Source organism: Nelumbo lutea, chromosome 4 (genome assembly GCF_056320005.1).
Source record: "Nelumbo lutea isolate HS-2025 chromosome 4, American lotus-T2T, whole genome shotgun sequence".
Lineage (NCBI taxonomy): Eukaryota > Viridiplantae > Streptophyta > Magnoliopsida > Proteales > Nelumbonaceae > Nelumbo > Nelumbo lutea.
In genome coordinates, this window is record NC_142687.1 from 22,315,207 (window position 1) to 22,387,295 (window position 72,089).

The window sequence follows — 72,089 nt, forward strand, 5'->3', positions numbered from 1 at the left end:
GGTGAGTTCAGGCCCCTAGTAGGGAGTTCGGTCCGCTGGTTTCTCCTCTTGGTGAAAACACCTTAGGCTTGCTTTTGTGCCGAGCTGTTGCTTTTGCCGCGTGTCGCATAACTATGAGGTCGGGCCAAATCATCCTTCATCAATTGCCCCCCACTCCTCGCGCCAAGGGTCTTGCCCTGGTGCGGGGAGTTTTGCAAGGTGGTAAGTGGATTTGTCCCGTCCTTCGAATCTTGACTGTGCGAGTTGCATTTGCCAGGGTTCTTCGGTTCCAAGAAGGCAGGAAACGTGCCTACTGCTCATGAATGTTGATGGTCGTGACAGCGTGCGTTTTAAATTTCAAAAATTCACGCCGCTGGGACGTGACAGTGGGTCATTTAAATTTGAAGAAAGCGCGCATCTGTCGTTTTGAAGGGACGTGCGCTGGCGGTTTTTGTCAGTTGGAGGGGGACGTGCGGCGTGGTTAGTTTCGGAAAGACGTGCGCTGGCGCGACGTCGGTTTCAAAAGACGTGCACTGACGTTTTGCTCTTTTCGGAAAGACGTGCGCCAATCACGTCTCGACCTCAGGGGACATGCTGTCAACGAGAATGTGGGCCACCGGATCGTCTTTGATCTGCACGGTTGGTTCTTGGTTACTGTAGCTATAAATAGTGGGGGACCCCAGTCGATTTGTCACTTCTGCGATTTGCCTATTGAGCTCGCGTCCAAGTTTTTCAGCTCGCGTCTAGGCTGGTTGCTTAGCCTCCAAGGTTTTTTTGGCTTGTTCCCGTCTCCGGAGCCTTCAAAACTTTCTTCCGGTGAGTACCTTCCTGAATCCACCCATTTTCCTCGATGTCTAGCTTTGATAACTTAGACGACTCTTCAAGTAGGACTGATGTAGGTTCTACAAACCGAGCCGTATCCCCCGACTGCCTTAGTGATCCCGAGGTGGAACTTGAGGATGACTATGAACCCGTAGGCCGAGCAGCTTCGGGCAGTTTGGCATCTACCTTTCGCCGAGGTCGGATGCTAGATAGGTTTGGTCCCTCAACCATGACGCCCGAGGGGCTCCAATCTATACTCGTGTCTTACAATATGCCTGGGGGGTATACATATTTCATTCCCTCGGGTAGTTTTCCTTGGGAACACGGTCCTGACGAGATCGTGATTTTTCGAGAGCAGCTTGCCGCGGGGATGCGACTGCCTTTCCACCCCCTTTTAGTCGAAGTCATAAACCACTTTGGCGTTACCATTGGCCAGCTTCACCCGAACTCTATTCGGAACCTAGTGGGGACAGTCTCCCTTTTCTGCGAGCAGAATTTCCCTTTAGACTTGGAGATATTCTCCTCCATCTTGATGCTTAAGAGACAAGCGGGTTCTCTTCTTGGGGGAAGACGGGCGTATTACCTTTCTCCTCGCCCGGGCTTTAAGCTTCTGCATGATCTTCCTAATAAGGTCCCAGCATGGAAGCGGGACTACTTCGGCGTGCGAAGTGCGCAAGGATGGCCCTTTCAGACCGGGTGGGGTGAGGCCGCTCCTGATTCTGGTGTCACTCTCCACAAAGAGACGGTGAAGGGCCTCCGGCAATGGGCACGACAAGGTTTAAAGTGTCATGAGTACTTGATGGAGGCCAAGCTTATTGCGGCCGGTTTGAGTTCGGGTAGGTTTCTAGTTCTGCGATTTCTTGCTTGCTTTTTTCCTTCATTTTTTCTGATGTCGAACTCGTTTCTACAGTTGTGATGGATGCAGAGAGAACTCGTGGGGGGTGCCTGTTCTAGGGCATGAAGAGGAGGAAGCGGGTCGCCAAGCGAACTCATACCGAGCTGCCCCCGGATGAGGAGCCTCAAGTTCTAGGCCACACGCCGGAGGATCTACCGAGGGAGCCCGAGGTGACTCCTCCGATGTATGAAACTACCGGGGGGGCTTACGCTGAGACTACTCATACGGGTGCTCCCGCATACTCCAGTGCTCCTGCTCACTCTGGGTCCGCTCATACGCGAGCTGGGCCCTCAGGCTCGGGAGCTCAAGGGGAGTTCAGGAGCGTGTTGATGCCGAACTATGCTCTTCAGAAGAGTAGGGAGGCTACTTTCCCTGAGGAGATCACGACGTGGACTGATCTTCCTTTGAACCAGGTCGCCTGCCGCGCCGTAACACACGCTATGGTGGTAAGTCAGATTTCGTTTGCCTTCACTTTCTATCGCTTTTGCTGCTGTTGCTCACTTGTTTCTTTTGGTAGGTGAATTCTTCAATTCACACCTTAGCGGCCCAAGTGGAGAGGAGCTCGCGACAGGCGCGAGCTGCTGAGGCTACCGCCCATGCTGCTGAAGAGGCTTTCCGTGCCGCCGAGGCAAATACCTGAGCTGCTGAGGTGGCCGCTTATGCTGCCGAAGAAGTTGCTCGCGTTGCCATGACCAGGCAGGCGATGTCTCAGCGTGATGCCGAGGCCATGGGGGTAGTCGTCAAACACATGGCGGATTTGAAGTTGGACTTGCAGCATCAAGTCGGATATCTTCAGGAGGATATCAGGGAGAAGACGCAGATTTTTTCTCAAGGTATTGAAGACGCCAAGAAGAAGGCTGTTGAAGACTATATTGCCTCTCCGCGTTTTGACGATCTGATGGTGGATTCTTACAGAAGGGGGTTCAAGCTGAGTCGGTGGATGATTCGGAACACGTACCCCGACCTCGATGTTAGTGCCATATCCACTTCGCGTATAACTCAGGAGATGGCCAATGCTGCCGATGGCGAGCCAGACTCTGAAGGAGAGGTAGGGCCTTCGGGTGTTGTTGAAGTGCCTTCTGATGGCGAAGAAGTAGCTCCGGGCATGTAAAGATAATCTTTTTTTTTTTTTTGAAGTGCCTTCTGATGGCCAATGTACTCCTGTTTCTTGCAACGGAATAGATAAATCCTTTTGCCTGTTCCTTTTTCCCGAACTGATTCTTTGTCGAACTAATAATATGTCATTTGTCCGGGTTATTGTACTTCTACGACCTGTTTTGCTGCGAAGGCTTTTGCAGCGAACTGGTTTTTTGCCGAGCTGATAATATGCCCGACTTTTCTTTGCTTGTTTACGCCGAGGTTCCTCTTGGCTCCGCATCGTGGTCCATAGGACCTTATAGCAATTTCGTCTACTTCGCTTGGCGGTTTATAGGTAGTATCGCTTTAAGTTCACGATGTTCCACGCTCGAGGTACTAGTTTGCCTTCCAAGGTTTCGAGCTCGATGCCCCCCCCGAGTGCTCTCTTTACTTTATAGGGCCCTTCCCAGTTTGGTCCAAGTTTGCCCACGCCGGGTTCGGGCACCATAATCTTACGAAGGACCAGGTCGTCGACTCGGAAGCTTCGTCGCTTTACTCTAGCATTGTAGTAGCGAGCTACCTGCTGCTGGTAGGCCGCTGTCCGGATGTGCGCGAGGTCCCTTACCTCGTCCAGTAGGTCAAGGATGGTATGTAACTCATCTCCATTTGTCCGATCGTCGTATGTTTCTAGTCGCAATGTTGGTACTTCGATTTCCGTTGAGATCATTGCTTCAGTGCCGTAGGTGAGGTTGAAGGGGGTTTTTCCCGTGGTGGTTTTTTTTGTAGTTCGGTGAGCCCACAAGACACTTGGTAGCTCTTTGGCCCACAGTCCCTTAGCACGATCCAGACGTGCCTTCAGTCCACACAGGATGGCTCTGTTCATTACTTCCGTCTGACCATTTGCCTGCGGGTGCGTGACTGATGTGAAGTTTTGCCAAATCCCCATGTTCTGGCACCACTCTTGGAACTTGATATCCTTGAACTCCTTGCCGTTGTCAGAAATTAGTATCCGAGGTAACCCGAAACGACATATTATGTTCTTCCAAAAGAAGTTCTATATGTTTCGGGTGTAATAGTTGCCAGAGGTTCGGCTTCTATTCACTTCGTGAAGTAATCTACTACAACAACTAAGAATTTTCTTCCACCTGTTGCTGGCGGGAATGGCCCCAGGAGGTCGATGCCCCATTGTGCAAAGGACCACGGGCTGGCGAGGTATTTGAGATCGGAAGCAGGCTGATGGTGGATATTGGCGTGTTTCTGACACTTGTCGCATTTTCTGACGAGCTCGACAGCTTCTGCCTTCATCGTTGGCCAGTAGTATCCTTGTCGAAGTGCTTTTTTGGCGAGTGTTCTCTGACCTCGGGATTTTCCTGATGAAGTGTGACTGGAAGTTGAGCAGGGCCTCTTTTACTTTCGCCAAATATGCGATCATGGAGAGCTCGTGTGCTTCATACTCGCCCGTAACTTGGTTGACCACGAGCAGGGAATCGCTGCAGATGACCAAGTGTTTTGCCTTTACCTTTCGTGCTAGGTTCAGCCCGGCTATCAGTGCTTCGTACTCTGCTTCGTTGTTGGATGCCGCGAACTCAAAGCGTAGTGCGTATTCTAATTTTGTGCCGCCCGGGCCGCATAAAACTATTCCAGCCCCGCTGCCTTGCTGGTTGAGGAACCATCCACGTGAAGGATCTAGGGCTCCTCATCCCAGTTCGCGTTTCTCCTAACTAGGAGAGATGCCACACTGGCTGCTACTTCACGGGGTTCAGACTTTATTGGCTCGGGAGCTCCGGGTTCGCCCGAACTGGGGACCTAAGGCTCGACCTGTAGGGCTTCGTGGCTGAAAGTGCACTCGGTGATAAAATCTGCCAAAGCTTGGGCCTTAATTGCGGTCCGAGGTTTGTATTGGAGATCGTACCCGCTGAGTTCGATAGCCCATTTCGTCAGCCTACCGAAGACCTTGGGCTTCAACAAAACTTGTCTTAGGGGTTTGTCGGTTAAGACAACGACGGTGTGAGCTTGGAAGTACGGGCGGAGTTTCTGAGCTTATATCACTAGTGCGAAGGCAATTTTTTCCATCTGCGGGTACCTTGTTTCTTCTCCCTGCAGAATTTTACTAACATAATAGACGGGCCGCTGGACCCAATCTACTTGTTTTACTAATACCGAACTGACCACTTCGTCACTCACCGAGAGGTACAGTTCTAAGACCTCGCCCTCCTTGGGTCTGGCTAAGGTTGGTATGGCGGTGAGGTAAGTCTTTAGCTCGTCGAACGCGAGCTGGCAATCTCGGGTCCATTCGAACCCTTTGCCTTTGATTGCCTTGAAGAAAGGCAGGCAGCGGTCTGCCGACTTGGACATGAAGCGGCTCAGAGCGGCTATGCGGCCGTTTAGCCTTTGAACTTCTTTTACTTTTCGAGGTGGTCTCATATCAAGGATGGCCTTTATTTTGTCCGAGTTGGCCTCAATGCCGCGCCGGTTGACAATGTACCCTAGGAACTTACCCGAGGTGACACCGAAGACACACTTGTTTGGGTTTAGTCTCATGTTATACTGACGCAGAATTTGGAAAACAGAATCCAAGTCTTTTATTAATTCTCGCGAAAACTGTGTTTTGACGACCATGTCGTCTACATAACATTCGATTTTCATGAAATTAAAGGCCGAAAAAGTTTATTTACAAGTCTTTGAAAGGTCGCACTAGCATTCTTTAGCCCGAAGGGCATGACCTTATAACAGTACAGGCCAAACTCGGTAATGAAGCTAGTTTTTTCTTGGTCGGACTGGTCCATCTTAATCTGGTTGTAGCCTGAGTAGGCGTCCAGGAAGCTTAGCAGCTCGTGTCCCGAGGTCGCGTCCACTAGGCGGTCAATTCGGGGCAGGGGGAAGCAGTCTTTTGGGCAAGCTCGGTTCAGGTCGGTGTAGTTGACGCACATGCGCCACTTGCTGTTGGCTTTTTTCACCAACACTGGGTTGGCTACCTAGCTTGGGTAATGAACTTCCCTTATGAAGTTCGTTGTGAGGAGCTTTTCGACTTCTTCGTCGACCGCCCTCCAACGCTCTGGGGCTAAGTTGCATTTCTTCTGTCTAATGGGTCTGACTACAGGGTCAGTGTTAAGCTTGTGAGTTATAAGGCCGGGGTCAATACCGGGCATATCTGTCGTGGACCATGCAAAAATGTCTAAATTTTGGAGTAAGAAACTCACCAGTTTAGTTCGCAAAGGCTCGTTGACGGAGGCACCGATCTGTAGTGTTCGCGCCGGATCTGTTGCCGAGGCCGGGACGACGACTGTTTCCTCAGTGGGCGAAGCTCGTTCCTCGCCCTGCTCCGTAGGTCGCTCTAGTTTGAGATCGTCGGCTGCCTTTGTTTTTCCCTTCAGGGCAGCAACATAGCATTTGCGGGACTCAAGTTGGTCGCCCCCCGCTACCCCCACACCGAAGTCCGTGGGGAACTTCATTGCCAGATAATAAGTGGAGACCACTGCACGCAGAATATGCGTAATTAGTCGCCCTATTATGGCGTTGTATGGGGAGGGGGTCGCGACCACCAGGAAATCATGGTTGAGTCTTACCGTGCACGGCCATGTGCCGACTTCCACAGGTACTGTTATTTTTTCCAAGGGCCTGATTTCCTCTCCGCTGAAGCCTACCAGAGGAGTGTGAGCGGGTTTCAAATCGCTTTTCTGCAACTGCAACTGGTCGAATGCCGATTTGAATAGTATGTCCGCCGAACTGCCTGAGTATACCAATACGCGCCGGACTTCGAAGTCGCTGATCCTTAGCTTTATGATGAGCGCGTCGTCGTGGGGGTAATGAACACCTCGCGCGTCGCCTTCTGTAAAAAAGATCGGTTCTTCCTTCTTCGGCCTCTTGGGAGGGTTCTGCTCCTCTCGGGCTGTTTCGCGAACAGACGTCCTTGCTGCCGCCGAAGTGCATCCTGCCACCACCGAACCGCCCACTATCATGTGGATGGTTCCCTAGACTGGCCTTTCTTTTGGGGGGGTCGCTGCAAGGTTTCGGCAGGTCTGTTGCTCGGCTCGGGGACATCCTTCCCGTGTTCCCCTTGCCGACCTGTTTTATTACTATTGTCATAATGTACAAAATTTCTTAAGTACCTGCGACGGATGAGTCCTTCTATCTCGTCGCGTAGATTATTACATTGCTCGGTGCTATGACCGTGATCTTTATGAAAACTACAATATAAATTTTTGTTCCTCTAGTTGGGGTTGCTTTTCAGGCGAGGTGGCCACTTTACATAAGGGGCGTCCTTGATCGTCATCAGGATCTCGGTCCCCCTTGTGTTCAATGGCATGTAATCCATCCGAACTGCTAAGGGAGCACGGGACGGCTGGCTTGGCTTCGCCTCTCGGTTGTGGCCTCTTTTGTCACCGGGGTTGGAGGGCTCGCCTTCTCTTTTTCTTTTTTCAACCCCACCTTCGTTTCTCTGGTTGATCTCTTCTTCTGTTCTCATAAACTTGTCCGCGAGTTTGAGGAAGTCGGCCATGGTTGCTAGCTGGCTGGCTACCATGTGCCATTTGAACTCTTTATGAGTCACTCCTCTTTTGGCCACGACGAGCTGTACCGCGGGGTCTAACAGAGGGATCTGCAAACATGTTTCATTGAACCGTTTGATGTAGCTCCGGATGGGTTCTCCCTCTCTCTGGATCACCCCGAAGATACTTTCCCCGGTTTTCAGACACCTTTTGCTGGTAACAAAGTGCGCAGTGAAGATCTGCACGAACTGGGGCCAGCTTTTTATTGACCCAGAAGCTATGTTCCGGTACCAGGTACAGACCACCCCTCTGAAGGTAGTGGTGAAGGCCACACACATGCACGACTCGCTTTCCCTAGCGATGTGCATTTGTGACTGAAACGCGTCAACGTGGTCGTTGGGGTCAAAGGACCCATCATACTTGTCCAGAGAAGGGAGTTTGAAATCTCTAGGGAAGGGGACTGCCAAAAGTTCTGCTGAAAGGGGAGAAGGAACTGAGAGAATGGGGACGGTTTTTACCTTGCCCGAGCTCGTTTCTTCCTTGCCTCTAAGCTCGGGTAGCACGCGGGTAGCAGTTCGGCGACTTCGTCGGCACCTTCTTTGATTGGGCCTGGTGTTGGCGCTGCTTGCCTCTGTGTTGCCGAGCTCAATGGGCCCGGATTGTTGGCCTACTGCTAAGGCACTGAAGCAGTTCTCCGTGAGTGGGAACTTGGGCTTGGAGCGCCGAGGTGACTTTGTTGGCGAGGTTCTTGACCCACCCGCGGGCTACGAGGCGAGGGTGATCTTTCTTTGCTTTCGGCTCGGGGATGAGGCCTGACTGTTAGGGGGGTTCTGCGGTCGGGAAGCCTCTCCTTGGTGAGGTCGTCCACCTTGGGGGAGGGATTGACCGGCTTTGAAACAGGGTGCCGGGGGGGAGCGGCTGGTTCAAGAGTAGTTGAGGGAATTGTTGTTGATAATGGTGTTGGGAAAGGTGGTGCAACACCTGGTGTTGCTGGAGTTGGTGCTGCTGGAATTGCTGCATTTGGGCCTGCATTGCCCGCATGCATTGCATCAGATCATCTATCTGGTTTTGGCGGGCTGCCATTGGGACAGCAGTTGGTTACGCGAAGTTCGTTTCGATGGGGAGTGGTCGAGGTGCCACCGCGTGTGGCACATTCAAATTTGGGATCCCATCCACTGAAAGGGGGATGGTGAACTGTCCAATGCACACCGCCGGAGCATGAAGTTGCTCTCTGGTAGTGGCTGTTTCGGTTCCACGTCCGGCACTGCTGGAGGAGGCCATTTCGGTGTTGGAGTGGGTGTTGGAGTTTTTGAAAGAAGGGTAGGTAGAAGAGATTTAGAGGGAGGCTTTTAGAAGCTTTCCCACAGACGACGCCAATTGATGGAGCGCAATCCGGTCGGTCTTAGCTGTCAACGAACTCGCCTTTGAGTTGGAGCGTCGGGGAGCCTGAAACGGGAAAAATGAGAGAACTCCGGGGGGAACCCGGTGTGATAACTCCGAAGCTCAAGTCAGTAATCTCTCAAAGGCAAAGTGTAGACCAGATGGCGCAAAGTTCACATACCTTGTTCGTTGGGGGCAAGGGACTATTATAATCACTTCGCGCACTCGCTCTGAGGCCCTTGTCAGGTCGGGTATGATTACCCTTACCTCTGTCAATTCGGCCGTCGTCCTTTTTGCTGGGACAGAACCGTCACTGCCTAACCGTCTCTCTAACTGGAGATGGCGGTGTCAGGTGGCGGTGGCAGTGGCCATTTAGAGTGCGGCCGTCAAGCGTCAGATCCCGAGCCAGCCAAGTGCGGCGCCCTTGGGAACGGACTTCCTCAGTGTCAGGCATAGTACGGTTTGTTTGGTTTTGGTGCCCTGAAGGTGTGGAGTGGTGAGCAAGGCGAAGTCTTGAGTTCGGAGGTATGTATAGGGCAGGTCAGTTCGGAGAGGTGTACCCCGAGCTGTTACCAAGTAGGTCAGTTCGACGAGGTATGTCCCAAACTGTTGCAAGGCAGGTCAATTCGGCGAGGTGTATCCCGAGCTGTTACCAGGTAGGTCAGTTCGGCGAGGTATGTCCCGAACTGTGGCAAGGCAGGTCAGTTTGGCGAGGTATGTCCCGAACTGTTGCAAGGCAGGCCAGTGGATTACTTTCCGGTTTGGGGCCAAGGGTGAGTTCGGGCCCCTAGTAGGGAGTTCGGTCCGCTAGTTTCTCCTCTTGGTGAAAACGCCTTAGGCTTGCTTTTGTGCCGAGCTGTTACTTTTGCCATGTGTCACATAACTATGAGATCGGGCCAAATCATCCTTCATCAAATATGATCCATCATTTCTTCGGACGCTGTGGCTCTGGTAGCTGGCATTGTCGCTAGGCTTTAATACCAGTTGATAGAACTGAAACGGAACAGAGAGAACTAGAGCTGTTTCGAGGGAGCTCACCCTCCTAAACTGAGAAGATAGGAGAAGAGAGGAGTAGAGGAGAGAGATTAAGAGAAGACGTTTATTCTATTATGTTCTGTTGCTCTCAAGAGCTCATAAAGACATTTATCATGCAGCATGTCCTCTGAATAACTAACAAGTAACAACCCACTCATTCCCCTTGACGTGGACGACGTGAATACACGAACCGCAGTGGAGGCGTGGTGCGCGTGAACTCTGGAGAGGCTGAGTTGGGCTTCGAGTGTAGTGGGCCTGGATCCTTCCTTCTGGGTCTGCTGCTACTCGGGTCTTAACATATGAGGTGCTCATCATGATGATGTGGCTGAATGAGATAATTATTAATTGTGTTAATAACCCATATAGGATAAGGTATTATCAAATATCTTCCTGCTCCTGACATTCCATACGAACCTAAAGGCTATTACTATCCTTTGTAGTAACTCTTCTTGCTCTCTTTAGAAGTACTTGGAGGCAAGGTCTCTTCCCATTTTTTAATATATGAAAGAATCAGATTGCACCTGTCATTAACCATGTTGAGATTCACATGTAAAGCTGTCCAAATAGATCTTGCAAATGGGCATGGTATGAAAAGATGTATTGATGTTTCAACATGTTAACAAATCATACAAATGGTATGTTGTAAGAACTTGAGTTAGTCCTTTGTAGGGACCCTGTCCCATTATAGTTTCCACAAAAAGAGTTAAAATCGTAAAGGAACCTTACCTTCCAAATACACTTCCGTGGTACTCTTTGTAATGAAGTGGAGGGAAACTCAATTGTAAAACATAGATAGGCAGACTTAATTGTATACTGTGATTATGAAAATGCTTCCACAGCAACAGATCTTCATGAATGTTTTTAAAAGAATGAACCTTCATTATCTCTTGTATTGTTTGTTGATCAAATAACCCATTGAGAATGTGCAAATTCTAGGTTCCATTAACGGAAAGAACATCCTTGACTTTGAGTGATTGAGCAATGTGCTGGAAACAGTTTATTGAAAGAATCTATGGATCATTTATAAGATAGACCTTTTAACAATTTTTTATGTTCCATATGAAGCCATATTTCAAATGATGAGCTACTTATAAATTGTTCCACAATTTGGAGTCTCTTAATTTTGGCTGTTAGTTAAAAATTGAATTGGAGCTCAAGTATTACCTATGCCCATAGGCAATTTGATTTCATTTATGAAATGCCAGACTTGTTTGCCCAACAAAGCCTTGTTCGTAGCAACCAAATTTCTGAATTTTGATCCCCCCTTCTTTCTTTGTTTTGCACATTTTGTCCTAATGTAAGTATGATAATTATGTTTGTCTGTCACCCTTCCACCAGAACTGCTTTTGCATCGGTTCTAATCTATGAAGAACTTTTTTAGGAATTAGAGTTGATGACATTGTATATACTAGTAGAGCTTGAGTTACTGCTTTTATCTTTGTGGTCCTACCAGCTTGGGATAGTTATGGTCAACTTTTGCTTCATTTTATCCACCAGGTCTTCAGGCTTCCCATTTCTTTTTTTCAATCCAAAATCTTGCACCCAAGTAACGATGATGGAAATCCGTCTTCATGCCTAGACATTGGATTATGAGCTTACTCTTCTATGTAAATACAGAGCTTTTTTATTTACTTATTTTTGCTCCCAATATGATTTCAAATTGTTGAATTAACTGATGCAACCCTGCATGTTTGTTTTGCAAAAAAAGCAATCACTCATCAGCGAATAATAAATGGGTTATTTTAGGAGAAATTCTGGCAAGCTTTAATTCCCTCAAGGACTCATCATTATGCAAGAGGCTTGAAAAAGCTTTCATTGCTAATTTAAATAAATAGACAATAGGTGGCCCCCCCTGCCTTATCAGACTTAAAATAGATTAGAGAAAACTCCATTCACCTTCACAGAGGATGTAGGAATGGATATGCATTCTGCTATGATGTTACAGAATGAGAAGTTCCTTTAAGGATATATCATAATCAATTAGACATTTCTAGCTTGACGGCAATCCAGCCTTCACCTTTCTTGCATCAAAGCATTACTAAAAATTTAGACGAATCAAAAGCACCACAATCCGTGGCCTTCCCAGAAAGGAATAAAAAAAAAAAAAAAAGAGCAGCTTGGGCCTGTCATTCCTCTTCAAGTTCCTGAAGCTCAAGTCCCAATAAATGATTTGGCCAGCAGAGTTGGCTTAAGGGGTTGCAAGTTTGACATCATCACCCCAAATAAAAGTAAAAGAAAAAAGGACGAGTACATCCGTCAAACAACCAACAATCTGACTACACGATTGATGCATATATCAAACTTTTGAGTCAATCTCATGGATTCATGGTATAATGGTTACATGCCTTTATGGAACAGTGACCAAACAAATGAAAATTTTAGACAATCCGGACACAAATTACAATCAGAAAACCACGGTACACCTCTCTTGATAAAGCACCAATGGACCATCCAATACTGCCTACCACCTAAGATACCGCATCTGCTTTGTCCTGAATGTTCGCTGCTTGAGGTACAGCGGTTCTACAATAATGTGTCCACAATGCTTGTACAAGTTAAACCTATTATTTGTCAACTTTTGTGCCCAAAACCCTCTCAAAAGCAGCATAGTTAACATCAATTTCTTTCGCCCATGATACATAAAAAATAACAAAAATACGCTCTTGCTATACAGAAATAGTTTCTCCCCTAGGGTTAGAAAATCTAGCTAAAAATAACACAATGACTTCCATATGAGAAATCATGAAGCCGGGAGTGACAGATGCTCCCAGAACATTCTTCAGGCTATCACTTTGACAGAGTGGACTCACTAAAATTTAATCCTGCAACTCATGCCTTACGCTGTCAGTAAAAGTTTCTCTTTCAAGCGAGAAATAAGCTTGAACTTCTCCTCTGCCTCAACCTGCTGGCGTATGTCAGTTCTTGATGCTCTATCCGGATGGAACCTTAGCAAGGCTTGCTTATAAGCCGCATGTACCTATTATGATGCTATAACTATTATCATTTTTTCAATAGATGCAATAATTACATGAATACAAAGATCTCAAGAGAAATTTCAGAAAGTAGCAGTAATTACATGAATACAAAGCAGACCAATTAGTTCATAAAGTGATGAATATCAGCAAGGTAATAGTGATAGTACTATGGGTTCATAAATTGATGAATATCATCTAAGGAGTAATTGATACCATAGCATTCATAACCATATTAACACTAAAGGTGCAAGTTGGTTACCCAATTTGAAGAATTTATATTGCATCAGGACTGGGTTTCCAGGCTGGGCCCATTCAAATTTTTGACAGGATCCCAACCCAAGCTCACCCAAGTTGCACCCTAATTAACACCAAAAGAAACAATGCTGACACTGGATATGTGCCTCTAAGCCACATATCCATGAAACATGTGCCTCTAAGCCACACTCCATGAAACATGATTAAAGAGAAGAACACTTTTATTTCAAGTATTTGATGAGGCAGATACTTATTTTTAAAAGCATACAGAGAATATGCCTCAGGAGGAAGGCACTTTATGGGGTCATCTTGCATATTCTGTTAAGGGATAATTACTTAAAGTTTTCCCTGTACTTTCTGAAATGAGTTGAAACCTCCCCATGCTTTTCAAAAATAAGCATAATCACCCTTATCTCATATTTTTGCTTTAGAATAAAGTTCCTTAGATATCCACCACATGAGTTAACTATAATGGCATGACATGGGATCTACAAATTTTCATGAATGCTTAAATACTCAGCCATGGAAAATTTAGATGTTAATAGTAATGGTTAGCCCTCCTCTTTCAGTTGTACAGATTCTACAGTTAGACCGTCCAGTGTAACCATATGACTATTTCAAATAAAAAAAAATATAGAAAGCAAAAAATTGAAAATCATTATAGATTATCTTTTAAAGCTATTTTACATCAAAATAAGTTTACAACAATAAATATTAGAGGGTATATAACATATTTAAACGTGTTAATGAGATAAGTTTCACCAAGTCAATATTTCTAAGAGCTGGACAAACCAAAAAATGACCATTTTGGTTGCTGGTTCCCATTTCTGGCAGTCCTACCATCCAGTCCTAGATTCAATGATAAGGATAGCCCTATTTCTAGAAAGAAGGGAAAGTTTCAATCTATTTCAAAAAGAAATAGAAATAGATAATATTAACAATAGGGAAAATGGGGAAAAAAAGATAAAGAAATTGAATAAGAAAATTCCTTCCTCAATCACTAAAACTGTAAAACAGTGGAAAATGGAGCATTTAGGGCTATGGATCAACCAAGACAGATTTTTCATAAGTCATGCAGTTGGAAGATGGCTGCCATTTTTTAATTTAGACAGATTCTCCTTACAAGAAGAATCAAGATGCACTCCAAAAATTACTGTTCAAAAAGTATGATTAGAACATAAATAATCTATGTCCCAGTTAACCACTTAACTTTCTAGAACGTAGATTAGCTGTTCAAAAAGTATGAATATTAGCCTACATTGGATGGGAAGGTCGGCAAATGCACTGGCTGATTGTCTTGCCAAACAAGGGGTCAATAGGGAAAGTTTGTACTGGGCTGTTTTGTAATCTTTTCACTACTGTTGTCTCTGTAATTTTCTTGTAAGGAGAGGTTGCACCTCATGACTCTCCTTGGGATGTCTGTACCATCTATCATTTGATTAATAAAATCACAATTCAATTATCAAAAAAGCATAAATAATATATGTTCCTAATTCCTTTCCTCACACCCCCTCCCCCACTTTTGCGCAAAAATCATTCCATAGAGCTCCACCTTTTCATTCAGGAAGGAAAAAAAAAAACTGTATTTATCCATATCCTATCCAACAAGGCATTAAAAAGCTTGTAGTTGGACGGGTTGGGCCGACTGATCCGCCTTGCGGTGTGCACCAGTTGTCTTGTCCCTTCTACCGGCGATTTGTTCCTGGCCTTAATTGGTCGGGTCATGCCTCCGGTGCTATTACTTTGAAGAAATTAGAGTGCTCAAAGCAAGCCTACACTCTGGATACATTAGCATGGGATAACATCATAGGATTTTGGTCCTATTACGTTGACCTTTGGGATCGGAGTAATGATCAACAGGGATAGTTGGGGGCATTCGTATTTCATAGTCAAAGGTGAAATTCTTGGATTTATGAAAGGAGTACTGCAAAAGCATTTGCCAAGGATGTTTTCATTAATCAAGAATGAAAATTGGGGGCTCGAAGACGATCAAATACCATCCTAGTCTCAACCATAAACGATGCCGACCAAGGATCGGCGGATGTTGCTTTTAGGACTCCACTAGCACCTTATGAGAAATCAAAGTCTTTGGGTTCCAGAAGGAGTATGGTCGCAAGGCTGAAACTTAAAGGAATCGACGGAAGGGCACCACCAGGAGTAGAGCCTACGGCTTAATTTGATTCAACACAAGGAAACTTACCAGGTCTAGACATAGTAAGGATTGAAAAACTGAGAGCTCTTTCTTGATTCTATGGGTGGTGGTGTATGGTTGTTCTTGGTGGAGCAATTTGTCTGGTTAATTCCGTTAACGAACAAGACCTCAACCTGCTAACTAGCTATGCGGAGGCACCCTCAATGACCAGCTTCTTAGAGGGACTATGGTCGTTTAGGCCACGGAAGTTTGATGCAATAACAAGTTTGTGATGCCCTTAGATGTTTTGGGCCGCACGCACGCTACACTGATGTATTCAACAAATCTATAGCCATGGCCGACAGGCTTGGGTAATATTTGAAAATTTCATCATGAGGGAATAAATCATTGCAATTGTTGGGTCATCAACTCGCATTGACTACATCCCTACCCTTTGTACACACTTCGCTCCTACCAATTGAATGGTCCAGTGAAGTGTTCGGATCGTGATGTGGGTGGTTCACCGCTCGCAACATCACGAAAAGTCCACTGAACCTTATCATTTAGAGGAAGGAGAAGTCGTAACAAGGTTTTCGTAGGTAAACCTGCAGAAGGATCATGTGATGCCCACGAGGGCCCTCGAGGGGTAATCTTGGGGTATGACCTCCATGCCCATCTCTCGCCTGCTAGGATTGCTCGACACCTTGTCTTGGGGCCTCCGAGCTAACAACCAAATCTAGGCGCACATGGCGCCAAAGATCCCAACATTGTTGGGTGTTTGCCTCTGTATCCAAAAATGACTCTCGGAAATGGATATCCCGGCTCTCGTATCGATGAAGAATGTAGCGAAATGTGATACTTAGTGTGAATTGCAGAATCCCGTGAACCATCAAGTCTTTGAACGTGGAATAGGGGGAGTCTTAAGGGACGAAAGAGGGATTGTGATGGCTATGTTTTCTAGCCCAATTGGAATAGGGGACTCATTGAAGGCTGAGATTTTACCAGCTCTATAAGGGACTCAAAGGGCTAAGGACTTGAACATAAAAAAGCTGATCTTAGGAGACACTAAAACTGTAGTGAATTGTTTAAAAGAAGAAAATTCAAGACTATGGAGCTATGACAATGAAAAGAGGAAATACAACTAGTTAACAAAAGATATGGAAGTTTGATGCACTTGGATAAAGAGAAGTGCAAACTCCTCTGCAGATGGGTTAGCTAGACAAGGGATGAATAGGAGCTCTGTTTTTTGGGCTCGACTGTAATTTTTTCTGTATTTTTAGCTTTAGTGGCATTTGTAAGAAGTTACTTTAACACCAATTGAATGTTTTTTATCACTTAATCAATTAATGAAATCTCTGCAATTGAATGCAAGTTGCGCTCGAGGCCCTCGGGCCAAAGGCACGCCTGCTTGGGCATCATGCACCTTTGCCCCTCCCTCCCTCGCCCCATCGAGTGTTGGAGAGTTGGTGCAGATGTTGGCCTCTCGTGTTGTTTTGGTGCGGCTGGCCCAAATGATGGTCTCCAACAACAAAGTGCCACTGTGGTTGGTGGTGGAACGTTGGATGTCGTGCACACTGTGTTGTCATTGGAGTGTCGAGTGTGTGACTCGATGAGGGATCCATTGTTGACGGAGCCTACCTTGCGACCCCAGGTCAGGCGGGGCCACCTGTTGAATTTAAGCATATTAATAAGCGAAGGAAAAGAAACTAACATGGATTCCCCTAGTAACAATGAGCAAATCAAAACCAGCCCAACTTGAGAATCGGGCGGCCTCCGTCGACCAAATTGTAGTCTATAGAAGAGTCCTCAACGATAGATTGGGCCCAAGTCCCCTGGAAGGGGGCGCCAGAGAGGGTGAGAGCCCGTCGTGCCCAGACCCTGTCGCACCATGAGGCGCTATCGATGAGTCTGGTTATTTGGGAATGCAAAACCAATTGGGTGGTAAACTCCGTCCAAGGCTAAATACTGGCGAGAGACTGATAGCGAACAAGTACTGCAAAGGAGGATGAAAAGGACTTTGAAAAGAGTCAAAGAGTGCTTGAAATTGTCGGGAGGGAAGTAGATGAGTACTAGTGATGCTTCCTGATCATATACGAAATGGCGAGAGCCAATTCGCCACTCAGCTCGAGGAGCGGACCGATGCAAATTGCGACGGCACCCTAAGCCCGGGCTGTTGCGTTATGATGTGGAGACGTTGCAATAATGGAAGGTAGCACGCGCCCTTGGGCGTGCTTTGGCACTTGCATGCTCAAGGCATTGGCCTATGGGTTCCCAATTCTGCCAATCTTGAAACACGGACCAAGGAGTCTAACATGCATGCAAGTCAACAGGTGATTAAACCCATAAGGCACAAGGAAGCTAACTGGCGAGACCCCCTTGTGGGTTGCACCACCGACCAACTTAGTTCTTCTGAGAAGGGTTCAAGTGAGAGCAAGCTTGTCAGGACCCGAAAGATGGTGAACTATGTCTAAGTGGGGTGAAGCTAGAGGAAACTCTAGTGGAGGCCCGCAGTGACACTGACGTGCAAATCGTTCGTCTGACTTGGGTTAGGGGTGAAAGACTAACCAAACCGTCTAGTAGTTGGTTCCCTCCAAAGTTTCCCTCAGGATAGCTGGAGCCCGGGTGCAAGTTCTATCAGGTAAACCCAATAGATAGGATGGGTGTGGCTGCTCTATTGAGTCGTGCCATAGAATCGAGAGCTCCAAGTGGGCCATTTTTGGTATGTAGAACTGACAATGTGAGATGAACCAAAAGTTGGGTTATGGTGCCCAACTGTGCGCTAACCTAGAACCCACAAAGGGTGTCCGGTGCGCCGTGTAAGGGGAACAAGTCATGCTCTAGCCAACCCCAATTGCCATTTTCCACCCATAAATATATTACATTGTGTAAGGGGAACAAGTCTGAAACCCTCTTAATTAAACTTCAAAGTCATGTTAAGCTATTATAACCTACATGTATCTAATAAAATTGGTAAATGAAATTCAACAACCATTGCAGTAGTGAGAAGAACTTGGGTCTTTTATAAGTTCTTGGAATTTGGTGCATTTTTGAAGGTACCAATCAAGGACATGGAGGAAGAAAATTTAGCTTTCCTAATGGAGGTGGAGAGAAGAACTCTGGAAGGTAAGAAGGGCAGGAAAACGCAAAGGGCAGGAAAACTATTCAGGCTTGCATGGGGGATAAATGATAATACAGGAGCAGCAGTAAAAGATGGTAAGGGGAACAGGAGGAGGACTGCCCCTTGAAGAAGTCGTTTTCTCTTATCTTAAGACAAAAGCTGGGAGTCAGCCATGAGGATAGTCTCCTGGAATATATGGGGCCTGAATTCAGGTCGCAAAAGAATGGTAACAAGCTCCTTTGTAAAAAACTGGAAAGGCAGCTTTTCTTTGTTTGCAAGAAACTAAAATGGAACTTATGGAAGGTCACCTTATCAGAGGTATTTGGGGCGATATTAGTTGTAACTGTGTTTCTCTACCAACTGTAGGCACTCCAGGGGGTTTGGTAGTCATCCGGGATACAGATCTGATTGAAGTGAAAGACACAGAAGTGGGGCAGTTCCCCATCTCTCTATGGTGTTACTTATTAGAGGATGGCTGGGAATTCACTCTCCCCTCTGTTTATGGCCCTGATAATGGTTTGAAGGAAAGCTTCTGGACAGAGCTTGATGAAATTAGAGAAAGATGGGAACATTCCTGGATTATAGGAGGTAATTTTAACACTATGTTTTGCCCATGAGAAGAAAGGGGGTCCAGATTAAAAAGGGGGATGAGAGATTTTGCTGACTTCATGAGTAGATGGAAAAGAGGGTGTGGTGACTTATGGAAGTGTGCGTCACCACACCCAGACACCCTCTTTCTCACTTCTGATAAATGGAACTTCTTGTGGGAAAGTTTTGAAGTGGGGAATGAGAGGGTGGAAGTAGCTCTCCTACAGTATGCTAATGATACACTCCTATTTTGTGAACAAAAGTGAGCTGGTACCTATGGGGGAGGTGCAGGAACTCTCCCAATGGGCTGAGGAGTGGAGATGTAAGGTGGGAAAGATACCTCAAAAATACCTAGGAATGCCTTTGGGTGCAAGGTGCAACTCCAAATCTATTTGGGAGCCAATTGTTGAAAGAGTTGAGAAAAAACTTGCCTCTTGGACATTTATCAAGAAACAAAAAAAAAACTTGCCTCTTGGAAATCAAAATACCCATCCTATGGAGGCAAAATTACTTTGGTGAAAAGTGTGCTCTCCTCCCTTCCTCTGTATTTACTCTCAATGTACTCAATACCAACAGGAATGGCCAACATCCTAGAAAAGAAGATGAGAGATTTCCTTTGGAGACGTTGGAAAGAAGAGAAGAAGTTTCATCCAGTCAACTGGAACTAAGTCTGTAAACCAAAAACCCAGGGTGGTTTAGGAGTGAGAAGAGTAAAGGATTTCAATACTGCCCTCATGGGAAAATGGTTTTGGTGTTTTGGAGAAAATCAAGGAGGTCATTGGAGAGTGATCCTTTCCAGGTATGGTGACAGAAATCTAGGGTGGGACCAGGAACTGCTAAACAGTCCTCTGGATGCTCAGTCTGGAAAGGAATTGAAACGGCTTATGGTGCTTTTGCAAAAGGGGTGAAGTTCAAGATTGGAGATGGGCTGAGGCCTGAGGGTGGAGTTCTGGAATGATGTATGGTGCAGTGAAAGACCACTGGCAGAAGCTTTTCCTAACCTCTTTGAAATGGCAGTGGACAAGGAATCCAAAGTAGCCGACCATATGCAGCTGAAAGATGGAAATGTGATGTAGCTTCCTCAGTTTAGAAAAAATTTTAATGATTGGGAGGCGGATGCAATGATGGAAATGATGAACTTTCTTTATAACACAGAAGTAGAAATTGGAAGGGCCAACTATAGTGTTCGGCAATGGGATAAGACAGGAAAATTCACAGTCAAATCTTTTCACAATGCTTTAACCAGTAGAGAAGAACAGTTAGTTCCCGCCAACACCATTTGGTGCAAAAATGTTTCCTCAAAAATTGCTTTGTCTGGACTACTTAACCAAAATCCTAACCAGGGATAATCTCCTGTGGAAGGGCATGCTTTTGGACTTTTGTGTTCTCTGTGAAGATCACTCAGAATCTGTAGACCATCTGCTGTTACATTGTCATTACTCTTCTGAGATTTGGTCCAGAGTAACTCAACTTTTTGAGGTGCAAAACTGTAGTCGAGGATCAGTGGTGGAGTTCTTAAAAGGCTGGAGAGTGGAGGGTCTAAGCAAAGAAGAAAACTCATCTGAAACATAGTTCTAGTGGTGGTATTTTGGTGCTTATTGCAGGATAGAAATGCAAGAATCTTCAAAAATGAGAGTAGTTCTTCAGATTCTATTTTTCAGAAAATTCTGGGGAAAATGCATTCCTGGCTTATGGGCTATTTGTGCTTCAAGAATACAAGTCTCAGCTCCCTTTATATGAATCTTTTTGTAAAGCAAGGTGGGTGTATAGTGCTGCCAGGGCAGTTTTTTATCAGTCTCTGTGTACATCATCTTGTTGTACATGTTTTGTTCTGCTTAATATAATTCTTACTTTACCTTGTCTCAAAAACAAAAAAAAAAAGAAAAACATTGCAGTAGAAGATAGAACTTGTAGTGTAATCAGCCAAACAATTTTATTGCTCTAAAGTCCAAATAATTCCATTATCAACTTTGTTAATTCTATTTCCCCTTCCCCTTCAACTTTTGGTCAAGTAACATATGCCATATATAAATATGACCCGTCTCTTGCTACTCTGGTAAACTGAAAGAAATCAATAGGCTTTGTGAAACCCACTTACATCTTGCCTACATATTTATCCATGTATTAGGAAATGTGTACTCATGAGTCTTGCACACACTTTGAAGAGGTTACCTTAGGCAAATGAAGTGCCTTGAATTACTCCTTCATAGGAAATAAAATATTCCAATGCTTTAACATCTTAACAGAAACTAGTGAAGGGCATCCATGTCAGTAATGTTGCATTACAGTATTTAAATTGTCAAAATGCCCATAAAATGACATAGATAGGGCGAGATACCTCAAAGCATTACTGTATCAAAACATCAAATAGTGATTCACAAACAAAAAACTTCTTTGATGAATAATAGAATGCTCATTTTTCCTAATAAGTCTACATTTTGATTGAATTTTTGAGACATTATGACAGAGAACCTTGCTAACATACACTAGAACATTTTGGTCCATGAGACATTTGAGTGACCTAAGAAGGCATATCAGGTTATTTACTTATGTAGCAGTTTAGTACGGATAAAATTTCAAGTAATAATGTGAAGCACATGTAACTCACCTCGTGTGACAAGGGAAACAGACCACCTCCAACCTGGATGCCTAAGCCACGGAGCAGTGAAGCCATATCAGTATATCGCCCTTCCAATTTCTCAAGTTCCCTTCTTACTTCAACACGAAGTTGCTCTTTCAGATTTATAGTTTCCTCATCCTGAATTAGCATCATTGAACATACAAAGAAGGGAAGGCAATTAAAAAACAAACAAAATCTTGGAAACATGCAAGAACTACATCCTATAATCCTAATAAAAATTTGAAGAAATTTTGATAGCTTAAAATACAAGAAAAGAAGTACATAGGGTACACCACAGAGAAGGTAAAGAAAAGATGGTCTTAACCAAGGAAATTGAGGAAAAAGAACTGAAACCAACCTTCTTTTGTGTTTCTCGCATTTCTTCTACCCTTTGCTTTTGCCTTCTCTCCATGTCCAATAAGCGCATAGTTTCAGCCCTTTTTCTCTTTCGTAACCGCTGTGCTTCTTCTGCCTGCAGAAGAATAGTTTATATTTAAGATATCATTTTCTGCACCACTTACAGTTGATCTAAGATGCTGGAGAGCAAATAATCAAATAAAAGTCTGACAGATTGCAGTGGAACAACATGGATACTTACAATGATGCAGTTAAAAGTTAAACCACAAACTTTTTTCAATCAGTAAACACATCAATTGGTTTCAGTCAAAGCAAGAAAACAATTCCAAATCTTGATTGTATTACAAATGTTGAATGTCAAATCATCTCCAGCAACCTTGTATGGCATAGTTATATTTGAAGAAATCAAAACATCTACTCAAATGAAAGGTAAAAAAAGGATGAGAACTTGAGATGAATCTAAATTTTGAACTCTAATGACCTTTTTTTTACTTTGAACTTCCCTGCCTTGTTAAATATTTTTGGCATTTAACAATCAAAAAGAGCAACTTAAACCAACCCACCACATAACTATCTACAATGCAGCCTCACATATTATATTATTAGCATATATTTGTTTTTCAAAAAGGCCAACCAGACATAGTTGGGTTGAAGCTTATTAAGTTGTCTTTGTGTCTTCATGAAAGATAATATTTTCCACGAGTTATTAAAATAAGCAGTAATCACGACTGATAAAAAACTGAACAGTAATCATGTGGCAAAGCCCAGGCAATTTTTATTCCATATTCATTGGTGATCATGTTTATGTTCTCCTGGGTTTGAAGAGTTTGTACTGAGCAGCTTAACAGGACAGTGTCAGCATCTGATTGTACTCCAATTCTCAAATGCATAAAAATTGGATTCTGGACAATCACTGTAAGCTTATTTCCGATGCTCAAAGGTTAAACTTAAAATGCAATGGTAGAGTTGTACGTATTTGAATTGCACTTAACCCCATAACGAAATAACTTTAGCAAATTAGATGTACTTAGTGTCAGTATCACAATAATGGGATTAAAAGATGGATTCCCATCCTTAGGTTACAAGGGACATAGATACTAAGAGTGAGTTAGGCTACTGGATAAATCAAGTATGCTTCTAACATAGCATCTAAAGCCAGTATTAATGTAGAAAAAATATATTGAAATAGAAAAGTTGTACTGGTAGAAATGAATTGGTTTCTCCTATTACATAATGTACTTCTAGAAGTAGCAGAATTTTAATGATTCAATGTACACCACATTCAGCCTATCGGTCAATATTTTGGCCAACTTACCCTCAAGAGTGGTGGATGGAAATCATGTCAGCTGGGTGGAGTTGGTTGGAGGACAGAGGAACAGATGCAAGTCTTATCTTTGATTGTATGATGGGGTGGGGTGCTCTTGTCTTCTCTTTACTCATTGTATAGTTGTTGATCAAAAAGATTTTTTTAAAAAGGTCCATTTATCATTTTGTATGATCAATCCAAATATATGAACTAAAACATAAAATTCCATATAAAGTTTTAGCAACCATGGAATTTCACCACATCAAATATGAAAGTAGAATATGCCAAAATCTATAAATATTTCCATGAAACTAATGGTAAATCAGAAAAGTTTTAAGTATGCCAAACCTGAACTATTAGTTCCCGTTGTCTGGACGCCCATTCTTCTTCTGCAGCACGCTTGTACTCATCAGTTTCCTTTAACTTCTCTCTTTTACCAATTATATAATTCTGAATATCCAGTGTACCATCCCCATCCTGCATATGCAATGGAGGATTTCTCTCATCCTGTGGTTGATTCCCATCCATGTGATTATCCTGCTTTTCATTTTGTCGAGCTTTGCACATTGATGTTTCCTCAACAAAAGCTTTACCTTTGTCCTGACAATTAGCTTTGTCATGATTGACTTCTAACTCATCATTCATTTGAGAGTTACAGGAAAACATCCCAAAAGTTGGTCCACCATTATCCACAAAAAAAGCTAAATCATGATCAAGCCCTGCTCCACAACATGACTGTACTTTGCAGAAACATTGTTCTCCTGAAACTGGTTCCTCCTCAAAGCTAGCCCTTTGGTTTTTTGTATCATTTGATGACTGATTATACGAAGGAGATTGTTCATCAAACTTTTCATCTTTCTCCCAACAAACAACAGTTTCATTATCAACCTGTTCGAAATGCTGGATGTTCTGAAAATAAGCCCTTTTGTCCTGGACGCTAACATTCCTGTGGATAAAGCCTGCCTGATCCACTGGTTGGGTGTTGAACCAACAGGGTTCCTTGGCAATACTTGCTTCTCCATCCTGAGGACAAGCTCTTACATGACCAAATCTTCTGCCCTGAAAGCCATCCTCTCTCTGAGAAAATCGCTTTTCCTTATCTAGCATTCTATCCAGATCATCAACAAGCTTTTTCCCAGTGGGTTTGCAAGAAGTCCCTTCAGTAACACCATTAGTAACTGAGGTAGAAATTTTGACTCTTTCATCATAACCATTGCTTGAACTAGAATGAACTGGTGATTGTGCAGGATGGTTAGCCTTGTTTTCTACTCCAACATTCTTTTGACTGTCAGTATGAGATCCAGAAGAACTAGCCTGATCTTGTGTACCAAATTTTCCATGTTGAACACCCTTCATGCCCTTTTTCTTTAGAGAAGCTTTTTCCCACTGTTCACGTATATTTCCAAAAGAATCCTCCATAAGTTCACAGTCAGAATTGTCACTTTCAGAATAGCTCTCAGAAACAGAATTTTGAGTAAAGCAATTTCTGGGGACGGTTTTTCCAGAGTATGTCCTCTTGCATTTTGATAATTTCACAGGGAACTTTCTTTCCCAAATGAACTGACACTCATCACCATCCGATTCATCAGAATTATGCAACTGGTTAGAAGCATGACGAGACATCCTGCTTGAGGTGGCATCACTATCCCTATCACCACAACCTTCAACACCATTTCTAGGACTACCATCATTGCAGATTTCGTCATCATCAATGCTAATAACACTGCTAGATGGGATATTTTTGCCTTTCCCAGATATCAAGGTACCCCGGGGTGAAGGTTGAGAAGACTCTGGAACATCAAGGATAATAATATTAGCAGTATCGACATCAATGAAGACGACTGAATCACTTCTGTCTTTCTCTTTGCATCTTTCTAGGGTTCTCCTGCCAGGCTGAGTTCTTGGTTGAGATTGACCCCTAGACATTCTTCTTTCCTCTTGTTTACTTCTGGAGGCTAAGAAAATACATAAAAAATCGGAATTTTGCAGGCAAACATCAGTTGATAAATATTATTATTCACTGCTACTGCCATCTCTCAAGCAATTATAATCTGGAACATCTTGGGACTTGACATATTAAATCTTGCTACTCTGGTTCTTTCTTTTTCCTTTGCCCCACTTGTATCTAACTGCCATCAGTGTTTAGGCAAATCAAATGCAGTAAATAGTTAAGGATCCTGACACGGTATGAGAACAAAAATTGAAACAATAAAAGAATAGAACTGTATGTCAAATTAATGGGAAAAGGGAAAATACAAGTAGACACAATGAAAGCAGAAAACAAGAGCCTTTGGTAAAATAAATTTAGTGAAGATGAATACTTCCTCTCATTTTAGAGAAAAACTTGGATCAGAAATGATTAAGAAAGAGATTCTATCAGTGCTGAAAGTATGGCCTTGCTCCAGAATCTACCACTAATCTTTACTATGGACTATGATTAGACATGTGAAAGCCTGGCCTCCAAGTGAATACCTCGTTTAGAGGAATTTCGAAGGTCAACCAATTTCCTAGCAGAAAGTTTGGCCAGGTGAGGGATCTCTAGAAGGCATTAAATTAGGATTTGATACTCCAAGTTATTGGTTATATTGGGCTTTATGCATCAGTCTTGACACATGAGATATAGTGAGGGATTTATCCTTTATATTAATTATTTATCATGGTTCTGCCCTTTATCTTATGGTCAAGATTGTATAATTATGGTTATTATCTTCTCCGTTTTGATCCTTGATAAAAACCTATTTGTCAGCATAAAGATACAAAGCATTGGTCGCAAAGAGTATTAGAAAGGCAATTTTAAGAGATGTGTTGGGATACACTTTGGAAACACATGGATACATCAAAAAAGACTAAAGCTAAGGCTTAAATGAGTATAAATAGGTATAAACACATGAAAAAACATATTTTAATATTTTGTTGAAGTGTGTGCACTTAGGAAACATTGGAAAATGGTAAAAGAACTAAAACAAGAATATATACCTTAGGAAGCCAATATAAATAACATTAATACTTAAAAAATAATAATTTTCATAAAGGTGGCTTAAAAGTTAAAGCTTAAAACTCATGTTATGTTGACAAATTGCAATATAGAATAGCGGTTAGAATTCTTGCTTTTCACATGAACGAGCCAAGTTCAATCCTTCATAAACAGCACATAATAGCATACAATTTTATAAGGAGGTAAATAGGAGTTTATTTGAATTAAAAAAAAAATTATATATAGGAGTTAATTATGGGAATTGAGTGGAGTTAATATCTGGAGAGCTAATGTGAGTATTGGCCAGAGTATCAGCTAGTCTGTTAAGTATCAAGGTTTGTATTAGCTGATGCTCAGCAAACAAAGACTGATAAAGTGGGTATATTGGCTGATACAATAGATACAAGTTAAATGGCACCAAAATTGGGTCATTTCATCCATGCCACATGCCCATAACGCAAATATATTAAACAGGCTGATTGGATCAATGCTTTAGACCGTGGTCAGCAGTCAAAAGAAAAAAAAAAACACTCATCAAGGAATCCCACCTTTAATTCCAAATCAATGTTTTGAAAATCATAATCGTATTGTAAATCGTAGAGAAAATTGAATCTTCGTATCGTAAATCATAAGATTATTTCTATTTTATACAAACTTGTCAAAAAATTAAATATAGATATATTAAAAGGCTAAATATATAGGAAAGTGATTTAACCCTACTTTTCATCTATATCTACCATATATGTACTTAAAACAATAGAATTTACCAATTACACAATAGAAGTCTAAGATGATATAATCAAGTTTGACTTGAAATCAAACAAATCTATGTACAATGGCCCTTTAAGTTACATATGATAGAAAATAAACTCAACTTCTAATCTTGAAGAATGTAAATAAGTCATTATCTAGTAAGGTCTTTAAATTAAAAGTCTCCCATGGAAAAACTAAACATAAACAAAGTAGAGAACTAATTCTTAATTGAATTTATTTGAATCGCAGTGAATCGTAAAAACCGTAACATTTATGAACCAAATCGTAGGATTTAAACAAAAACCGTAAGAGTTCTGCAGAAAAGAATTCAGATATAAGATTCGAATCGAAGCCCTTGGCATTCATGATTCAAATCGTGAATCGTATCATAAATCGTAAGATTTTGACAACATTGTTTCAAATAACCACATTACTTTAGAATATTTGTGTTTAACAAAACTCACAAGAAATCAAACTTAGAAACATGAACCAAATCATATTTCCAAGAAATATCCTTGTTGTCATATATATTCATGTTGCTTTGCCTTCACATATGCATAAAAGCATGGACCATGGAGCAGGAAACTGTCGCTCAAAAAGGTTGTATACTTAATGTTTTCTGCTCATATAGCAGTTGTTTTTTGTTTTAAATAACAAAATCATACACATTGGCGAACATTCCCTTAAAAATTAGCTATAACCCCCTATCTGCATGAACCATTTCATGATGTTTTTTTGTCTTTAAGTGCTCAATTTCATATATTTTTATCTACTTATAATATTTTTACCCCAAACGAGTATGAAAAAAGGCATCATATGTGCTCCAAAAAAAAAACTTTATAAACCTTAAATAAAACCCAAAACATATAGCAGGTAACATCCCAGAACTTATTTAGTAGCGGGCAGGGGAAGAAGGGAAAAAAAAAAAACCATATTTCACAATTATAGACAAAACAACAGCATACAAGCAAGGAAAGACAAAATTGAATTGAAATTAAACGAAATTCGAGCACCACATAACATCATCAACAAATATACCCGGAGAAGCCGGGAAAAAGAACACCATTATGTCTGTTTCATGCTTATCTTAAAACCCCAAACATGACCAGGAAAAAAGAGATTCACTCCCCCAGAACGTAGCCCAGGTTTCAAAACCAAAGTCCCACAGCCGCCACCTCTCCAACAATCCAATTCAAGCTAAGGGCAAAAGTTATTCATACAACCACTTCTTTGAATAGAATAAACAAACCCTAAATAGAAGAAAAGTTTCCAAAGCAAAAAGAAATATAAACAACGAAACCGCATAAAATTTGGAGAATTTAGGTCTAATGGAATAAGATTAGAACAGTGCTTCCTATCGATCGAAAACGTCAGTGGGAAACATGAAACAAATCAATTCTACGAAAACGGATCGTAAGGACTTACTTCTTCAGAGAAACGTTCACCTTTCAAGCCTTTGTTCGTTGGTGCCTCTTCTTCTGCTTAACCAGAAGGTCCAGAAGACCCAAAATGGTAAGACACAGTAGCAGAGAAATTAAATGGAGTTGTCTAGCGAAAATGAAATTCCGAGTCTGCGAGAGGCGAGAGCCCAAAGGCCAAGTGCTGGGAAAACGCGTCTGTACGGAGAACTAACGAAAGGCGTACTGCGCACGGTAGTATAGACTACCGAACGGCCGAGGGCTCGTGTCAAGGTTCAGTTCCAATTTTATTTCTTTGTTTTAGGATCGAAAATTTTCCTTGTTTTATTTGTTTTTTATGATAAAAATTTACAAAAACCACCCGGGTTCGATCAGTGATAATTATCTCTCAACTTTTATCTTTGACAAAGACCCACCTCTACTATATGGGGTTAGTGGCAATTACCCTTATGAAATTTTTTAATATGTGAAAAGGCCCTTTAAACTTTTACTTTACAACAAGTACCTTTCATTAGAATTTCCCTAATTAAGTTTAAAAAAATCATTCAACTATTTAAAATTTTTTAAATCCCCAAATTATCTTTTTCTTATTTATTTGAATGATTTATGATTCGATTAATTTTTTAAATATAATATTGCAAATTTATGATTGGACTCAATATTCAAATGAAATGGTATAGGTTTCTGTCTTATTAATTTAAGGTTTGTTTGGTTTTCTTAATTATTAGAGAAATGAGTAGACAATTTTATATCTTAAGATAATGAGAGACATCCATATCAGTGAAATGAAACAATATTTTAAATAAGAAACTTGTCTTTCTATGTCAATGAAATTATTCTTATTATTTTAGTTGGTTTCAATTTGAGAAAATAAAAGCATTTTTGGATCAATTAGATTTAAGAGAAAAGGGCAAAGAAAAGAAAATAAAGAAAGCTCAGGTGGACAATTTATGTCTATGTGATATTTGTAACGAAGAGAAAGTTTAGATGGTTTTATTGCAAATGAAAATTCATGGGATAATTGTGACTTATCCTTGTCACATTAGTCTCCACTAGTTATTTATGTTTATGCACAAACAGTTATAACTGTATACAACTACTCAAAAACATGTAACTGTCTGATTGTTAGTTTAAAATACAATTCTCGGCAACCACCAGAGGATTGATGTCTGCTTAACAACAACTTCTGTTTCTTTCTATTTTGTTATTATGGTATCAGAGCATTCAATGGGCCAACGTCCAGGACTTCAGAAGGAAAATCTTCTTCAACTTCCTTTCTATTATCTCCAACTACGTTACTCTCTCTCTGTCTCTCTCTCTCTAATTTGGCAAGTCTGATAACAATAAAACTAAATGCTAAGAATTACCTTTTGTGGCATGCACAATTCATTCCACTTTTGCGTGGCCACAAACTCATGGGCTATGTTAATGGAAGATTCCCATGTCCATCTCCTTTTCTTTCTAATAAAGAAACAAGCGAATTCATCAATGAAGATTCCTAATCATGCTTTCAATGAATGGAAAACCCAAGATCGATCAGTTTTTACTCGGGTGGTTGCTTTCTTCTCTTACTGAAAGTGTGTTAGCCCAAGTGGTGGGGTACACAGCATCTGATCTCATGAAGTTTGGAGTTGCCTTGAGCGCCCATATGCATCACCATCTCGTGCTCGTGTTATGCAGATTAAATCCGATTTGATTCATCTTAAGAAAGGATCAGATACAATGACAGAATATATTTACGAAAAATCAAGAACAAATTGAGCTGATCTTCTTGCTATTGTTGGAAGTCCTCTATCCACCCAAGATCTCATATTATACACTTTTGGAGGTTTAGTCCCTGAATATGAAACTCTAGAGGTCTCTGTCACAATGAAAGAGCCGATGACCTCACCATTGAAGAACTTCATAGTTTAAACTACATCTTGAAATACCAGTCTCATGAAGTGCTTGACGAATGGTGATTTGGCCCGATCTAGTAAAAAGAGGACACGTGGACACGACCTGACCAAAAGATTACAGCTCAGCCTGACAAGTTTAGTTCGCGGCAGTTGAGCTCACGTGTTCAGTCACCTTGGCACAAAATCTGCCTCGGCTTAAGGCTCACCTCGGAACAAGGCCACCTCGGTGCAAGTCTCACTTCAACATCGAGGCACCTCGGTATTCAAGCCAGTTCGGAACTAAAAGATCGAAATACCAATTTGGAACCAGCAACCCGAATTGACACGTAACTAACTCCCGCGTAACCAACTCCAGAGGTTTCTCCAACGAATCCCGAATCCCCCGAGATCACGATGAGTTAACAGACCCTGACTTTTCCGGGATCACGATAAGCACTTATCCTCACTCCGCCAGAATCGAAGGTGGAATGAGATAAGCCTTACATGTATGTTGTTCCTTCGGAAGCGGAAAGAACTCCATCTCCACATCCTGAATACCCCAAAACTCTTTCATGTGCCCCACGAATACTCAACTATATAAAGGCTCCAACTCCAACGGCATAAGGTACGCGTGATTTTTCTACTCTCTAGCTCTCTACATTCTCAAAGCTATTCAGCTCGCATAGAGTACTAACTTAAGCATCGGAGCGACCTCGTCGGGCTAGCCACCCCGGGTTCTCTAATCTTGTTCTACAGATTTACCCAGCTCACCGTCCGACTAGAAGCCAGATCACCCTCCAGCAAGGAGTAGTTAGATTGCGTTACATCAATTGGCGACGTCTGTGGGAAGACAATCAAAAAGCCTTCTTCACAATCAACAGCTTTCATCTGAAATCAATGGCCTATTCTAGTCACGCCGAGCAGAGCAATGTGCATTGGTCAGCTCACCATGCTGCTTACTACGGCTGGGGTCCCAACATTGACCGCGCCACAAAACGCTACACAGGTGAACGCCCCGCTCCCTCCAGTGGTGGGCGCAACCTTCGTTGAACCGTCTGTGGTTCCCCCCAAAGTCGGGCAATCCCAGTTCGACGACCTAGTACACTGCGTGCGGGCCATTCAGGTCCAAATGCAGCAGGTCCAACAGTTCCAGTAATACCAGCAGCATGTGTTCTACCAGTACTACCAGCAGCAGTTCCCTCCACTGCCGCAAAGCCAACAACCGGTTCCTCCCTGGCACCTAGCAACTTAGCATAACCGTCCTCGTATGAAAAACATCACTCGATCTCCCCACCGATGCAAGGAGACTTCCCAGGTCCCGCTTACTCTTGGGAGCCAAGTCTCACCTTGTGGGAGGAGAGATGGACAAATCACCCTTCCTGCTTCACAAGGCAACATCGGAAACAGGTCTGGGGACACTCAGCTCAATATAGCTATTCTTCTTCGGCGTTCACATCAAGAAGGTGGATCACTCGCAGGTAACCGGTTCGGGGTTCTGGCCGCAAACTCAAGGCAAGGTCCTTCTATCCATGACAGTCAGCCTCAAAATCCAAGGAACCAAGAGCTACCACGCAACAGAGTAGTACTGGACCATACAGAGGTTAGCAGCACCAATGTAGAGCCGATGAAGAAGCAGCAACGAAGGCATCGCAAGACATGCCGAACTTCAGTTCAGAACAACCAGCTCGCGAGACCAAACCAACAAGAACTGGTTAAAGGAAAAGAAGAGGCGAGCTCAGTACCTACAAAGACCGCTCCTCTACTCTCCGGGTCGTCCCCTCTGTCTCCCGAGCTCTTGGCGACCCCGATGCCCAAGGACTTCAAGATGCCTCCCCTTGATAAGTATGATGGATCTTTTGATCCTAACGACCATGTGGACTCCTTTCAGTCCCAGATGCACTTAGCTGGGGCTGATGAATCCTGCATGTGCGTTGCCTTCTCGGACATTAGCAGCGTGATTAGCTTTTTTTTAGCCCGCACATCATTCTTCAGCTGACTAACTTCATTACGGACCAAGTTTAGCTCGGTGTGAGCCTCGCGGTAAGAAGACTCAGCTGCGAGAGCCTGCTTCAGATGCACCTCGGATAGGTAGGTCAGGGCGTGGATAGCAGAGTTCACCTGCCAAGAGAAGAGAACAAGAGTCAACACAAGAGAAGCTAAGTATAAAATCGAAGAAGTTGAGTTAGAAAACCTACCACTATGCAGTGGGTAGCCGCTCATGCTCCGAGCTGAGCGGTCGACAGTTCGGCCCAACCAGCAACCTCCTCGGCGTACACCGCGCTTTGGCTCTTGAAAAGGCTGTATTTCGGAGTCAAAATGCTCTGAGCTACTTCATCACTGCCTGAAGAAGTGGCAATTGCAGGGGCGGGCTCCGAAGACATCGCCTCCTCGGGCGCGCAGGGCGAGAGAGCTTCCCGCTTTTCTCCTTGACCAGGTTGCTCGGCGGATGAGGGCTGCTCGGGCTCTGGAATGGCAGCCTACGAAGACTCAATGCGAGGTCTTTTCAAAGCTCGCTTCTTCTTCCCCTTTTTCATACTTCCGAAAAGCTCGATCGCGGGGATGTCCATGATAACTGCAACCAAAGCACAGTTAGAAACAATACCAAGATAAATCAAAGGAAATAAAACAAATGACGACCTAACAAGACTCAGACTAGCCTGCACGAGCTTGTCCTTGGTCACGTAGTCCACGAACTTCAGACCAAGCTCCGCCCAAGATCGGAGCGCTTCCCTTGTCTTTAGGTCTAACCTGACACCGGGGTCTTGGATGGACGCCCTCCAGTGGGTCGGGAAAGGCCACCCCTCAGTGTTGCGGACCACAAAGTAATGCATTTTCCAGGTCGGGAACTTATTTGGGAGCTCGTGCAAGAGTTTGTAGCCCGAACGTGGGGACAGGTAGTAAGTTTGCCTGTGTTCGGGCAGAACACAGGACGAGTTCTTCTTTATAGAGAGAATGGAAGAGAAGATATCAAGATCGAGAGGAAGGTTGTAGTCGTGGAAAAGGGAGATTGCTCCTACTACGTTACGGATGGAGTTTGGGTGCAGCTGGTCTATGGTAATGTTGAAAATCTCTATGAGCTCGACTATTAAGGGCTGAAGTGGAAGACGAAGACCAGCTATGAGCTGCTCCTCGAAGATCACAATCTCGTCTTGACTGTGCTCCCAAGGAAAATTACCTAAGGGAATATTATAGATTAAGTTGTTCGGAAGCTTATACCGAGCTACTAGGGACAGGAGCCTATCCACCGTCATTGTCGACGGGCCAAAGTTATCTAGCTGCCGACCTCGAAGCGAGGTGGACGCCAGATCACCTGAGGCCTCTCACTCCCCCCGGGGTGATTCCACCTCAGGAGGATCGCAGACCGCATCTTGACCCAAAGTAACTTCTTCGATATGGTGATCTACGACCTAAGCCGAGGTACCTACCTCGACCCTAGCGGATCCACCGCTCCCATCTAAAAGACTATCGAAACTAAAGATAGACATGGAAAGACACAGAATCAGAAAAGAGAGCTACGGAAGACTCACCAAAGGAAAGACCGAGAGGAAGACGATTACGAAAGAACACCGAACTGAAGAAACATCGAGCTAGAGGATTTGAGCGCGACCTCTGACCGAAGGCTAGCGAATTTGTGGTGAAGCAAATGAGTCTCGACCCCCGAGGTTGAAATCGGTTTAGCGCGTATTTTAATGTCCATGGAGTTTATAGATCGTGTGACGTCTGCGCGTAGACTAGACGCGACCTGGGTTATTCCTTGTTGAGTCGGGCAGCCGAATAGGTCTGACCAACGATTCGCCCAACAAGCCACCTGGACCTCGTGCCAAATCCACCTGGACTCATCATGAACTCCCTGCACCGGGTCGGGACCCCTGGCTCAGGGATTGGGGGCAATTGATGAAGGGCGATTTGGCCCGACCTTGTAAAAAGGGGACACGTGGACACGACCTGACCAAAAGATGACAACTTAGCCTGACAAGTTCAATTCGCAGCAGTTGAGCTCGCGTATTCAGTCACCTCGGCACAAAAGCCGCCTTGGCTTAAGGCCCACCTTGGAGCAGGGCCACCTCGGCGCAAGTCTCACCTCGGCACCGAGGCACCTTGGTATTCAAGCCAGTTCGGAACTAAAAGACCGAAGTACCAGTTTGGAACCAGCAACCAGAATCGACACGTAACTGACTCCCACTTAACCAACTCCAGAGGTCTCTCCAACGAATCCCGAATACCCCGAGATCACGATGAGTTAACAAACCCCGACTTTTCCAGGATCACAATAAGCACTTATCCTCACTCCGTCGGAATCAGAGGTGGAATGAGATAAGCCTTACCTGTATGTTGTTCCTTCGGAAGCGGAGCGAACTCCATCTCCACATCCCGGATACCCCGGAACTCTTTCGTGTGCCCCACGAATACTCAACTATATAAAAGCTCCAACCCCAATGGCATAAGGTACACGTGATTTTTCTTCTCTCTAGTTCTCTAGCTCTCTATATTCTCAAACTATTCATGGGATATTTGTCACGAAGTTAAAGTTTAGATGGTTTTATTGCAAATGAAAATTCATGGGATAATTGTGACTTATCCTTGTTAGCACAACCTCCTTGTCACATTAGTCTCCATTAGTTATTTATGTTTATGCACAAACAGTTATAACTGTATACAACTACTCAAAAACATGTAACTGTCTGATTGTTAGTTTAAAATACAATTCTCGGCAACCACCAGAGGATTGATGTCTGCCTAACAACAACTTCTGTTTCTTTCTATTTTGTTATTATGGTATCAGAGCATTCAATGGGCCAACGTCCATGACTTCAGAAGGAAAATCTTCTTCAACTTCCTTTCTATTATCTCAAACTACGTTACTCTCTCTCTCTAATTTAGCAAGTCTGATAAGAATTACCTTTTGTGGCATGCACGCCACAAACTCATGGGCTATGTCAATGGAAGATTCTCATGTCCATCTCCTTTTCTTTCTAATAAAGAAACAAGCGAATTCATCAAAGAAGATTCCTAATCATGCTTTCAATGAATGGAAAACCCAAAATCGATCAGTTTTTACTCGGGTGGTTGCTTTTTCTCTTACTGAAAGTGTGTTAACCCAAGTGGTGGGGTACACTGCTTCTGATCTCATGAAGTTTGGAGTTTCCTTGAGCGCCCATATGCATCACCATGTCGTGCTCGTGTTATGCAGATTAAATCCGATTTGATTCATTTTAAGAAAGGATCAGATACAATGACAGAATATATTTACGAAAAATCAAGAACAAATTGAGCTGATCTTCTTGCTATTGTTGGAAGTCTTTTATCCACCCAAGATCTCATATTATACACTTTTGGAGGTTTAGTCCTTGAATATGAAACTCTAGAGGTCTCTGTCACAATGAAAGAGCCGATGACCACACCATTGAAGAATTTCATAGTTTAAACTACATCTTGAAATACCAGTCTCATAAAGTGCTTCATGAAGGGTGATTTGGCCCGATCTAGTAAAAAGGGGACACGTGGACACGACCTGATCAAAAGATGACAATTCAGCCTGACAAGTTTAGTTTGCAGCAGTTGAGCACGCATGTTCAATCACCTTGGCACAAAATCTGCCTCGGCTTAAGGCTCACCTCGGTGCTAGTCTCACCTCGGCATCGAAGCACCTCGGAATTCAAGCCAGTTCGAAACTAAAAGATCGAAGTACCAATTCGGAACCAGCAACCTGAATCGACACGTAACTGACTCCCGCGTAACCAACACCAGAGGTTTCTCCGACGAATCCCGAATCCCCTGAGATCACGATGAGTTAATAGACCCTGACTTTTCCGGGATCACAATAAGCACTTATCCTCACTCCGCCAGAATCGGAGGTGGAATGAGATAAGCCTTACATGTATGTTGTTCATTCGGAAGCGGAAAGAACTCCATCTCCACATCTTGGATACCCCGGAACTCTTTCATGTGCCCCATGAATACTCAACTATATAAAGGCTCTAACCCCGATGGCATAAGGTACGCATGATTTTTCTGCTCTCTAGCTCTCTACATTCTCAAAGCTATTCAGCTCGCATCAGAGTACTAACTTAAGCATCGGAGCGACCTCATCGGGCTAGCCACCCCGGGTTCTCTGATCTTGTTCTACAGATTTACCCAGCTCACAGTTCGACTGGAAGCTAGATCACCCTCCAACAAGGAGCAGTCAGATTGCGCTACATCAATTGGCGCCGTCTGTGGGAAGATAATAAAAAAGCCTTCTTCACAATCAACAGCTTTCATCTGAAATCAATGGCCTCTTCTAGTCACGCCGGGCAGAGCAATGTACATTGGTCAGTTCACCATACCACTTACTGCGGCTAGGGTCCCGACACTGACCGCACCACAAAACGCTACACAGGTGAATGCCCTGCTCCCTCCATGGTGGGTGCAACTTTCGCTGAACCGTCTGTGGTTCCCCCCAAAGTCGGGCAATCCTAGTTGGATGACCTGGTACACTGCGTACGGGCCATTCAGGTCCAAATGCAGCAGGTCCAACAGTTCCAGCAATACCAGCAGCATGTGTTCTATCAGTACTACTAGCAGCAGTTCCCTCCACTGCCGCAAAGCCAGCAACCGGTTCCTCCCCGACACCTAGCAACTTAGCAGAACCGTCCTCATGTGCAAAACATCACTCGATCTCCCCACCGATGCGAGGAGACTTCCCAGGTCCTACTTACTCTTGGGAGCCAAGTCTCACCTTGTGGGAGGAGAGACGGACTAATCACCCTGTCTGCTTCACAAGGCAACATCGGAAACAGGTCCGAGGACACTCAGCCCAATAGAGCTATTCTTCCTCGGCGTTCACATCAAGAAGGTGGATCATTCGCAAGTAATCGGTTCGGGGTTCTGGCCACGAACTCAGGGCAAGGTCCTTCTATCCACGACAGTCATCCTCAAAATCCAAGGAACCAAGAGCGACCTCGCAGCAAAGCAGTACCGGACCATACAGAGGTTAGCAGCACTAATGTAGAGCCAATGAAGAAGCAGCAACGAAGGCATCGCAAGGCACACCGAACTTCAGTTCAGAACAGCCAGCTCGCGAGACCAAACCAATAGGAACTGGTTAAAGGTAAAGAAGAGGCGAGCTCAGTAGCTACAAAGACCGCTCCTCTACTCTCCGAGTCGTCCCCTCTGTCTCCTGAGCTCTTGGCGACCCCGATGCCCAAGGACTTCAAGATGCCTCCCCTCGATAAGTACGATGGATCTTTTGATCCTAACGACCATGTGGACTCCTTCCAGTCCCAGATGCACTTAGCTGGGGCTGATGAATCCTGCATGTGCGTTGCCTTCTCGAACATTAGCAGCGTGATTAGCTTTTTTTTAGCCCGCACATCATTCTTCAACTGACTAACTTCATTACGGACCAAGTTTAGCTCGGTGTGAGCCTCGCGGGAAGAAGGCTCAACTGCGAGAGCCTGCTTCAGATGCACCTCGGACAGGTAGGTCAGGGCGTGGATAGCAGAGTTCACTTGCCAAGAGAAAAGAACAAGAGTCAACACAAGAGAAGCTAAGTATAAAATCGATGAAGTTGAGTTAGAAAACCTACCACCATGCAGTGGGTAGCCACTCGTGCTCCGAGCTGAGCGGCCGATAGTTTGGCCCATCTAGCAACCTCCTCGTTGTACACCGCGCTTTGGCTCTTGAGAATGCTGTATTTCAGAGTCAGAACGCTCCGAGCTGCTTCATCACTGCCTAAAGAAGTGGCAGTTGTAGGGGCAGGATCCGAATACATCGCCTCCTCGGACGTGCGGGGCGGGGAGAGCTTCCCGCTTTCCTCCTTGACCAGGTCGATCACGGGAGGTTACTCGGCGGATGAGGGCTGCTCGGGCTCTGGAACGATAGCCTGTGGAGACTCAACGCGAGGTCTTTTCAAAGCTCGCTTCTTCTTCCCCTTTTTCATACTTCTGGAAAGCTCGGTCGCGGGGATGTCCATGATAACTGCAACCAAAGCACAGTTAGAAACAATACCAAGATAAATCAAAGGAAATACAACAAATGACGACCTACCAAGACTCAGACTGGCATGCATTAGCTTGTCCTCGGTCACGTAGTCCACGAATTTCAGACCGAGCTCCGCCCAAGATCACCTGAGGCCTTTCACTCCCCCCGGGGTGATTCCACCTCAGGAGGATCGTAGACCGCATCTTGACCCAAAGTAACTTCTTCGGTATGGCGATCTACGACCTAAGCCGAGGTACCTACCTCGACCCCAGCGGATCCATCGATCCCATCTAAAAGACTATCGAAAGTAAAGATAGACATGGAAAGACACGGAATTAGAAAAGAGCTCTATGGAAGACTCACCAAAGGAAAGACCGAGTGCAAGACGATTGTGAAAGAACACCGAATTGTGGCGAAGCAAATGAGTCTCGACCCCCAAGGTTGAAATCAGTTTAGCGCATATTTTAACATCCGTGGAGTTTATAGATCGTGTGGCGTCCGCATGTAGACTAGACGCGACCTGGGTTATTCCTTGTTGAGTCGGGCAGCCGAATAGGTCCGACCAACGATTCGCCCAACAAGCCGCCTAGACCTCGTGCCAAATCCACCTGGACTCATCATGAACTCCCTGCACCGGGTCGGGACCCCTGGCTCGGGGATTGGGGGGCAATTGATGAAGGGTGATTTGGCCCGACCTTGTAAAAAGGGGACACGTGGACACAACCTGACCAAAAGATGACAACTCAGCCTGACAAGTTCAGTTCGCAGCAGTTGAGCTCGTGTATTTAGTCACCTTGGCACAAAAGCCGCCTTGGCTTAAGGCCCACCTCGGAGCAGGGCCACCTCGGTGCAAGTCTCACCTTGGCACCGAGGCACCTTGGTATTCAAGCCAGTTCGGAACTAAAAGACTGAAGTACCAGTTTGGAACCAACAACCCAAATCGACACGTAACTGACTCCCACTTAACCAACTCCAGAGGTCTCTCCAACGAATCCCGAATACCCGGAGATCACGATGAGTTAACAGACCCCGACTTTTCTGGGATCACAATAAGCACTTATCCTCACTCCGTCGGAATCAGAGGTGGAATGAGATAAGCCTTACCTATATGTTGTTCCTTCGGAAGCGGAGCGAACTCCATCTCCACATCCCGGATACCCTGGAACTCTTTTGTGTGCCCCACGAATACTCAACTATATAAAGGCTCCAACCCCAATGGCATAAAGTACGCGTGATTTTTCTTCTCTCTAGTTCTCTAGCTCTCTACATTTTCAAACTATTCAGTTTGTATCAGAGTATTAACTTAAGCATCGGAGCGACCTCATCGGGCTAGCCACCCCGGGTTCTCTGATCTTGTTCTATAGATTTACCTAGCTCGCCATCCCATTGGAAGCTATATCACCCTCCAGCAGGGAACAATAAGATCGCGCTACATGAATACTCATGTTTCTTGCTGCTAAGACCCCTATAATGTCGACACCCACCAAACTAACTAATTATAGTGGTAATGGTTATCATGGTTACAGCAATACTGGTCCATATAATCATCCTCTTGAATTAATATATTCAGACATATGGGGGCCGTCTCCTATTGCATCTACTACTGGACATCGTTATAATTACATTATATTTGTTGACAGTCACTTCACATGGCTCTATCCCCTCCATCGTAAATCTAATGCCTTGTAACAATTTCTTCTTTTTAAAACTGAAGTGGAAAATTTGTTTAATTGCACGATTAAGTATTTGCAAACTGATGAAGGGCGTGAATACAAGAGCTTTAAACCATATCTACAAGAAGCTGGAATTGTTCATCGGATATCTTGTCCCCATACTCATGCTCAAAATAGATCTGCAAAGAGAAAACACAAACATATAGTCGATACATGTCTCACTCTTCTATTTCATGCCCATATTTCACACCATTATTTGACTGATGCTTTCCTCATGGCTACTTTTATTATTAACAGGCTCTCCACGCCTGTTCTTGGACATTTCTCTCCATTTGAAAAGTTATTTGGTACTTCACCAGATTACAAGTTCATGGGTGTCTTTGGTTGTGATTGCTATCCTCTCTTGTGACCTTATAATCAGCACAAAATTGAGCCACTCTCTATCAAGTGTACATTCATTGGATATAGTCCATCTCATAAGGGGTATAAATGTTTACATGTCCCAATAGGAAGAATTTATATCTCAAGAGATGTACTATTTGATAATCCTCTTTCTACTTTTCCTTCCACACCACATCTATTGCATCTTCAGCATCTCAATCTTCTGTTCTTGGGCCACCACCTGTTGTCTTCCCTTGTCCTTCATCTAGTACTCCTACAATCCCTTCTTACCACAACCTACATTCCCACAATCTGAATCCCCCCTCCTAACCCCAATTAATGATAATACACTTCTTGTGGAACCTTATAGTCCTTCCTCATCTGTGGTACCTTTCAGCTCCTCTAAGCCCTTCCCACACAGCACTCTACCCATCCCATGACAACCCAATCTAAGTTTGGAGTTCACAAACCTAACCCCAAGTATGCTAACATTGCCTCTTCTTTCATCCCAACTAAAATGTCATGTTTTTTCACAAGCAGAGAAAGACCCTCATTGGCATGGTGCTATGCTTGATGAGTTTAATGCACTACTCAATAATCATACATGGTCTTTAGTACCCCCTCCCCAAAACAAGAATATTATAGGTTGCAAGTGGGTGTATAAGGTGAAGAGGAAAGTCGATGGTTCTATTGATCGTTGTAAGGCATGCTTAGTTACAAAAGGATTTCATCAAAGGGAAGGCCTTGACTTTGTTGAAACTTATAGCCCTGTCATTAAGCCAAGCACCATTTGGTTGGTTCTTACACTAGCCCTTGCTCATAACTGGCCTCTTCGACAACTGGATGTAAGTAACGCTTTTCTGCATGGTTTTCTTGCTGAAAAAGTTTATATGACTCAGCCTCAAGGATTTGTTCATCCTCACTTCCCTAATCATGTTTGCAAGTTTCATCATTCTTTATATGGTCTCAAACATGCCCTTGTGTCTGGTTTCACCGTCTTCGTGACCACCTTCTTTCTATTAGATTCATGGAATCACAGGCTGATATTTCTCTCTTTATTTACCGTTTAACTACCGATGTGGCCTTTATGTCGATGACATCATTCTCACCAGTCTAATTCTATGCTTCTTCAACACCTTATCAACTACATATGTTGTTCATAATCTTGGCCCCTTATCCTTCTTTCTTGGTTTGGAAGTCCGCAAGAGCAATTTTCAACTTCATTTATCTCAAAGCAAATACATCACAGAACTTCTTGCATGTTGCCACATGCTTGAAGCTAAATCTGTGAAGACTCCTATGGCTGTTTCTACTACACTCGCAAAGATATTGGCTCTCCACTTCCTGATCCAAGTATCTATCGAAGTGTTGTTGGTGCCTTACAATATGCTACCATTACCAGGCCTAACATTGCCTTTGTTGTGAACAAGGTATGTCAGTATCTGCAATCTCCTTCAGAAGCACATTAAGTGGCAATCAAACACATTTTGCATTATCTCAAAGCCACATACAACTATGATCTCTCTCTTCAAGCTTCCACCTCCTTAAAACTTCATGGATTTTCTGATGCTGATTGGGCATTTTGTCTTTATGATCGTAAATCTCAAGGAGCATTGTGTATTCTTCTTCGACCTAATCTAGCTAGTCCCATGGAGTTCTAAGAAGCAAACGACAGTATCCAAATCCAGTACTAAATCTGAATACCGAAGTATGGATTCTACTACTGTTGAATTGAGTTGGATTCATATGTTATTGCATGAATTTCGCTCTCAAGAATTGCCTACCTCTATTTTATGGTGTGATAATCTAGGAGCTACCTACTTGGCTTCAAATCCAATTCACCATGCTCGAGCAAAACATATCGAGCTCGACATTCATTTTGTTTGTGATTGTGTTCAATATAACGCTCTTAACATTCACTTCAAATCGTCTAAAGATCAACTTGTCGATGCTATGACTAAGCCATTGCATCATTCTCGGTTTGCTCTTCTTAGATACAAGCTCATCGTGCTCCCTATGCCTCGCTTGAGGGGGCATGTTAGTACAATCTCCTTGTCACATTAGTCCCCATTATGATGTTCTTTATGTTTATGCCCAAAGAGTTGTAACTTTCTGATTGTTGGTTTAAAATACAATTCTCGGCAACCACAAAGGGTTGATGACTGCCGAACAACAACTTCTGTTTTTTTCTATTTTGTTATTAATTCTATATATAGGTGGACTTGTTGCAAATAAAAATTAAAGAAGTAATTGTGTGTAATATACCATTTTTTATATGTGTTATTTTCTTTTTTTAAAGTAAACAAGGTGATGTATGGAAAAATTGGTTTCAACGTGGCACAAAATGTCAAAATGCCAAACAGAAAATTTGACATGTTGATGTAAAAAACCAGAAAATGTGTCTTTGTAAACACTAGTTGATCTAAGACCTGTATATGTTGAATTCATTTACAACATAAGTTTCTCATGCTTCTTGGGGCAAACCAATTTTCCCATCAGTCAAAATTAATTTTGATGGGGCATTGGATAATGCTTTTGGAGGAATTGGGCTTATTATCCGAGATTATAATGGTGAATTATGTTTTGGTAGATCTATAAAAATTTCTTTAGGCTGCGTTTGGAAACAATGCAAATATAGTGTAAAACCCGATTTAGGGTAAATTTGCACTATGGTTCAGTTTTGCCTGTATTTGGTGACATTACATTTATGCATTAACAAATGACAAACCAATGCATATGTACATTGATAATAAGATGAAAAAGTACAATAAAAATAAGTAAATTTGCATTAAGTGGGTTTTTGATAAAAAAAAAAACATATGTTTTATTAGAATTCATGTTTGCACTCATTGCAGCTAAATGTCTGTTTAGTAAAAAGGTAAATTTGTAAGTGCAAAACTAACCCAATTTTACAAATTATATGAGCCGTTTTTACCCTTTACATATTTACATTCACACTTATTTGCATTGTTTCCAAACACAACCTTAACATCTCCTGAGAAAGTGGAAGCAACTGCAGCTCTATCTAATCTGCAATTTGCATTGGAGATTGGGGTGTCTCCTCTTATTATAGAGGGAGACTCTCAGGTGGTAATCAAGAGTTTGTTGGAGGCTAATTTTGCATCTCCTCCATGGCGCATACTAACTACTATTGCTGATTGCAAGCTCTTAATGGCACGTTTCTCTCACTGCTCGTTCATTTGGATACCTAGAAAGTGCAACAAAGCTGCTTATGTTTTAGCCAAGAAAGCACTTCACACACCTATAATGTTCACATGGGGTGTGGCCCCTCATTTCTTGTCTGAAACTTTGCTACTTGATTGTACTGAGCAGTTTATGAATGAATGAAGCCTATGCATACAGCATAGTGAGCCTACTTTACCGTAAAATAAATAAATAAAGAAATCTATTCTTCTATTATATAAATTGGGCAAGGGGTCCCTCCTCAAAAGCTTCACACGCACCCTCATTTACAATGTTATTTATGAAAAAAATAAAAATCACGTATATTATTTGGTTTCCAAAAATCACATTTTAGCCGTTACACTTTTTTTACTTTCTTTTTAATTCTCTCCTCATTATTCTCTTTCTCTTAACGCTCTGTTCGATTGATTAGAAAGAGAAGGTAGGGAAAGGAAGGGGAACATGTACCAGACGGAAAAAATGGCACATACATAGGTTTCCTATCGTTCGATCCATATTTCAAACCAAACATAGCCCAAAAGTCTATTTCTTCCATACTCATAAATCTCTCTCCAGCACAGACACATTTGTTTCATCTCTCTTGCTCATCACAACTAAATTTTGGTCATTAGCCCACAACAACTTGCCTGTTAAGAATTGACATAACACGTTAATCCATTAAAGTCCCCTGCTTGTTTTTCTAATATAAAGAACGTTAAACCATTCAGTCCTCTGCTTATCTTTTATTCTTTTACGATAAGTTTTTTAACATCTTAGGTGGTGTTCAATAGTGTAGTGAATCCCATGAGATAGTAGGTTTTAAATCACATCACACTATTTTAATGCATTCGGTTATGGTGTGGTGCAGTTTAAAATCCACTATCTCATGGTGTGGACTACACCACACCCCAAAATATCAGTCACACCATTATCTCGTGGTCACAACCACGTCACAGGCTCCTCTCACGATCAATTACTTTGCATGTATATTAATGCAAACAATATTTTTAATTATTTATCTTAAATCTAATTAATAATATTTATCTTACCATTACAATTATTATTAATTGGTATTAAAAGTAGGAATTTTACTTTTTTATGTTTTTATTGTTCTAGATTATTTTTTTATTAATTATTTATCATGAATATTAATTCTCTTATGTGTACGTTTTACATTTTTATATTACTTTTAATTCTTAGTTATTATTAATTTTTTTTTAATTCAATGCGTTTATTTTTATTAATTCATATTAGTTATGGTTAAATTGGTTACATGTTAAATGGTGTACCAGGTAAATCCTTCCATCCAGAGAGGGGAATTAGACAAGGAGACCCCTTATCCCCCCACTTGTTCCTATTTGTGTCTGAAGCACTCTCTTCATGCCTTCATCACCTTGTTTTACAGAAGAAAATATCTAGAGTGAAACTAAATAGGGAATGCCCAGTAATATCTCACCTCTTTTTTGTAGATGACAGCTACCTCTTCACGAGGGCAAAACCATCTGAAAGTCAATATTTGGTGGAGGCAATTCAACTGTATGAAAGGTCTTCTGGTCAACAGCTAATCTTTTCAAAATCTGAGGTTTTCTTTAGCAGAAAATTTTACCCAAGATTGCAAAAGATTATGACTAGAAAACTAAACATAAAAAAGGTGGAGCACCCATCTAGGCCTACCTATAGCAATTGGCAGATCAAAAAAAGTGATTTTCAATTATTTGCTAGGAAGAATCCAATCTAAAACCTCCAAATGGCATGAACTTCTCCTGTCAAACGAAGGAAAGGAAGTTCTTTTAAAATTAGTAGTAGATACCATCCCAAACTCCACCATGTCTTGCTTCCTGATCCCCGAGACCGTCTGTGATGATATGGCAAAAGCCCAAAGAAAGTTCTGGTGGACTCTCAAGATAAAAAGAAAATCAATTGGGTTAGCTGGGAAACAATTAGCAGAAGCAAAAATGATGGTGGATTGGGTTTTAAAGATCCTCTTTGTTTCAACAAGGCTTTCTTAGCCAAATAGGCTTGGAGACTTTGTATAGAAGAACAAAATTTATGGTGTCAAGTCATCAAAGCAAGATACGTAAAAGGAAAAAACTTCATCAATGACGACTTCCCACATAGGGGCTCTTGGGATTGGCAAAGCATTCTAGCAGGAAAAGAAATAAAAAAAAGGAGCTTTTCGGGAAGTAAATTCAGGGGATCAAGTCAGGATTTTGAGTGATCTTTGGCTAAAGGATTTGCTAGAATTTCGTTTAATGGGGCCTAATCTAGGAAACAATGGGCCCATTTGGGTCAAAGATCTAATAGACCAAGAAAGAAGGTGCTAGTTCAGTTTCACAAAAAAGATAGAATGTCAAATTAAAAAAAAAAAAATCCATTAGCTTCAAGCAATTGGGAGGATAGGCTAATTTGGAAAGGAAACCCATCTGTGAAATTTTCTGTCAAATCAACCTACTACATAGCAAGAAGAGAAAGGTTTGAACCCCTCGCTCCACCTTTAGACCAACTGCCAAACAGTAGCTATAATCAAAATAGAGAATCTTGGAAGGAGCTGTGGAAAATAAAAATTGACCCTAAAATTAAACACTTCATTTGGAGGTGCTTATGAAATTCGATTGCAATTAGAGTGAACCTAGCCAACAGAAAGTTATCCCAATCCAAATCATGCCCTATATGCGCAAAAGAACTAGAATCGATTATGCATGCTCTGTTTAAATGTGACCATGCCAAGTTCATCTAGTTTGGACCAAATTTGGGTTTCATGACAGAAAATGCTCTAAGTGATTTCTCCCTTTGGTTCTTGCAATGGATTAAACATTGAAGCCAATGGAGGGACAAAAAATAAGAGTTGCTAAGTTACTTGGCTCTCATGTTGTGGACTATCTAGAAATGTAGGAATAAATTTGCTTTTGATAATGAAATGCCTAACCCTTATAAAAATCTTATCTGTCTCAACAGAACCTGGAAGAAGAGGAAGGAGACTTTGCTGAAAAAATGGCCAGGTACTTTGCAGGTGCCTGAAGTTGTTGATCCAACCTTTTTGTGGCACCCTTCAGAATAAAACCTATTGAAGATAAACATGGATGGCAGTTTTTTGTGCGAAGGGAAAACAGGTTTTGGTGTAGTGGCTAGAAACCATATGGGTCTTTTAGAAGCCGTCTATTTCGGCCAATCAATTGCAACTTCTCTCCCATTTAAGCAGAAGTATTCACATGTCTCCAAAGAGTGAAGCTAGGGAAGCTTGCAAAAAAGGGCCCTTTTGTGATAGAAAGTGATAGCAAATCCAGGGTACAAGTGCTGACCGCGAAGAATCCAAATGATGTTCTTGAAGCCTTTTTTTTTTTTTGTAAAGATATTCAGGAAGAATGTAAAGACTTGAACTGCTCTTTTTCTTTTACTAGGAGGGAGGCCAATATCCTAGCCCACAATCTTGCAGAAAAGGGACTATCAAATTTTGGGTTTCATACGGATGCTCTACCTTTGTGGCTAGCAAGTTGGATGACTTCCCCACCCTCTATGTAATTTCTTCTATCTTTTAGTAATATAATCATTTCTCTACCCAAAAATATATACATATATTTCATGCGATGAGGTCTTCAACTGGTTATAGGGTAGCCTTGAATCAAATCCTACAGAGTACGGGCTGCTCCCATTATATAGCCTTGAGAAAAAAAAAAAAAACTATCAGTTTTCTCTCAAAGGGGAAATGAATTGAGCAACATGGGGCCACGGGCCTAGGTTCCATACTTCCATTCTTTTACATAAGTGTATTGTTCAATTACAAAGCAAAGCTATTAAGCTATTAGACTCCAAATTTTTTAATAAAAGAACTCGAAGTGGATCACAAATAAAATAGGTACATAGGGGGAATGTTTGGCACTCTGGTGTTGCATTTCCATGTAAGTGCCATCCCAAGAGCAACTTGGGTTTTGTCACAAAATCTGAACTCATCACAGCCCTTGCAGTCATGCATTGAAAATATCTCCCCCATTAATAAAATCATATAAGTATGGAGATGTTTCTAATGCACACCTGTGAAGACAGATTTTGTGTCATGTGCTCTCTTAAGAGGGACATTTACAATTCAGGTGATGTTTGGCATTGATGCTAATTCTTCTTTACCGAATTTTCAAAAATTGGTAAATTTTATTATTTGGTATTGTTTTTGTCATGTAAGCCGATTTTTGAGAAATCACCTTTGAGTTTGTTTGGCATCGATTCTCAAGGACCAATTATTTTTGTATTAGAGTTATTATTCAAGGGGCATTCTTTTTGTTTTTTTTTTTCTTTTTTTATTTTTTTTTTGAGAGGGAGAAAGTTGGTCAATGGAAATAGTTCCCATTGACCAAGAATCCCATGTTCTTTTTTTATGCATCGCTCGTTTATTGCTATCTTACTTACCTAGGTAAATTCACTTACCCAGGTAAGTATTTCCTAGGTAAAATTTACGCAGGTAAGTTTATTTACCCATGTTCTTCTTGTTGAAATTTACCCAGTTAAATGAGACACTCCAACTTATCCATGTTCTTTTGTCTCACCAACTTTCTTGGGTAAGAGGCCCATATATTACACTATTGCCAATATTACCCTTTTGGCCTAAATGAATTTTTTTTGGACGTTTTGTTTTATAAACCTGTGTAATAGGTCCATGCCATGTCAAAAGGTACCCAATCAATCACAAATCAATACTAGACACAGCCCTCAAATTAATTTTCTTTTTTGGTTTGCTTAATTGATTCTTATAGTCTTTGAGGGTATAAGATTTGGAAGACGGACCGCAAGAGTGGAGATGGTGGAGAGATTTGCTTACTACAGGCAAGCCCTCAAATAACTAATTATGAATCAAATCCTAACTTACAGTTCTTTGCAAGGAAAAAAAATAAGGGGAATAAGAAGACTTACCGATGGACTCAATAGAAGCTTCTTCCACGAATCGCAGAGGTATGGGGTTCTCTCTAGCGGTGGATGTTCTTCCCGAACAGGAGGTTTGGGGAAGAAGCTAATGTTTGCCCTAAGCTTGCTAACAGAGGTATTTTCGACTGAACAAAATCACCCCATGATGGGAAAGTAACTTACCCACATCTGAGGTGGGTAAGATTTTCCCAGGTAAATGACCAAAATACTTACCCGAGGGAATTTGTATTTTCCATGGGCCCCACATGTATTTGCAAAAGAACATGGGAAAGTTGGTCAAATTTCCCACCCCAACATAGCAGTAAACAAACGAGGCCTTAGATTTATGTGGAGAATAGGGAAAGTTTGCTTTCTTGGGTACCACTTACCCACCATCTCCTAGGTGGGTAAATAACCTTTCCACCTAGGGGGAAGTTGCCAATACTTGAAAGGGAAAAAAGTGCCCTTTTAATAATAGATTTTTATGGCTAAAATGGCCATTGCCTTACTTGGGAAATAAAAGAATATGAGTAAATGCACTTACCTCGATGGGAAATAAAAGAATATGGGTAAATGCAATTACCTGGCTAAATAACTTACCGAAAAACAAATGGGGCCTCAATGTCATATTGGATGCTATGTCATCCTCAAAAAATCGAAATCAGTTAAAAATCACAAAATCACCAAAAAAAGTTGATCCTTGAAAAGGACTGATTACCTGAAATCACCAAAATTGACAAACCAAACAGAAATTTCCACACTGATTCCTCTAATGTTGATATGGCTCCAACATGATATGACAGTATTTTCAATAAATCATCATTGATGCCAAACATCACCATAGTTGTGCACGTGTGTTGTAGATTAAGGGCCCATTTGGCACGTCTTTTGGGGAAGATCTTCTAGTAGCTCTGACATGCAAAAGATGCATCGAGCTTTTGCATGAAGATTTGAGCAGCCCGAAGTACGTTTAATAGACGCATGATGCATGTCTTTCTGTGCATCTTTTTGCACGAGAAGAAAACGCGAAAGACGTGGAAAGCTTCCCAAAATCAATCCAAAATGGGTTTCTCGTGTTTTTTGGTGCTCCATCTTTTGATGGCTAGATCTTCTACGAGCCAAACGAGAATAGACCGAAAATCAATCTTCCCAGCTTGTAAACAACCAAAAGACCATATGAAAAGACACACCAAATAGGCCCTGAGTTACAACGCTAATGCTAATGCTATAAGTGGGATGCATATGTTGATGATGGGGAGCACGATACAATCATACAAATGTTGAGGCTTAAATCAACATGGTATCAAACACACCTGCAAAGTTACTGAATACTAATTGCCCTCCTCAACCTCACTAAGTTTGACTAAGTTTTAAATTAGCATTAATAATGGAGTAGTGGTGATCCAATGATCTCACTCTCATTATTGCTCATTGGATAAAAAATTAAGATAAAAATGTTTAATTAGACATAGTGCAAGGCTGTTAATTGTACCTAATTGTATTATTGGAGAGAACTCGGGATTTGAAGAGTAAAATCGTTTTAATAATCATATTGCATATCAGATTTTCTTAAAAAAAAAAAAATTGCATATCAGATTAACCAGGGAACTTCCCTACATAATTTGCTAGTTCACGCCATGTATGCCGCCTTCGATTATTGTTCTTGCCAAGTAATAGTGAATATTGAAAATTTCAACATTTTAATATTCAATTTGCAAAAAAGCAAAAAAAAGAATTAATGGTTTTTTCTGGACACATGGCAAGGATTTGGGGGCTGAAATTTGGTTCATTAAAAATGGATACTTTGCATCATCATCATCTAAGCCTCCTTCCAACCATAAAAGTTTGGCAAAAGTTTTAGGGTCCAGTTGCCAACGTGATGCAACCCTCTTCTTTTATCTCGCCTTGGGATGGGCAGAGTAAGACAAGCTCACATAGGCTGAGTTAAATAATGGTTGCTTTGCAAGTATACATAACTTTTTAACATTACTTTAGCTCAGTTTTGAAATGCCTTTCACATTTTTGCAGTTATTTATTTTAGGACATGTTTGGGAGTGGTTAAGTTAAAAATAAGTGCTTATTCAAATACATTTATTTGCATTTGGCATCCAACTTTTTCAAGTGCTTATTTTTTAAAATTAGCACTTATTTTTTATTGGGCGTTTGGTAGTCTTTTTCTCTAATAAGCATTTGTGATTATTTTGTCCTTCATTTTCTTTCAAATCTTCAAAATATACCCTTTGAAAGTACTTTTATTAAATTACTTTTATAAGACCACTTTTATGAAAATACTTTTATAAAAACACTTTTACGAAAACACTTTATAAAAATATTTTTATGAAAGCACTTTTATAAAATGCTTAATGACCCAAATAAGCACTTATTTTTAAGCACTCCCAAATATGACAATATTTCTGAGATACTAAGGAAATGGAAAAACAGGTAATGTGATAAACCATCACAAAATTCCTCTATTTAAGTCTATTTTGATGTCTTCATTAATGCTATAGTGACTACATACTTTCAAATTTAGTTTTTTACTCTTTCCATTTTTATTGGGACCAGAGGACTATTATCCCTTTCTTTACTCTTCAAGACAGAGAATCAGCAAAGAAGGTACAACTCAATCTGCAAACAAGCATGAAACTTTGAGCTTGGAAGCTGAACTTGGTAATAAGAATATTGGAATGTGCCTTCTAAGTTTACCAATTTAGAGTGCAATATCAAATTGAATTGAACAATGTGTAACCAAATAAATAACTCACACCGTAAACTACATAAGCATAATGATGAATCAAGACTTCCAGAATGTTAGCCAAGGCAGATTTATGGTATTCTCTGTTCTTTTAATTGTTGATTAATTAAAACCACTTGAGCAATGAGAAATACTCTACATCTTTATTGATATTAAGGCTCAGTTTGGGAAGAATATAAATACAAATATGTAAAATGCAAATACAAATAAAATAATACAAAATACAGGGTTTTGCACTCTAACATTATACCAGCCCAATGCCCTGTTTGGACTTTTGGCCAAGAAGAAAAAGAAAACAAAAACGATCAAATCATTAGGATTCTACAACATCCATATACTCAGACAACTCGTGAATTTTGATACAATGGTTTTAGTAAATTTTTGGAGCTATCACAAATCTATATGTTATATCATGTACTTGACATGGAGAAGTAAAACTATGGCCTTAACCATGAAATATTTGTGCTGGAGATGAGTAACAACATGTGAGGAAAGTCACAAGTCATAATCCCAGAAGATCAAAATCCATGATTCACTTAAAACCAGAAAAACTAATATGAGCAATTGAGAGTCCAATTAATGGAATTTGTGTTGAGAGTTATGACTTGTTTTGGTTTTGGATAGTCAGAGTTGTGACTTAGGTTGTCAATTAGGAAATTGTAATTGCACTGTATTTGTATCCAGTCAACCTCTGTAACAACGTTTACAAATTTTAAGATGTTGGCATTTGGGTATCTGCATAAAGTCTTCTTAGATGTTAAGTTGAAGGTCTTTTCCATTTACCACGATTACCTTAGGAGTTAGAATCTTGATCTCATAGAAAAGGTTGGGATTTGGGATAGAGCAGTTTACTTCACTAAAGGTTCCATATGTCTTGTCGAGAAGATTGAAGTAAACAAAGATCACGCGAGCTGATCTACTTGATCTCATAGAAAACTCATACAGATGTTCACAGCAAACAACTAGGTAATTCAGAAACCCATTTTCTTATTGTTGTACTAATAAATAGACATCGAGATCTAACAGTAAAGCTCATGCTCATAGTTATGATAATCAAGCCAAACCTTTAAAGGTAGATATTGAACTCCTTGGCATTCGGTAAGCGCAGGGCGGATAACTCTGATAGAGATCGTATTTCCTCTCACACCGGCGCCCCTGCGTCCGAGCCATAAAACCCAGTTGATGGGTCTCCTCTTGGATTCGCCATGGACTTAATAAGCTTTCCCGCTGAGACCAACCCACTATGGCTCCTGGCTTCAAACGTCAAGAAGACCGGGACGCAGTACCCTTATGAATAAAAGAAGATTCGGGCAATGGAGGCAACACGAGAGGTGAAAGCAAGGGAATAGGAGTTTTATCGTGATAGAACGAAGACGAAGATGAAGACGCTGTCGCCGATGAGGAACAATCCAAGTTCCACCCCATAGCTTTTGCTCTAGTCAGGCATTGTTCAGGTGGCAGAGCAGGCTTCTACTGGAGAGGAGCAGGAGCCTGCCTCTGTAGCCGACGAGGAGGCTTTCTTGTCAGAAACTCATCCTTGGGGACGAAAATATGGAAGCCGGGGAACTCACTCTGAGATTCCTCCATGAGTCCATCTCGTGGAATTCCTTAATTCTGATGTTCCTGCTACTCCTTTTTATGTGAACAGTGAAGTGTGAACCGTGCTCCTGGGTCTAAATGTAATATTAAGTTGTAGGAAGGAGATGAAAAGGATCTGACAATCTTTATTTATATAGATATATCAATTTATGTATGAGGGGTAGTGACTGGTGAGGTATGGTATGACCAAGAGGAGAATGATTGGAAGGTGGGTTTGCGTGACGTGAGGCTTGTGGGTTGGCTCTATACGGTGGGCCTTGGGCCTTCTCAATCCAACCCAATCTATTTATTTTTGGTGAGTGAACAGTATGATGCATGTGAGGAGAAGTTGTTGTCTCAAGCAACCTGCATGCTCTCATCTCATTCACCAAAATAAAATAATAATAATAATAATAATAATAATAATATAATTAATAAATAAATAAACGTCATGCTCCAGGTGACAGGAGGAGACACCAATGACCAAAGTCCAAACCGTGCATATATATAATATATAATAAAAGAAAAAGAAAAAGAAGGGCTGAGTTTTAGTCAGAAAGTCCGGAAGAGCACATGTAGGATGTGGCTCTCCATATTCTCAATTCATCCAAGAGAACGATGCAACAGCTATTCAATTCTTGGGAATTGATGAGATGGTTTTGACTTTTGGGGTGTCTCACCCATCAGGACTCGTTCAATTTGGTGGATTATGTTTGAGTCAAATGAGATGGGGGGTCCAACAATCGGACGGCAGTCACAGCTCTAACAGGATTAGGGTTAAGTACTCTTAAGAAGTAGATGAGGTTCCGTTCGTTCCGAACATGCATATAAGCTGAAATGATAAAGTAGGGTTTCAAATTTCACTAATGTCTATGTCGTCCACTTCCAATTCCATGATCTGATCTGCCATCCATATTGAATATTGATTGAGATCGTTTACTGTTGACTGGTCCAAGCTGAAGCTGAGCTGTAATTTCATTCTGCCACATCAGTTCTGAGCTGAGCACGTTGTCTATATTCTGTAGGCGAGCGCGAGATTTCAGATCTGCCATCCATATTGAATATTGATTGAGCACGTTGTCTATATTCTGTAGGCGAGCACGTTGTCTAATTTTCTGGGCATGAGCTCGGGAAGTTCAACTTCAACATGAAAGATGAAACCAAGGACATATCCCATCATCCATCATGGACTTGGATTTGAGATGAGAACCTTTCTCTATTCTCTATTCTCTGTAGTCTGTAGCGTAGATATTCTGACGTATATAGGATCTGGAATCTTGGTTTTGTCATGGGAAATCGTTTCTGATTCTAGTCTAGTAGCTAATAAAAAAAGGATAAAACTAGAAATTAGTCTGGTCTGTCTTTTGAAAATCTTTTAAATGATCCCATTTCCCAATTCCCATCCAGTATATTTTTTGCTTGCCAATCTGGAACTTGCTTCTCCTGCTTCAGACTTTGGGCTAGGGCATGGGGTAAACGACCCGCATATCATTTTCATCTGTCAAGCGTCTAACCTTACCAGTACTTCAAGAAACAGATCATATCGGGAGTAGACCCATCCAAATCTAGATCCTAGTAAGATCTCTAGCTACTGTGTACTTGTCCTCGTCCCATGACCCATTTATCTCTCTCTCTCTCTCTCTCTCTCGGCAACTTGCAGTCAGATCTTAAGGAAAATGCACGTCCAAATTTTGATATCAGATTCCCGTGGCAGTAGGCCAGTAGCTGGAAAGGTGACCAACCTGAACATCCAAATTTCAAATTCTATAACTCAGTCCAATTTACTGTATAAAGCATAAACTTATTAGTTAAGCTTTTGAACATAAAGTGTTTGAGATGGTGCCATGCCATGTGTTGAAAGCAGAAGACAATGTTGCAAACCCAATATAGGATAGGGGCCAACTAATAATCACAAACCACTATACCAGTCAATCCGAAAGGGGTGTGTGATAAGGAGGACGGGACAATGATGTATGTGCCTAAAAGGCATCATCCATTTTGCTTTGTCTTCAGCCTTTGCTGTGTTTTTGTTCTGGCTTTCAACGGCAATCTTTCTTTCACTAAAAAAAGGCAACAGAATGCAAGTAGGCTTTCCCAGTTGGGTAAGAGTCACTCTTAAACTTGTCCTCCAATCCAGAGAGATTTCAGTTTGGACGAATTCAAGAAAAGAAAACCCATTACCATATCATAACAAAAAAGATTTAAGTGGAGGTAAAGGGGTATCCAAATTCTCATGTTTTGTTCCTTTCATTTTCCATTATAATATAGAACTGGAAACTTCGTTATTCATTGGAGTGCATCAGTTAAAACACGCATTTGGTTATGGATCTCCGTCTCCATCAGACTGATACAAGATTTGTCAATTAGTTCTTTGCCAAACCGTAGGGGGGCAAAAGGAGACGACATGGTCATCACATCACTGCAGCACTTAAAAGTCTTAAACCACCCGTCAGGATTATGGGGTCAACTTGCAGTTGCCTTTGTGCCTTTATAGTCAAAGGTTCTTTGCTCAAGTTGGGCGTCGATTAATGCAAAGATCTTTTCATTGAGTGTTTAAGCAAGCATGCTGTGATGGCCTCTTTTATATACCATTGCTCTCCCAACGTTTTTGGCATTGACAGTCAAACTACAATCAGTCTGTTTAGCTGAAGGTAGTAAGCAATTCCTGAATTGATTACTCTATCACAGTGGAATGCCACTGTGACATTAGATTTAGATACTTACAACTGAGAAAAAGTAGAGTGAGATGGCTTGGTCATGTGCATAGAAGACCATCTACAGCACCTGTTAGAACAAGTGATAACAAAAATAACTTCAGTGGAAGTAATAACAAATGATTTAAGCTCGCATATGTGGCACTGAACAGAACAGAATGGGGAAACCGAATTCATGTAGCCAACCCCATATAGTCAGGACAAGGCTTTGATGATGAGGAGGAACTAACATGCAAAACTGTTGATGATGGCTTATCATGTTCCCGCAAAGAGAGGTAGGTGGGGGAGAAATAAGAGTTAAAGAGAACAAAAAAAATTAATATGTTCAAAGCAACCATGAAAAAGAATAGAATTTATTATTTGCAAAGATTGCACCCATATGTTCTTCTATAACAGAGCTCAGGGCCAGCCCAGAAAGCATTGATATAACCCTTTAATTTACAGCTGATTATTTCATTTGCATCTTTGTTCTACCTTTTTCCTTATGCTTCTTAGTCCAAAGGGGTTGGATCCCTCATTAACAAATGGCACAACAGGGGAAATGGATGAATTTACAGGTCCCACTAAATATCTGTTTTTTTCCACCTTTTTCCTATTTGGCAAACTTGACCATGTCTCTACCTTCCATCGCATGTTCCATAAGGAAGTAATCCATGTTTGAGTTTGCAGCAGCAGGCAGAGATGTATTTATATGGCTGCAACTGAGAGAAACCTTAGTGCAAGCCCTGCGACCTGACCTCAACATCAAGAATAGGATCTGACCAAACCAAAATTATAGAGAGACCTGGACTTAAATAGACCACCAAAAAGGAACCTGGTCGGAGATTCTTGAGCCTGAGATTTTGGACTCTCAAAACAGCCTCTCACTTGGAGTATTGTCTGACCAATTGCTTCTCGAATTGAATCAATAGTCTTGGCATCAACAGGATTTCCTGCTGCATCACGAACATAGAAGGTGTTGATGGCTTTCCCTGCTCTCGTCATCACTTCTGCCCTTGTGACTGACAAGCTGTTCTCACGAAATATACGAGTGACATCAGATAGCAAACCAACTCTGTCTGTTGTGCACAGCTCTAGTTTCAATCCCTGTAAGAGCACAACAAAGAAAAAACAACTATGAGACATCTACCTAGAGATATGTTAAAAGTCATGGCATAGAAACAACAAAATAATATTGTAGGTTTTAACATTTTTCTTCATGGGAACAACTGTAATTCTAAGGACTTTGGCATCCAGACGTATTTGATATGCGACATTGTATGACAGCCTCCTATTTTTTGTCAGATAGTTTCAGTATCTACATCATAATAATAGGAAAGCCCTATATGGATTTTTTTCTAATGTAGGTTGGTATACTAGTTATATACTTGTATGTAACTAATTATGCATAGTCTACCAACATAAGCTTATTATTTCACCCAAATGCCACACTTTCATCAAGTATTTTAGTTATTTAATTAAAACAACTCTGCTGGAAGAATTCAAAATAGACTCATCTTATATGTGCTCAAGCATAAGACCGAACTCACATGCATATTTCAAAGTACTACTTGCAAACTATTCAAACACATGAAAGTGACAAAAATATAAGATATCTACAAGCAGATGCTGCTGGGAGGCTGGGTCCACAACAAGGGAAGCAAAATTGAGGAAATGACAATAATTTTCCATAACTCTATTTGCCAGATTTAGAGTCACAGCTATCGATCTTACAAATCAGAAAGTGTTGTCCTCTCTAGTTTTTCTGAGATAAAACAGTTATAAAACAGCCATACTTTTTTTGTCAAATACAATACAGTTCATAATGTAGGTACATATAAAGTTAAAAGATGCAATATCTACAGATTCTCTGCAGTACAACCAAAATGCAGTTTTTATGTGCTTCAAGTTATAGCATATGGATAGAGCCTGTGCCTTACCAGCATTCACTCCTTATCTAGATTCTAGCACATTATTATGCAAGAATATAAGCAACACAGGTGCCTGGGCAACCTAGCTTGAGATGTATAACTATGAATAGTTTCTCGTCTAGTTCATTTTTTAATATAACACAAGCTTTGATCAGCCAATATATATTTGGACTAAACAACTGAAAAAGTACATACTAATGACATTCCTCACCTCAGATACTCTTCTTTCTATAGCTGCTTCAAGACATTGGATTACTCTTTGTCTCTCAGCTTCTGAATTGACAGGGGACCCATCAATATGCCTAATGTAGTATTCCTAAAAGTGCAATTTGCAAATAAAAACTATTAGATAGCTGATACTTTTCATACATATTGAACACTGAAACACTTTATGCAGGTATATCTATGAAAAGAATGCATGATTCTGAGATACCTGATAAGCTTCTGCCCCTTCAGCACCAACATTTGCATGGAAAACCACATATTGCATATCAGTCAAAGTGCAGATTGTGTCAAAGAGAAGCTTTGGCCTATCCTTGCACCTAATTGTGACAACTGAGTAGTCCTTGTCATGCCAATTAACAACTGTCACATTGGGTCTGAGCTTCTCATCCAAGGTATCACTATCTGATCGTTCATAATCGCGATCAGCAAACATCATCTGGTGAAGCCTTCTTTCAGTGTGCGTCACTCCTAGAGAAACTACAGTCTTGGCCTCCCTGGTTTTATTATTACCCTTTAGTACATTGCAGAGCATTTCCTTAATCTTGGATAGCCTCTCTGGGTCAGTGATTGCAGCTTCAGTCTCCTCATCAGTTACATGCATCACAGCTGCAGCCCGTGTATTGTGGGTCCAGACCTCGCCATTAACCACATTGCATTTCAGGCAAGTGAGAACAGCACAGACTTCAGAGAGCAGTCCTGGCCTGTCAGTGCCAGTTAACTCAATTGATGTGTGGTTGGTTGATTGTTCAACCCCTACAGATCTTCTCATTGAGGGTACATAGGAGGAATCTGCCCCAAGAGACTGGGGAGGATGCATAAGGTTAGATGGGTATGTCTGGAAAAGCACAGAAGAAGTAAAAAAATAGCCGGAATGACTCACCTTACGAATATATTCCAGCAAACATTCATCTTTAAGTTTGTTGCCTTCTCGATCAGTTACATTAAAAACTGGTGACATCCCAACTGGGTTATTTTCAATAGTATAACTAAAAAAAGAAAAAAGCATGCTTATGTACCATGATAAAGCTTACCATCCATGAACCATCCACCATCAGACGATATATAAGCCTTAGTAATAATAAGGTTCAGATCTGTAAGAACCTGCACAACCTCCAAAAGTATTCCATGTTTGTTTGCACTATCCACCTTCATAACAAAATGAAAGAAAACCAAATTATTAGAAACAAAGAAAAAGACCAAGGAATCATAACTCCATAAGAATAAAAGAAAATAAGCAATACCCGTATGACTGTTGCACTTTTGCAAGCTTCATTGTCAATTACAACCCTGAAACACCCAAAAGGAAAAAAAGAAAAAAGAAAACAAAGATGAGGAAATCTCGAAGTTGCTTTTTTTTTCAATGGTAATGGAGCTTGCTGTGGGTTGGTTATAAAGGGGCCTTTCTAGATTTACATACCTGGGTGGGTTCATCCTTCGAACAAATTTCTCATATTCATCATCCATGTCCCACGAAGAATTCAAACCGGTCTCTGAAGAAGAGAAGTTTCACGAACTTAGACAGAAATCAAGATTCAAAATCACCAATCAAGAGGGGAACTGAAAATGAAACGACTCCATTATTAAAAAAAAGAAAAAAAAAAGAAAAAGGGAAAGGAAACCAAAGGAAAAAGTCATCATTGATTAATAAAAACAAAAAGAAAGTCGTGGAAACACATGATTCAAAACCACCAATCCGGAAGAACAACCTGGGTGGAATTCCCGCCAACGAAGCAACTAATCCATATTGAAAAGGAAAACAAGAAAAAGAAAACATAATGATACACAACATCTCAGAATACCCAATCGAAAGAAGTACTAGAACCAAAAAAGCACTCACCAATCGAGAAGAGCACAGTGGAACTAGTAGAAAAGATAGAACCCATGATACCCACAGCCAATCAAGATATAATAAAAGGAAGCCTAACCACCGTGGAAGAGCAACAGTCCCAGGAGCCTATGAATTCTTTTGGTCTCGAAAATCAGTAAAGAGGAGAATATAAAAGGAAAAAAAGGACAAAGAAACTATCCAAGACTATCAAGCGAACCAGTTATAACACATACAAAAAACCAGAAAAGTCAGGGGCTCAAGATTCAAAAGCCATAAATTAAGTACAGAGAGACCGCATGACCATTTCATAAAAACGGAACCGCAAGGGAACAACTGACATCCAATATTGCCTAAGACAACGAACCCCCATCACCCAAATCGCCAATTAATATAAAAATTCGAAAGGGATTCAACAAATGAAACAAGAATTACATAGTTCCCTGTTGAAAAAACAGCCAGGTCCCGGCCCAGAAAAATAATTAAAAGAAAAAATAAATGAAAAAGCATAAGAAACCAACCAACAAGGAACGGAAATCAAAGAACGGAAAAACGAGAAACGAGAAGTATAGTTGACACGTACCCATTACAATCCCTGAGTATTTGTTCCCTGCAAGACTGAATGCTCGATGTTTACCAGTAAAAGAACGAAAGAGAGAGAAAGCAAAACCAGAGGTGGTCGTCCTCACTGATATGTGGAAAAAAAGGAGATCCCAATATCACTCCAACCAAAGAAAAGCCTCCTCAAAACTGAGTACCAGCACCGCGAACCACCCCACCTCCGACACGAAACTCCAAAAACCTGCAACTTGACATGTTTTACATTCACTTCACATAGACTATGAAGCTCTTATCTCTTCTGCTTTATGAACTCTCAATTTCCAAACTCCCTTTTCCCTAGCCATACTATAATAACGAAAGTTCCAAAAATCCAAACAAGCCCTCTCTGCGGTCGTACCCACCCAGCGCATGTTAGCAAGAACCCTCTCTAATAGGCAGTTAGGCACCAACCCCAACGGCCCAGCCGGCAGCCCCTCCGGCTCCTGCTAAAATGCACTAGCCGGTCAAATTAAACACATGATAACTGATGGCAAATCAAAATTCATATCTCCTACGTTCGCGGAGCCGGGATCTACATATATCGCAGCGATGATTCTCGTTTCCCGCCATCTCGTCCCGCTATGTGCCGTGGCTTTCCAAATCCTCTTAATGAAGCGTATTTATATTCCCAAAGCTCGGAAACCGGATGGAGCGAATCCAACGAGGGTATCTTGCAATTAAAATTAAGGGTAATGATCTTTTTTTTTTTATTTAATAAATTGTTCCGGTGCACCTAAACGAAATAAAGATAAGAAGGTGTGCCGATTCGTATCGGCGAAATCAAAACCAGTGAATGACGCTGGGAACCTCAGAACTACCTTTATTATATCTGGACAGAGTTGAGGACTGAGGGACATCAAAACAATGAAAGCGGAGGACCCACAGCCACAGGCCCAGGCCACCGCCCGTGACCACATGGATTCCGATCTAATGGTTCAAAATTAAACCAACTCCACTAGGACAACGGCAAAACGCCGACCAGGAATCTTAAGGATTGAAAGCAAATAATTATACATCCGTATTCCGTGGTACGCGCACAACGCCGTACCGTACCACTCAACGTACCATATCGGGCACCATGCTACTATATTGGCCGATATTTCCATCATGCACAATGCCCCCGAGTATCCCCGAAATCTCGTCCAGAAATGTCAGAATCTTTCCTCCCCTCTTCCTTTCTAATTTCTATCTAATTCTACTAGTCACTTGGGTTTGAGACTTTGAGTGTTTGTGAATGGGTGACCCACATGGTCAACCCACACGCGTGTCTTACAGCGTGTGCCGGGCATATTGATATTTTAATCTCTAGAAACATAAGGTTTGGTTATATCGAACATTAGATATTATTTTAATCTCTAGAAACTATCGATACCTATGAACCTGTACATGTTGGTGGATGGAAGTGGCCATGGTCCTGACTTCTAGCAATTAGCTAGGGAAATGTAGACCAAGGTTCAAGCTACTGATAATGGGATTTTTCCTATATATATAAAGCATTAGCAATGTTAACGTGTGATTAAAGGTTAACATCTTTATCATAATTGTCAAACGGTGCCCAACACTGATGATGTATAGGTAGAATTGCAAAGTTAGCTCACTGTTGACGCTCTTAGTCTTATAAAGGGGTTAATTTGTTGGGTACTTGGAATCCCCACCCTTCCCACCTATTCTAATAAATAGCATGGCATTTGGAAAAAGAAGAATTAGTGAACAAAGGAAAGAGACTTCCTACAACTAACAAGGAAAGGTATAATTAACATGATGTGAACAGATAGCTTTTTGAATTAATATCTACTCTCTCTTTTCTGGGTAGTGAAACATTAAGGCTCAGTTTGGATGGAGTACAAATATAAATACATACAAAATATATAGTTTTGCACTCTGCATATTTGTACTTGTACTCCTTCTAAGTTGAGTTTGGAAAGAGTGCAAATATATAAAAAATAATACAAAATACTTTATATTGCATTCTATATATTTGCATTTGTACTTCTTCCAAACTAAGCCTAAGAATGTATGTGATTGCAGTAAAAGTTGCATTAGTACACATGTATAGGAGTGTAAACGAAAAAAATGCAAATTCTGATTTAATTTTGTTTTTCTGTTTTAGCTCTCTTTCATCTTATTTCATTTGTACTATAATCAAACAAAATAAGGTAGAAATTGAAGAAAAAAAAACCAGAATTTGCACCCAAATCATTTCCACTACTACAATTTTGCATCAGTACAAAGAAATTTACACTGAACCAAGTGCAGCCTAAGGGGCATTTTGGTCTTGAGATCAAGAGAATGGATACCCCAAGCAGGAACGAAAATGATATAAATATGACAAACTTTTGACAAGCAGGCCAGGATGATTAATTGATTATATTTATATAGTGCGCTGTATAATTATCTACTTAGGAGACTTCATTTGGACGGAATATGATTTTTAAAGTGATTTCATTCATTCTTTATTTTATTTGTTTACACAAATGGCAGCTGAGATGGACCCTTCTCGTCTTGTCTTCATATACACAGCTTCATAATTATCAGAAAGGAATTGTCCACGTGGCCAGTGCAAAGGATTCCCTAAAACTCTGTGATGTATGGTTTGAACTTTGAAGCCTGGAGAAGAACAACAACATATCAGGATTCAGGGAAAAAGGGATTAAACTCTGGCGTCCCACAGGCTTTCAAAAGTGTAGTCAAAATTTGAGTTTATTATTCCTAAAAAGATGAGATTTTACCTTCAATAATTGTCATATATTTTGGCATTTCAACAATAATCGAGTACCAACTTTTTAGCTATTGAGCGTAATGCATGCATGCATGCATGTGTCCACCAAAATGTATGGATGTCCATTCTCCACGCAAGGAATTGCACAATCACCGGAACACAAAAGTAGAGAAAATCTCATTTCAAACTCAATTAAGTACCTCTCAAATCTCAGCCATGCATCTTAATTAGATCACGTTTCTATTCTATTCTTATATTTCTTTTACAGCCGATCGAAGTACAATACTAAGACCTAAAGTATTGATAAAAGTATGATAGCTGAAGAGGCTAAAGTGGGTGTATCTGTTGGTGGTTGCTATTTTAAACAAAAAATGAATATAAATATAAAAATTGCTATAAAATACATATATTGTACCATTAATGCATAAAATATTATAAATGATTTAATATGTATGTATACATTAACTAATTCAGATAAATATAATTATAAACATAGAATAAAATAGAAAATAAAATTTTAAAAAACATAAAGCTCATATTAAAAAGAATATATATATATATATATATATATAATAAAAATAAAATATATAAGTTAGCTATAAAACGAAATGAATTGTGTGTACATACATGAAGATTAAGTTATATTTATAATTTGAGGCGTGCCTCCACTTACACCTATAAGCATCTTCGGCACCCAAATCGCCTCACATCCGACTCCGATCGAGGACATTTGAAAACAATCTGGATCTACTACCCAGAAGACACTACTACAGCCACACATAGGAAAACATCTCAGACTCTGAATTGTTACATGGGAATATGCTCCTCATGTGCGAATGTAATGCGTTGGATGGCAGATCCAACCTCGTTTGAACAAGCCCCCATCCCCCCTCCCCCAAAAGCCAAAACTATATGCATATACTTGGCTCAAAGGTTATTGAGTGGAAACAAGTCTTCCCACTACTTTGTCCATTCCATTTCCATACGTCTATTTATGAAAACGTTCCAATTCGGCCAAGTTCTGCAAATATGACAAGTATCAAATGAACAAGAAACATTCGATGGTGTATTCCACATGATTAATAGTGACTGAGGAGGACACATTATAGTGTCATTATCTATACCTTCTGTCAATCTTGGGTTTATTTATTGGTTGAGATTCCTATAAATTATGAACCATGTTAAGGAGGGGATTCCTGCTTATTTTTAAGGACATAAATGTTTTTACACATAAAAAGGGGAGGGCTACTTGTTCTAAGGAGCCTCTTTTAATTTGGGTAGCATTTAATTTTAAAAGTTAGTAGGATTTTTTTTTTTAAATAGATCTCTAAAATTTAACTCTGTAAAATGGTTTAACTTATTCAGATTCTAATCAATTTGCTACAACCTATAAAGCAGAATTCAAAAATCAGGTTGCAGGTGGTGTTTAGAATTTGGTCATAATATAGAACTCATTTTAGAATCTAAATCATATTCATTGTATTCTTATTACAAGTTCATATTGCACAGAATCCATTTTCTAGAATATTACCCAAACCACACAAGACTCAATACTTCCTTTGTCTTTCAAGAAGACCTTTGTACGTAGATCACCATCTTATTAATTTACACTATGTGCTATCAATGCGAAAATAGTTTGGAGTTTCGACTTCTTATGCTTTTTATTGTAATTCAAATCGGCCTATGACAAGTGTCCCATTATACGTATGTAAATATCAATACATAATGTGAAAACAATTAGGCTTAATTTGGAAGGAGTACAAATACAAATATGTGCAAAATCTTGTATTTTGTATGTATTTGTATTGTATATATTTATATTTATACTCCTTCTAGACTGAGCTTTATAGTTTTGTTATCCTGAATCTGATGGGACACTTCTTAGTTTTTACACATGCAAAGGAAGTGCAAGAAACCTTACTCTAAATTTACACCCTGTGCTTAATATATTGTGCCTACTAGATCTGCTGGTCTCAGATTATTCATCAAAATTTCTTAGGCCATGTTTAGGAGTGCTTATTTAAAAATAAGTGCTTTTTTGAATAAGCACTTATTTGCATTTGTTAGTCTTTGTTTTTAATAAATATTTAAATAAGCATTTGTGACTATTTTGTCCTTCATTTTCTTTTAAACTTTTAAAATATACCCTTTGAAAGCACTTTTAATAAATTATTTTTATAAAAACACTTTTATGAAAGCACTTTTATAAAAGTACTTTCATGAAAACCATTTTTATAAAAGCACTTATATAAAAGTACGTTAATGAAAGTATTTTTACAAAAGCACTTTTATGAAAGCACTTTTGTAAAAGTATTTTATGAAAACACTTTTATGAAAGCACTTTTTTAAAGGTACTTTCTTAAAAGTATTTTCATAAAAATACTTTTATAAAAGTGCTTTCACAAAAGTACCTTTTGTAAAAGTGCTTTCATAAAAGTACTATTATAAAAGTGTTTTCATAAAAGTACTTTTATAAAATTCTACTAGAGATAATTTTGAAAGAAAAAAATTGAATAAGTGCTTATTGTATAAGCACTTAAAAAAATCTAGAAATTTGGGCTTAAAAAATAAGTCCTTATTTTTAAAAACTAGTTGTATTTTCACCTCAACTACCACTTAGACCCAATACATCTAATAGTGACATAAAAACAAGATAAACAACGTTAGAATATTAAGGCAGCCTCAGATATCACAATCCAACCAAAGTGAAAACAATAACAACAATATATGCATGCATGCATGTATATGAATATTATTTAGAAAAGGACGATTGATTAAATATAAATATGTAATATGTAGAATGTAAAAACTTGTTCGGGTGATGGTTGGGCTAGCCAAAGATGCCATGTGGCAATCTTCGTAGCCGCCCCCTAACAGAAGAGCACAACTAAGAAGGAGTGTCTCGTAAGGACAAGGAAGCAAACTTTGTCGAGGAAGAGGGAACCTCCTGAAGACCTCGACAACCGCCCCCACTCAACAACCCCGGAAGCCCTATCCATCTGGGACACGGATGCCCAAGTATAAGTAGGTATTCCACGCTCGAGGTAAGGGATTTTTTGGAACTTTGCACTCTTTGAATACCTCTTTGCATTATCTCATCCCGACCACACCCCTCTCTACCCTACTGACTTGAGAATTGTAGTGCTTACCTGAGGAACAACTCCTCGAGTCTTTGACCCTTCTCTTGGCTGCAGATCTCGGTGCACGGCTTCGTCTTTCCACCTCGGCCTCGTCCAATTGGTAGGACTATCTGATCACGTCCTCTATTCGGAACACTTCAGATTGAATAACATCAGCTTGGCGCCATCTGTGGGAAATGTACAAAAAGCCATTTCCCAAACCCCTTTCCACGTATTAAAGGCAACCATGCCTAAGAACACATTCGACCACTCTAGAGCTTGTTCCCCATCTCGGGGATCCCACTCACTTCGCAGCTCTCCACCTCGGGAGCCCCAATATCAAACAACGGTCAACCCCAGACAACTCCTTGCCATGGAGTAGAAAGTTGATCATATCCTCACCATGATGGAGACGTTGAGGCAACTGGCGCATGCCCCCCCCAAGCCGCTCGCCCTACCGCACAGACGCCTACTATGGTCGATCCGACTTCAAAAGGTGCCGTGTAGGTCGTCATAGGGTCCAGTCTAACAGCAAGTGTTTGTAGCCATCTTGGAGGTCCGACCCCTTAACCTGGCTTCGCGCGTATGACACCCACAATAGATCTCATCACTTCACTACTCGAGTACCGATGAAAGAATGGCTCGGCCAATGTCTATAGAAAACATTGATCTCCATAGCCGAATCTAGCTCAATCCCAAACTAGCCTACAATCCTGAAAGGGGAAAAATCCATAAACATGGTCCCATCCAACAAAGAGGCTAAAATTAGAGAACTAAGAGAGCATTTGGCCGAACTGGAACGCAGCCAAGTGGATAGAAGCACAACTCCTCCGATGGCCCGACCCTCAAAGTAGCACCACAACTAACCCACAAAGGAATATATCTTCATCTAGGAGATCATTGACTAGCTTCCGATAGCCGGCTACTGACCCCCTCAGGAAGTACGATGGAGTAGCCTCCCCAATGATCACATTGAGGGGTTCAAGGCAATAATGATGTTGCACGGCTCCTCTAAGGGTCTCATGTACAAGGCCTTTGTCGTCACCCTCCATGGAGTCATTAGAACCTATTACAGCTCCCTTCCGCTGTGGTTTACCACTAGCCAAAGGCACTGAAAGATGTCGGCCAACATCATGCAAGTACGACAGAGGAAAGGAGAAATCTTGAGGGAATACTTGGTGAAGTTCAACGTTGAGGCCCTTCTAGTCTAAGCTCTAGACTAGTCAATAGCTGTTATAGCCATCATGAACGGGCTGCCTCTGAAATTTTCAGCTTCTTGTTAAAAAAGAACCCTTCGTCCAACCTCATCGCGCTCATGAAGCATGCACAAAGGTACATGAATGCCGAGGAAGCCCAAGAGCTACAAAGGAGTGAAGAGGACCAATATGATCGGAAGCGGAAGGACCATGATGAGCACAGATCGGACAGAGATAGCAAAAGATAGGACCGCCTACAGGAACTTTACTCCTTTAAACGCATTGCGGGCCGATATATTGATGTAAATCTGTGACCACATCTTCGTCAAGTGGCCTAGAAAGATGAAAACTTACGACAACAAGAGGAATCGAGATAGATATTGCGATTTCCACCAAGACGACAACCATGACACCGAAAGCTGCCACGACCTTCACCACCACCTGGAAGACCTCATTTGGCGTGAATACCTCCATGGGTCATCGATATCAAAGTGCATAAACCCAGAGAAGAGTTGCACCGCTCCAACGTGGCCCCAACCCGAGCTCCCCCGGTTGGGGTTATCATTGTCACCTCGGGGCAGGATAGCCCTTAAAGGGGGAAACTAGGCGCAGAAGACCTACTCCGAAGAGATGGAGTATTAGGACTAAGATGTACTAACGATGATTGGTGATGAGCACTAACGGCGACCGGGCAGTGCAAACTCAATAAATAAAAAGTTTTCTTCAAGCACAAATGACCAAATGCCCATACACAGTCCGATCGAACTCCGACAACCAAAGCTCTCCAAGATCAGGTGCCACAGATGGTCGAAGCTAGAACAAGCCCCATTAGAGCTGACGTCCACCACATCTCCCTCATCAAAGATTGCCATATCTACGAAAGAGAACAAGCCAATCAAACCCGAAGCAATGAAGCAAGAAAAAAAAAAAACTTACAAAAGCAAGGACAGACCAGCCAAGGGCTCCATCAACTTGACATGGATCAACATAGAGAATGATGTGTACTCCTGCACGTCTACCCTTTCTATTTGCCTGATGGCCGCTAACTCCACCCTAAACAGCTTGGCCTCAGTCGGCACCCTCACCTTGGTCCTTAGGATTGATAGCTCGGTAGGGAATGGCCAGCCCCCTTAGATAGCGTACGAAGAAGAAACCCTCCTTCTAGTGTGTCACCAAGGAGGGGGCTTCGACGAGCACCTTATTGTGTTGCTAAGATGAGAAGTAATAATAGACCTACTGGTGCTTCTTCAGGCGTAGGAATTATGTGAACATTGGCAGGGTGATGTCTACATTGTGAACCGAGCAGTAGCAAAGAAGAAGGTTGACCAAGTACCTAAAGGAATTGGACATCGATTGGATTGGTTGGACACAATACCACCTCAGCACTATCATGATACCCTCGTTCAGAGCAAACCTCAGCCCAGTTATCAAGCTGTGATCGTAGATGCAAAGCTCACCTGGCCGAGCTAAGGTGGCCCTCTCCCCAATGCCGGGGCACCTCAGCTTGCACTCCTCGGGAATGCAGTAAATGGTCATAATTCGAGCCAGGTCTCTAGGTGTTAACCTACAGGGCCAAAGACACAAAGCGGCTACTGAACTACGCGGGAGCGCCGAGCCCCTCTTTTGACAAAATGCCCACTTCGGCCTCATCAGTCTCCCCAACATCGTTCTCCTGAAGGGCCACAACCTCCTCCACCGTGGCACCTTTGCCCTCAAGCCCATCAACCTTGGCTCGGTGAGCCGCGAGCGCGATAGCTTTAGGGTGAAACCCTGGCTCAGACTTACTATCGGATGCACTACTAGACGAAGAGATAGTGCAAGAGGATGGGGAGGAAGATGAAGACATCTTATCGAAGAGCTACACCATGAAACACCTGAAACACCAGCCGAGGACTAACATTCGCTGAGCTCCTATGATCGCTCACTCAAAATGACAAAGTAAAATGGCTTGCCACCTCCCCTTTTATAGAGGTGACCAACGATCCAGATCAACTCAAATCAATGGTGCCAATTTGGTGCCACACTTCGCACGCATGTGACCTTGGGAAGACGAAACGACACATTTGCTGATCCATAACAAAAACGGCACGAGCATAGAACAAGTCGGTCCACCCAACAATCCGATCTTACCCTAGGCCAGCCAACTCGAAGAAACTAGAGTTCCTCAACCGAGGACAACAGAACTCTTCCATGCCCAATCGTGGCTGAGCACTACACTCATTGACTTCAAAATTGGGGGAGTGGTGTTCGGCTGATGGTTGAGTTGGCCAAGGATGCCACGTGTGATTTTCGTGGCCACCCCCTTTTAGGCCACGTCAACGCCACACGTAACGGAAGAGCACGACTAAGGAGTGTCCTGCATGGACAATGAAACAGACTCCACCGGAGAAGAGGGAACCTCCCAAAGACCTCTATAGATGCCCTCATCTCAATAACCCTGAAGCCCTATCCATCTAAGATATGGACACTCGAGCTAAGGGATTTTTCGGAATTCTGCACTCTTTGAATACCTCTTTGCACTATCTTTTCGTCTCGGACCAGTTTTGTCTCAACTTGCTCATCCCGACCATTTCCCTCTCTATCCTATTGACTTGAGTGCCGGAATGCCTACCTAGGGAATTATTCCTCGGGTCTCTGACCCTTCTCCTAATTGTAGATCTTAGTATGCCACTTCATCCTTCCACCTCGAACTTGTCCAATTGACAAATCTATCTGATCGTATCTTCATCTCGAATCAGATCGAAAAACATTGTCTATTTATACTGCATTTATACTCTTTCACAACTATACTAATATTTAATGCCATAACAACCAACAACCATTCGTCGGAAGTAGGTTTCTTTGGTGTAGGAATTCATACAAAGATGGTGAACAATGTTTTGAAAACTGGACCTGAGAAAACTAACCTATATGGTTGAATCGGGAAAGTTGAGAACTGTGGAAGTGGATGGGCCCCCAACTCTAACCATGGGCGTTTTAAATTTTGGATTTGTGGTTGTGGGTCCATCCGTGTAGAAATAGTGAAATACTGTGTTTTTTTTTTTTTTGTAAAGGGAATACTGTGCTTCCATTAGAACATGTTTGATGGGGGGAGGGGGGGCGTACGTAGGGCTGGAAGACAAGCATATGATGATCATTTATTGGTCCATAGTCATCGATTCCTTTGCTTTGCCCGTTTACTCTTAATCATTCCTTGATAAAACCCATTAAATCCTCGCTTTCAGTAGCCATGTGTGTTTGCTCAGTTTACCACGTGTCTTTAACCATCTTGCCTCCTCTAATCTATTTGTTATATGTTTTCCTGTTGACTCAACCGCTCGTCAGTCTCCCAACTTCCTATGCTGTACCTAATTTTCCCAGGTCAACAAAAGCCTCACATGGCGTGTCGGTCAATGGTAAAAGCACGTCTTATTAGAGCCTAAGGGCTTAATCAAAACTTTTTTTTTTTCTGATAATTAATTAGGTAGAAAATTCTCAGAATGATGAACACTGAGACTTCAGACTTTTGTGAGACCAACGACCCTCTCGTCTCTACCAAGTGGACGCCGTGTGCGAAAGGTTTTCTAACGGTGAGACGTTACGTTCCCTTCTAGCTAAGACATGGCTTCATTCGGATAAGGGAGGGTCACTTTGTAGTCCTGACACGTCATCATCCACTTCAGAAATCAGATGCCATAGATCATGCTGACGTTATCAGCTCGCCCATTTCTTTGTCTTTGGGGGAGGGGCTGCTTTACTTTGTAGAGGGGCCAGAACGGGATCCAGGCATGAGGCATTTATATCCGTTTTGTGTTGGGGCCTGGGGGCAGAAGCAGAACCAAAGCTGGACCAGGTGATAGGGATGGATGGACCACCACTGATGGTGAATTGTCATGGGCCGGTTGGATTTTTAGGTAGTTGGGGCCCATAAAAAAAAGTACAGCGGCTTTCCTTTTGATTTTTCTATTTCGAGCCCATGAAAAGGAAGGCGTAGAGACGTAGAGTGGTGGTCGGTGGGACCTCACTTCACCTCTCCTCCGGATTCGAGATCTTGGTTTGTCGCCCTAAATTGTTTTGTGTTTCCGACAAATACACCGGGGCACCTCGTGAGTTTCGGCAGAAAGCGTAGCATCAAGGTCCATCTTGACACCTGGCAAGCTAAAGCACCACCACGCATTTATGATAGACAAGTCGACCATGTTCGGGGGCATGGAGTTCTGAACCCTGGATCCCCTCTCAGTGATGCAGTTGGTCCTGATTCCTCAACTACAGCTGTGATAGTCGGGATGACGTGGCAAATAGGTGATAGCTGAAGAGAAACTTAGAGCTGTCCGTGTCGGGAATCGGATTTGAAAGACGTATTCGGATCCCCACGGGAAAAGTAGAACATCATTTCTCGGAACTGAGGGGAACGTGTAGTGTACGATGGATAGATAACTTTGATAGATTCCTCCGTAAGACTGAAGAGATTCGGATTCCCCCGTTCGTCTCCGCTCCGTGGAATCGTTCTGTTGGTGTCTGGGAGATGGACAATTTATCGGTTTCGACTCACGGTATGCAGTAAAGTTTCGGCGTATTACGTAAAAGAAAATGAATCTCTTTTTTATTCGTATTAGTAGGGATCCGTGCGATGCAAGGGAAAATCTAAAAGATTTAATAATTTTATTTTTTTATTTAATATTGATTTATAAAAAATAATTATTGTTAATTTAATATTAATAAATTTAGTTTTATTAATAATTTATAGTAATTTTAATATTTTTTATTTTTTTATTATTTTTAAATGAAAATTTAATTAATTTTAAATAAATAAAAATAATTATAAAAACTAACATTTTTATTAATTCCACTAATAATTAACAATTATGTAGGAATGACAACGGGGTGGGTTCAGGGCAGGGCACCCCATCCCTTTTCTTGCTCCATATTCATGACACTCTACACCATTCCCGCCCTGTCCCCAATGTCATGCGGGTTTAGGGCAAGGTAACCACTCCTCAATGTTGAGCGAGTTCAGGGGCAAGGCACCCCACTTCTCATCAAGGATGGAGAATCATCGAATTTCCCTACCCGTCCCCAGTATTGGGCGGGTTCAAGTAGAGATGTGAATTGGGTCATGCTGTGTCAGCATGACACGACCCGCATGTGGCCCACACAAAATGCGAGTCGTGCTGTGTTGGCTCACGAGGCGTCTCGGGCTGTGCCTCCCTCCTCCAGGATAATTTGGGGGGTTGGTTTGGCACGACCCATGGCCCATGCCGCACCGTGGGTTGGGCTGGTCCATGGGTCGGGCCTTGGGCTAGGCCATGTCACACACCAAGCCAAGCTCAAGG

At 41.7% G+C, this 72,089-nt stretch overlaps 2 protein-coding genes and 2 pseudogenes across 7 annotated transcripts; 2 read left to right on the forward strand and 2 right to left on the reverse strand.

The window, feature by feature from the left end:
- Positions 1-11,948: 11,948 nt before the first annotated feature.
- Positions 11,949-28,428, reverse strand: LOC148854560 (uncharacterized). 3 transcript variants are annotated; one of them, XM_088941705.1, is made up of 5 exons: positions 28,178-28,428; positions 23,374-25,154; positions 21,721-21,834; positions 21,351-21,500; positions 11,949-12,652 (listed from the first exon to the last, which is right to left on the reverse strand). In XM_088941705.1, the coding sequence occupies exons 2-5, from the start codon at positions 24,949-24,951 to the stop codon at positions 12,512-12,514; spliced, it is 1,983 nt and encodes a 660-aa protein (XP_088797831.1). In that variant the 5' UTR covers positions 24,952-25,154; positions 28,178-28,428; the 3' UTR covers positions 11,949-12,511. The 3 variants fall into 3 exon arrangements, with proteins under 3 accessions (XP_088797831.1, XP_088797832.1, XP_088797833.1); XM_088941706.1 differs by having other exon boundaries at positions 23,374-25,202; positions 28,178-28,427; XM_088941707.1 differs by having other exon boundaries at positions 23,374-25,150; positions 28,178-28,333.
- LOC148854561 (18S ribosomal RNA) lies at positions 14,504-15,658 on the forward strand (annotated as a pseudogene).
- LOC148854562 (5.8S ribosomal RNA) lies at positions 15,835-15,966 on the forward strand (annotated as a pseudogene).
- Positions 28,429-55,505: 27,077 nt separating the features above from the next.
- Positions 55,506-60,541, reverse strand: LOC148854563 (ACT domain-containing protein ACR4-like). Of its 4 annotated transcripts, none has more exons than XM_088940928.1 (8): positions 59,727-60,541; positions 58,736-58,808; positions 58,560-58,605; positions 58,350-58,464; positions 58,199-58,266; positions 57,527-58,120; positions 57,305-57,409; positions 55,506-56,269 (listed from the first exon to the last, which is right to left on the reverse strand). In XM_088940928.1, exons 1-8 carry the CDS (start codon positions 59,728-59,730, stop codon positions 55,928-55,930), a joined length of 1,347 nt encoding a protein of 448 aa, XP_088797054.1. In that variant the 5' UTR covers positions 59,731-60,541; the 3' UTR covers positions 55,506-55,927. The 4 variants fall into 4 exon arrangements, with proteins under 4 accessions (XP_088797054.1, XP_088797055.1, XP_088797051.1 ...); XM_088940929.1 differs by having other exon boundaries at positions 58,736-58,875; positions 59,727-60,027; XM_088940925.1 differs by having other exon boundaries at positions 57,527-58,266; positions 59,727-60,026.
- Positions 60,542-72,089: the final 11,548 nt, after the last annotated feature.

What these genes read in the sequence shown, in the direction of transcription:
- LOC148854560 (XM_088941705.1), bottom strand. Translation starts at nt 24,951, where the DNA reads ATGTCTAGGGGTCAATCTCAACCAAGAACTCAGCCTGGCAGGAGAACC. An exon ending in AACGGGAACTAATAGTTCAG is followed by an intron (nt 21,835 to 23,373) that starts GTTTGGCATACT and finishes ATTCTTCTGCAG; the next exon opens with GCAGAAGAAGCACAGCGGTT. An exon ending in TGCGAGAAACACAAAAGAAG is followed by an intron (nt 21,501 to 21,720) that starts GTTGGTTTCAGT and finishes ATGCTAATTCAG; the next exon opens with GATGAGGAAACTATAAATCT.
- LOC148854563 (XM_088940925.1), bottom strand. An exon ending in CGAAGGATGAACCCACCCAG is followed by an intron (nt 58,606 to 58,735) that starts GTATGTAAATCT and finishes TGGGTGTTTCAG; the next exon opens with GGTTGTAATTGACAATGAAG. An exon ending in AAAGTGCAACAGTCATACGG is followed by an intron (nt 58,465 to 58,559) that starts GTATTGCTTATT and finishes TTTGTTATGAAG; the next exon opens with GTGGATAGTGCAAACAAACA.